At 43.5% G+C, this 72,089-nt stretch overlaps 2 protein-coding genes across 3 annotated transcripts; both read left to right on the top strand.

The window, feature by feature from the left end:
• Positions 1-5,899: 5,899 nt before the first annotated feature.
• nod2 (nucleotide-binding oligomerization domain containing 2) lies at positions 5,900-13,086 on the top strand. The gene is made up of 10 exons (XM_062989547.1): positions 5,900-6,438; positions 6,810-6,933; positions 8,046-9,810; positions 10,362-10,445; positions 10,548-10,628; positions 10,729-10,812; positions 11,493-11,576; positions 11,734-11,817; positions 12,407-12,490; positions 12,708-13,086. Exons 1-10 carry the CDS (start codon positions 5,956-5,958, stop codon positions 12,778-12,780), a joined length of 2,946 nt encoding a protein of 981 aa, XP_062845617.1. The 5' UTR covers positions 5,900-5,955; the 3' UTR covers positions 12,781-13,086.
• A 1,298-nt stretch (positions 13,087-14,384) lies between these two features.
• Positions 14,385-47,987, top strand: cylda (cylindromatosis (turban tumor syndrome), a). Of its 2 annotated transcripts, XM_062989499.1 has the most exons (19): positions 14,385-14,627; positions 16,507-17,091; positions 18,388-18,693; positions 19,565-19,670; positions 20,729-20,824; positions 21,403-21,513; positions 22,928-23,319; positions 23,684-23,849; positions 23,962-24,103; positions 24,689-24,811; positions 24,902-24,993; positions 27,718-27,784; positions 28,155-28,287; positions 28,438-28,546; positions 28,964-29,082; positions 29,750-29,966; positions 30,386-30,755; positions 47,216-47,313; positions 47,856-47,987. In XM_062989499.1, exons 2-17 carry the CDS (start codon positions 16,600-16,602, stop codon positions 30,568-30,570), a joined length of 2,856 nt encoding a protein of 951 aa, XP_062845569.1. In that variant the 5' UTR covers positions 14,385-14,627; positions 16,507-16,599; the 3' UTR covers positions 30,571-30,755; positions 47,216-47,313; positions 47,856-47,987. The 2 variants fall into 2 exon arrangements, with proteins under 2 accessions (XP_062845569.1, XP_062845570.1); XM_062989500.1 differs by lacking the exon at positions 21,403-21,513.
• Positions 47,988-72,089: the final 24,102 nt, after the last annotated feature.

The following is a 72,089-nucleotide window of genomic DNA, read 5'->3' on the forward strand; positions in this document are numbered from 1 at the left end:
CAGTATAATATATGTATATCGACCAGCTCTATAGTGTATGTATGTTAGGTCCGGTAATGTGTGTGTGTGTGACTTTATGTGATATTGTGCCAGCTGTCTCATTCCTAGGGTGCAGGATGACAGTAGAGACGGCTAGCAGTCTCCACCACAGCCCACACCCACCAAATCGCTCATGGTAATTAATCAAACAGATTTAATACACTGGTGTGTGTTTGTGCATCCACTTGCTTCAGGTGAGTAGGATTAGTTATAAATCAGTGGTAAATCAGGTGTAATTGTTGTTCCTGCTGTTTTTAGGTTGTCCTGCAATTCTTTAAGAGACGACCACTGACAACTGAAGCTGAAAACTTCAGTTTATTAGGAGCTCATTCAATTTCCTCAGAGCATCTCCATTCGGCAGCAGTAAACCAGTGATGCAGACACTCGACTCGTTCCCGGCGAGAAAGTGCCAGAGACAGGCACTCAGGAAAGAGCAGGAATGTGGACTCTTAAATACCCGTCATCGTGGGTATGATGGTTTATGAGTTAGCAGACTCGCTCACGTTCAGCTTCAGGGTGGTCTCATTAGGAGTGCGACTAATGTGTCATTGGTTTTTTTTCAGCTGCCCCCATTACACCCCCCTCATCCTGCTTATTCCTGTGTAGCATAGCCAAGGCTGGTGACCCCTCCTATCGCTTTACATGAGCAAGATTAATGATACCATGTGCTGCTGCAGACTGGGTGTCTGCACGTGCTTGCTGGTGTTTGTGGTCTTCTGTTAAACAGCCCTGTTAACAAAAACAAAAAGGCTCCAAACATTTGTCAACTAATAATTAATAATCAATCATTTTCCCAAGTAATGACAGGGTGCCATCCATGTCAAGACAGTCTATTACCAGTCTACTGACTTATTTATACATAGGAGCAGTTTACATCAGCCAACTCTCCAATTCACATGTTTCAGAGATGGGGGGAAACCAGAGCACATGCAAAACTCCTATATATAGACAGAAAACAGAAGCAAAGACTGAACCCTGGTCCCCAAGACGTGTGTCCGTATGGTCAGATGGTCATTAACCCAGGAAGCACCAAAAACAGGTTTAAAGAAACTCCAGCGTCCAACACAGGGCTCTGACCTCAACCCCACTGAACAGCTCTGGAATGAATTGGAACACCAACCCAATATAAATACAAACGCTGTCATTTTTTGACATTTCAAAGTCTTGTGAGAATCTTCTCAGAATAGCAATTGTTGTTCTTGCTGAGAAGATCAGAAAACATCAAAGCAGACCTGCAGTATAATAAAAATCATCAGACTGTGCTGCTTTGCGCAGGATAGGTGCATGAAAGGAAAAACGAAAGAAAGGAACTGAACCTAATTGGTTTGACACCCTTTTATGTGCCAAAAAAGAAAGAAAAATCAGCTGAAGTAGTCTAAACCTGAGCACTCAGACCTGATTTTGAGCACTCAGCACTGTTTGTTGGTAAAAGTGATGAGACTAACACTCGTCTGGATTAAATGTCCTGTCTTGCGTTAGCCGAACGTCAGCCGCGGTAAACGTGTGTTTGTGTTTAAGCCTGAGCTAAGTGTGTCTGATCCTGACCCTGCGCCGCGTTCATAGTTCTGCTAATGGCAGCGGAGGATGTACGTGTCACCTGCATCCTATCAACAGTCTTTTCATCCGCCAATTACTGGAACCAGCAAGACATAAATAATCACTGTTCAAAGGGTCTCCGACCTTCAGAAACGCCGAATTAACTGTAGTGTTTGTGGAGCAGGCGGCGCATACTCACCAGCTGCTTCTGGGCAAATGCTTCAAATCAGGGTGCAAACGCTTTGAGAAGAACCAGCAGGGCTTTGGACGTTTAAAGCTGTTTAACCCCTTGCACTCCACACGTGGTTTGGAAATTTCTTTTCTGGCTTCCACACGATGCTCTGACTGCATGAAAGAGGCCACGTGTGAACCGGCCAACCTAGACTTTACACCAGCCTATAGTGAATGTATACAGAGAGCCGCAGCACGTACAGAAAACCATGCTTATGCTGGTACCATTTGCCGGAACAAGCTCCATATCATGATGCTCCCACTTCAATGCTGCACTGTAAGATTTGTGTTTCTATGATCAAATGCACAAACCTTCCGTTATTTAACAACAACATGTGCTTGTGGTGTACAAATGAAGATTACTGCAGTGTAACTGTTGTTCCCGCTGCTGTTGGGTTATCCTGCTACTTGCATAACCATGTGTGGAGCACTTATCCAGGGACAGTTTGTGGTTTCATGTACACATTCAATTTAAACACACCTTTGTTTATGCTTTCAAATTTATACACCTTGTAAAGAATGGATTGATCCATCTTTGAGACAAACAAATCCCAGCATCACAAATTATGTATCATAGGTAAAAAAAGAAGCAAATGCTCATAAATTCACATATATGAAGAGTAGGAAAGGGAACACACAGAGAGAGAAAGGTTCCAAAAAGTTTCATTGGCTTTCTGTAAATCATTTGGGCCTCTTTTCTTTTTTTTTTTTGCAACATCAAAGAGTGTGTGGCTGCTTTGATGTGGCAGCATGCTGTTTAAGGTACAGCGTGAATCGGAGGATGTCAAGCTGCAAGGTGCCTCTGTATTTTGCGTGGCGAGCTGGAGATGAAAGGAGCAAACCGGGTTTGATAATGAATGTCCAACAAGTAGGAGCCATTTTGAGTCCTGGCGCGCCCTGCAGGAGTCGGGGTCCGTGCCGAACCCTGCACCCTACTCCGCACCCTCTATCTTTAGCAAAAAGCTTTAGCAGAAGCGAGCTTTAATCTTCTCGTCAATTAAAACTCAATACGCGGGAACGCACAGATGCTCATCTACACAGGGTCTGTGTCTTTATGGGCCCTTTAGTTGTGAAGAGACATTTGATCTGCTCTTCCTTTTAAACTCTCGCGTCCCCCTCGGCTAATTGGGTAGCAATTTTGCGCCGACTCCAGTCAATTAGGATGTCGCTTATCAACTTCTCTGCTTCATCCGTTTGAAGCCATTGTCCCACTTTGTCTCTTTTTGGTGCCAGCATCAGATGCTGAGTGGGTCGACTCCTCCGCATCTTTGATCTCCTATTGATCGTCTCAAAGGAGCATCTCCGAGAGAAATCTTGAGGTGTCCTGCAATGATGAAGAACTGCTGATATGCTTTTAATTTACAGCGACTAAAGGCTGATCAAAAGGCGCCACAACAAGACGCTTGTTCCTGTTTGATTCCAGTGAAAAAGCGATTGCTGCTGCCTGCTATTGATTTGTGATTGATGTCTTTGTGTCTTAGACAGTTTTGAAGACTTAAAAGAGTGGAACACGAAAGATAATCAAGATATTTTGCTATACTGAGAAAATTTTGCTAGACTGAAAAATATTTTACTTTAAATGCAATTTCTTCAAGACATTTCTGGATTTTTGCATTAATTACTCCCTAAAATTGGTCCCCTAGTCAGCTGGATCATTTCAGACAAACACAGTTCATGCACATTCAACATTCCATCTGTTCACAATATTATGAACAGTAGATGGTGGAAGACTAAATTATTTACATTATCTTACACTTTTCTTTTTTAATTGATTGGCAGTTCTGTCCTGAAGTTTGGAACACTGCTTATACAGACTGATCCTTTGGTGGATCCTCCTTTTTTACCCAATCACGATTCCCTCACCCGTTACCAATTCACCTGCTTATTAAGAAACACTGTAACTTAAATATTCTATAAACTTTTAACCTTTGTTTTGCCTCTGTTGCAGCTTTTTGGAGAGTTTTGCAGACATCAAAATTCTAAATGTGTTTCTATGTACAAAATAAAATGAAGTTGACCAGTGAAAACATTGGAAATCTTTTTTTTCTCTTCTTTGACAGATTCGAGGGAATGAACAAATCACAGATTCTTCTTTTATTGCGTTTTACAAAGCGTCCCAACTTTTATGGAAAAGGGGGTTTGTACTGTATATACAGATGTGCTTTGATTTCAGTGGAAGAACCATCCTGAGATGTTCAGAGACTTTGCTGTATTACACAATGCTACTGCTCCATCTACTGTAGCACTTTTAATACTGCACCAAACATCTCAGAGTTTACTGACTTAATTTGTAATGTTTTACCTGTATATCTAATTACAACTTGTAAAATGTAGAAATCATTGTGGTACCTTTACTGTAAAAAGTGACAAACAAATGGTATACTTTTATTGTTTTAGACTTATGATTATTAAAGAAACATTACATTCCATGCAAAAGGTGGATTGCTGATGGTCTGGTGCATTGAATGTGTAGTCCAGACTGACTTTGGACCCACCATGACAGTAATAATAATAATAATAATAAATAATAATAATTTATAGTTTTAAAGATAACGACTATACAGCATCCTTTAACATTGAAATAGAGCTTATGCTAAAGTTTGGACAGTTTTGCTTAATTTTTTACTAAAAATAAGTACATGAGTGAGTGCCTTATTTTATTTTAAAGCACATATTTAAAAATGTATTTCTTTAATTCCACATATTGGGTGAAAACCATGAAATGTTGCAGTTGGGTGTAAAAGCAATGAAGTTCTTTAATTGTTTTATGCCCCCCACATACGTCAAATTTAGCAACGTATGTATATAATATAATTATATAACAATAATAAGAAGAATAGTTGTAACAATTACAAAACAACAATGATAATTTTTAATAAAAATTGTTTTAATTTAGGCATGTATTTGCTGTGCTTAAATGTTATAGTATATTTCTAGTTGTTTATTTATTAATTATTAAAATACTTGATTCTGAAGTAGTACTATTATTAATTATCATAATTGTTTGAATTGAATTTTGAAGTAAAATATGCACTGCTGTTAGCATGTAGCTCGTTTCCTAACACCGACAGTCACTTGGTTGTTTACAGTTTCATTTTCGGTTCAGTATTTCAGTATTTAACAAGTTTTGTTAAGCTGAAGCAGCCACACTGCTACTGAAGCGCTAATAAACACAAACATCTGTGGTTTAATCGATTTATTTTGTAAATTTTAAACTATTATGGATTAAACGAGCGCTGTGGAATGAGGAAGACGCGGAGGAAACGACACTTTCTCTGAAGACAGTAACCGGTGGATGTGATTACTGCTGCTTTATTACCGACCTTCTCATCGCCCATCAGACTTTACGAGCAGGTACTTGTGTTCTTTATAAATGATGCTTAGGGGTGTAAAATTTGCATTTATTTTTAGTATTTAATACGTTTTTATTGTTTTAGTTATGTTATAATCTAGTTTATGGCAGTTGGTAAGTTCAGTAATGTCACTGAGTTCAAGTAACCAAATCACAGGATCAGTTCAGGATCAGTTCAGAAAAATAGAATAACCTGTAAATTATTGAATATATGTGGACATTTAAATGTATTATACTTATTAAGTATATATTATACAATATTATATAACATATATAATATTATATGTATATGTGTCTGTGTATATATTCCCATTATCTTTGGTAACTGGGTCTATTTCATCCCTCTTTACAGGGACCACTAACTGCAAGCCAAATTGTGACCTGGACAAGGTGCCAGTCCATCACTGGCCATAATCTATTTATGTCTACAAGCAAATTCACTTTAGTACTAAAGTAACCAAAGGCAAGGATCAAATCTGGTTCCTGGAGCAGTACAAAGGGTTTCTGACTACTTCTTCTTGGTATGGACCTAGTATGGACCTAGATTATCTTTTAAAATGAAGATTAAAAAGCCAATCCATTTCTGATCCAGAATGAAATGAAATGTCTCAATAAAACTGGAATGTTTTTTCTCTTTGGACCAACTAAAAATGATAAACTCCAAGACCATACGGGTACCATAAGGCTCAACTTCGCAATAATGATGTAGCCAAAAGCTGCAATGAATCGAGGTGACTCAATATATCAGGAGGTTTATGATGAAATCTTAGAAAATCCCAGGATAGTCTTCAAAAGTCATGTATACACAGCAACTGGTGCTAAAGCAAAGGTCAGAATTAATCGGGGCTCTGTGCCGAGGTGGATCTTCAGAACCGCTAGACTCTGTACTAGACTTACTGCTTTCTTGGGACATACTCAGTTGGGAAGAATATCAAAACATCCAAGGACTTGCTAAACCCCTATGCACTAAGTGCAGAGACCTTCTGGACTTGGTCTACATCAAAGGAGAGGAGGCTTGCAGTCTCCTGCTGGTGGCGTTTGACCAGATTTTACCTGACGCTCAAAAATCAGGACTATGCTTTGGCAAAGGTAACTCAGGGCGAAGGGAACCTAGACCTTCCACCAGTGCTAGTCAGACTTTGCTGACAGACAGACCAGCACTGGTTAGGAAGATTCGGGATCATCTTGATGGGGCGCTGGATGCACTGCTGGAATCTGACTGCTTTGCTTCAGTAGATTGTGATGAAGTGCTGTTACCTGTATACACACCTTCACAAAAGGTAAGCAACACCTACATGGCTTAGAGAAGGTTATAGCCCAGTGCTTCGTATATTGTTTTAATTTCCTGAACTGCAGTAAGGTTTATGCATTTACATATAGGGATAATATGTATATAGTGTGGATTGCATGTTGAGAACTTCCATCCATTTTCATACATTAATTTATTCAGTTACTGCAAACACCCAAATTACTTTTGACCCAGTCGTCGATGTTTCTTGATCAATAGCTTACAAGATGTCTTAGGGTCTTAGGAACCATCTTTGGGCACTTATTTTATTATATTATAGATGTAATAATATATAGATACCAAAATATTTTGAATCTTCTAGTCAAAATGCCTGTCTTGTTTTATTGTTTTTTCTCTGGTTAGGTAAGAAAACTACTCGATCAAGTGAGGTTTAAAGGAGAGAACGCTGCCGGTGTCTTACTGCAATATCTACACCACATCGATGTGAAATCAGAACCTGTAAAAAAAGAAAAGCAGCTTCCTGAAGGTACGGATGTGGTTTTTACTTGCGCTTATAAGTGTGATCTTTGTTTTACTCTTTAACAAGAGCTATGATTGTTAGATTGTACATCAGATTACATCTTTTACTTCCTTTTCTTACTAACTGAAATTGTAGTTTCACTCATGTTTAATGTCTTTGTGTCATCAATCTAAGTTTCAAATCAGATCATTTCAGGTTATAAAGAACGGAGAGCATTAATCACTCTAAATCTATTTATTGTTTTTAGTTGAAAGATAATGTTTATACTTATTCACAGGTCCACAGGAGTATAATATTACTTTATTATTACAGTAACACGGGCACATATCATTCACCTTATATCATTTTACCTGTTAGAAATGGGTGTGACAGAAACAACTGAATTCAGTCATTAGGAGAGGTGTCCACAAACATATAGTGTGTCATATTTATAGTATGTTTTATTCCTTGAACATACAGGTCCATAATGTGCAACATTTCTCTAAATGCTCCAAAATGATCCCAAAGCACTAAGCCATTAAATAAATACATTAAAACCAAAATGTTCCTAATTATTCTTTATTCGATTGCTGCAGCTAGGCGAGTGTATACGACAAGACAAACCTGTCCCCCTGGTTAATCCACTTTTTCACATAACATTCATATACGTCCTGGAATATTTACTATTTTGCATGAGAGCACAGCATGCCTGCCAAGAAAATGATTCTAGATAGTTTAGATCAGTGGTTCTCAACTATTTTTTCTCTTTGACCCCCCTGTGTTTCAAAAAAAATTTCAGCAAGGATAACAAAATGTATTTTCTTTTTGCTCTTGGGAAACTTGAAAAATCCACAATGAAGGTATTTTATCTTGGTATTTTTTTGATTGTGGTTGATGCAGTTGGTTTACTTCTGGTAAACTTGTGGCAGGAGCTTCCTCACCTGGGTCTACTTCAGCAGGATCTGCATAAACAACTCATTTGGAATCTTTTGTACTCCTCTAGTCCCTTTGGTTGAAAACCACTGGTTTAGACCGTTCTGCTAATAAAGTGAACCTTTCTGGTGTATTTTGCAATCCACATTAACACAATAACTTTTGTAATTTTTCCTTTCTTTATTCCTGACCGCACTTTTCTCCAGAGTGTCTCCTCTACCGGACGAAGCTGTGCAGTTCTGTCTCGGCTCAGTCACACTTCCTCAGCACTTACGGTGGAACTGGAAGGTTTTCCCTGGATGATATCTACACAGAGGGTGTTCTAGAACTAGTCCAGTCCGACAGACAGGGTCTAACTCTGAGTCTTCCAGATGTGGTTGGTCTGGTTGGGACTCTGAACAAGGACGCTGATACAATACTGGTTTCGGGCGAGGCAGGTACAGGTAAGAGTACCTTGCTGCAGAGGCTTCACCTGTTGTGGGCCAGAGGTAGCTTGCTGTCGGACGTTCTTCTGCTGTTTCCTTTCAGCTGTCGCAAACTGAACGCTGAGCAGCGAGCGCTTTCTTTGAAGGACCTCCTGTTCCTGCACTGCTGCTGGCCAGATCGGGGTCAAGATGAAATTTTCCAGTTTATACTGGACCACCCACACTCGGTCCTGTTTACCTTCGATGGACTTGATGAGTTTAGGCAGCGTTTCACGGACGAAGAGCGCCTCTGCTGCCCCACTCAGCCAGCTCCTGTATCCACCCTGCTTTTTAATTTGCTCCAAGGTACCTTAATGAAAGGGGTAAAGAAGGTGGTAACCAGCAGACCTGAAGCAGTGGGGTCGGTTTTGAAACAGTATCTTCGCAAGGAAGTTCATCTGAAGGGTTTCTCTCCTGTGGGAATTGATCATTTTGTGAGGAAACATCATGACGATCCTAATGTAGCTTGTCAGGTTATAGAGTCTCTGAAAGCCAACACAGCGCTGCTCGGGCTCTGCCATATTCCCGTCTTCTGTTGGATTGTGTCGAAGTGTTATAAAGAGCTGCTTGGATGTGGGGAAGGAGCTCCTCACACCATCACTGACGTCTACCTCATGGTTCTGAAGCATTTCTTTCAGAAGAAGATGCCTCAGGAACAGAAATCCTTGGGGAAGGGATGGCTTCAGGAACATCTAGAAACAGTGATGAGACTTGGAAGGTTAGCGCTGGAAGGTCTGGAGACTTCTTGTTACATGTTTCCAGAGCCAGAATTGCAGAAATGTGGCATCACGGAGCAGGACATCAACCTGGGCTTCCTTATACCATGTAAGGACATGTCAGACTCTACGGACTGCAAACACTTCGAGTTCCTGCACGTCACCTTGCAGTGTTTCTTCAGTGCTTTAAATATCGTTCTCAACACCAAAGGTCACCGCTCTGTGATCCCAAAGCTTTTCCATTCTCAGTGCAAACAGCCCCGAGTGCTTAATCACGTGTGTCTCGGACGCTGCATCAACCACCGTGGAGCGGCTGATCCCAACGCAGCCGAGACCCTAAACCAGCAGATCGCCGCGAAGTTCGTCGCAGGACTTCTGTCGCAGCACCATCGCAGCCAGCTTCTACAGTCCTGTCCGGCCGCCACACTTCATCAAAAGTCGAAGCAGGTCATGAAGTGTTTGTCCAAGGGCATTCAGAGGCACTTCAAGTCCATCCCACAACCCGTGCAGGGTGAGAAGAAGAGCATGCACGCCATGCCCAGTTTTGTTTGGCTCATCAAGTGCATCTACGAGATGCAGGAGAGCGATATCGCCAAAGGTGCCATGGCCAGACTGCAGGTGGAGCACCTGAAGCTGACGTACTGTAACGTCGGGCCGGTGGAGTGCACCGCGCTCGCCTATGTTCTCAGACACCTGCGGCATCCCGTCGGAATCCAGCTGGACTTCAACACGGTGGGGGATGTGGGATTGGAACAGCTCCTGCCATGTCTACACATCTGTCACTCCCTCTAGTAAGACGTCATTCCCAGATCGTGCATGTTTTGAATAATTTTACAATAGGTATCTTTAAATATAGACTTTATATATAAAGGCTCACAAAATGTTTCTTGAAACTGTGTCCCTATTTAACCCTCCTGTTATGTTTACGGGTCAAATTGACCCATCTTAATGTTTCAAAATCTAAAAAGATATAGTTAAAAGTATTTTTTGGTATGAAACTTCATTGATTTCACTTATTAAGCCAAGCAGAAGGAGTTAATAATGAGATTTAAAAAATGATTATTGGGATTTTTTGGTTTCTGACACTTTTGCATAATTAAACATGCTCTGGGTCAAATTGACGAGAAACGAACATAACAGGAGGGTTAATTTGTACGTGTATTTAGTTTTATTTAATTGGGACTAGGTTAAATACTGTAGTAATAGACTAGGTTAAAACATTGTTTTTTTCATCCTATTTGTTATTGTCTCAATATAACAACCATCTAACCTTATTCTATAGTCATAGATTGTTGGATTGTATAGTATGTAGTTTTTTACCTGTTTGTGCTCATCATTACAGCTTGAGGAACAATAACATATCAGATGAGGGAATACGCAAGCTTGTGGAGAAGGCAGTACACTGCGAAAGCTTTAAGAAAGTGGCGTGAGTATTACTGAACCTTTAGATCAGAATCTGTACATTTATTCTGTATCATAAATAAAAGCAGAATTACAATAAAAGTTGTGGTTTTTGTGACCTGCGCAGGTTGTTCAACAACAGACTAACAGATGACTGTACAAAGCATTTTGCTTGGCTTCTTAAGACCAAGAACTTTCTTGCACTAAGGTATTATTCAGAAATATTTTGGAATTTTTAATGCATGCATTCGAGTCTCTAAACAAGTATCGTACATGTTAGTAACATCAGATCTTGCACTCATATACAGACTTGGGAACAATAAGATCACATCAGTGGGGGCACAGCAGTTGGCAGAGGGGCTCAGATACAACAAGTCGTTGCAGTATCTTGGGTAAGTTTTATTTTTTAACCATTTAAAATGAAACTTATTCTTAACAGGGTATTCTGCAGGAGCATTGAAGGTACAGGACTGAGAAATTAACCCAAGAGCATGCTACATTACACACTATATGGCCATAGGTTTGTGGACACCCCTCCTAATGATTGAATTAGGTCTGCTACATCCATTTCTAGCAGGTGTATAAAAATGATATAAGGTAAATGATATGTTTTTGACACTGTGGCAACAGCTTGGGGATTTCCCCCTTTCCCTTTCAGCATGATTACATCCCTGAGCACAAAACAAGCTCTATAAAGACGGGGTTTGACTAGCTGTATGCAAAGGATCTAGGGATGAATAAAACTTGGACTGCAAGCCAGACCTTCTGTCCTTTTCAACATCAGTGCCTGACCTCACTGACTCTATATACTGAATGGGCACAGATTCCCACAGACACACTTCAAAGTCTAGTAGAAAGGCTATCTAGAAGAGAGGATGATATTAAAGCTACAAAAAGAAAGGGGGAGCAATTTAGTATAAATGTGCACATGGTTTAGGAACGGGATGTCCTACAAGCTCATGGTCAGGTGTCCCATATAGTGTAGCTATAGCGTATGCAGGGCAGAACAGTGATTAAATGTTACAGTAAACTTTACGCTTTACTTAACTTAATGCTGTGTGTGTTTTTCCAGGCTGTGGGGAAATAAAATTGAAGACAAAGGCACTGAGGCTTTAGCTGATGCACTGAAGGACAGCACTTCTTTAATATGGTTAAGGTATGCATGTTTTCACAGGACACTTTATTAGGAACAGCATCCGTAAAATGAAGGGATGACAACAAAAGATTGGATCATCTAACAGTATGATGTCATGTTCATATTTCTGAGAAACTTGAATTGTAATGAGTAGTGTGTGTTCTGCTGTCACCCACAGCTTAGTGGAAAATGGTGTAGGTAGTGCAGGAGCGTGTGCTCTTGCAGAGCTCGTCAGGAAGTGCACAACGCTTACGGGACTCTGGTAAGTTGAACAAAGGTATGCTTTTTAAAATATATATATATCATCAGCCGTCAGTTAGACCACACAAAGATTAATGATGAGGAAGGTAAGAGAGAAGCCAGCATTCATTAAAAAAGAGCTGCAGGATGACCTAAAAACAGCAGGAACAGTATCACACTTTGCACAGCACTCATCTCTCCTCCTACAATTCACGTCTAAAATATGTGTTTAGACCAATCAGCGCAATGGTCATAAGTATCGTGATATTGGGATGCTTGTCTACAATTCGTATTAGGGTATTACATGTAAAAGAAACGTGAACCAAAAAAAACCTTTAATCAGGACCCCAACTACTCCAAACCCAGACCATGGGTCGAGTGATTTTTTAAAGAGGGACCTTTGTAAACAATTTACCAGGGAGAACGAGCTAAAAAAAACGCTATAACTCCAGGGTGTGAGTCACATTCACAGATTTCTATTTTTATTTCATTACTCATTACAGCAGTCACATAAATACACCCTAGTTCTTGATGAGCCTGTTAATTAATCTGGTTTAATGTGCCTTTATTTCCCTTCTTGTTTCTATATTTTTACCTGCTGTATTTCTCAGGTTAAACCAGAACTGCATTGGCAGGGACGGTGTGGAGTGTCTGATTAAGGCTTTGAAAGATAACACCACTGTTAAGGAAGTTTGGTAAGAACCATTACTAACCTTTAATACGTAAATTAAACGTGTTGTGCCATTATATTTATAATTTGCCCATTTAGTGCACGTCCCTTAAAAGTGTGTGTAAACTGTTGACTGTAACTTGCCTCTATTAAGATCTAATGTATGTATGTGACAGATAAACTTTGATTTGATTTGATTTGAAGTTGTATTAAACCATTTCTGGTGTGATTTGTTGTCGCAGGTTGAGGGGAAACAATCTGAGCCCGGAGGACGAACTTGAACTTAGTCAGCAGGAAAGCAGACTGACCTTCTGAAGAGGAAGCTACACAGTGGTGGCAATTATAAGAAATGTGCATATTAGACCTATAAGACCTGGATTATACTTGCTGCTGTGTGTATACATTTGCTGCGGGACCCAGGTCTGTAGCGGTGCCATTGTAGTAAATTGAAATACCTCCACTAGCCTTATCACACCACAAGTAAATCAGATTATATTATATATTATATAGTCTAAATCACACAACAAGTGTTCAATCACTTCTTTTTATTATTTAATATACTTGTAGTGCTTATATCCACTTTGAATTTACACCCAGTGGCTTGTGACTTTATATTTATGCAAATGAACAGACAGTATAAATCTGTAGGCATTAACAAATATATTTAAATAATGCAATTGTAATCCATTATTATTCTGTAATTTTATAATGAAATGCTACCGGTATTCATTTTTCCTCCAATAATTAATTAATAATAGTCCTTAGAGTTTTCCATGGTGCCCCTAACGTATCGATAACGTATTTATACTCCTCTCCTGATGGGTACCTTTCAGCAGTAAGATCTGGTAGATGTTCTGACTGCTCCATGCAGACTATGGCTATCATGGCCATACGTGCACATGTACGTGCGGTCTTGCAAGTAAAATCCAGGCTTAACAACATCACAGCTGGTTTAGATGAACAGCTAATTTTCTAAACGTTACAATTTTAGAAACGTCTGGTTTCTAAAGTTCTTTAATAAAGTTTCTTGGTTGTTCTAAGAATGTTTTTTTTAGTGTTTATATTCTGAACATTTTGTGAACAATGTTCTAAGAACATTGTAGTACATAGTAGTAATAATACACAAATACTTTTGTGAAAAGTCAAGTGAAAGAAACTACCGCTTTCTGTGTTTTTTGTCTTGTTAAACAAGATGTTTTTATTTTTTAAAGGTGGACTGTTTTTTATTGTGTGTGCTCAGGTCGTTTTTTTTACTTAAATTATTATTTTTTATATACTTTTAGTTCCAAAAGACACAAAGGTTCAAATGTATTTTATCAATAAAAGCATTAAGAAAACATTTTGTTACTCAGTTATTTTGTTATTTGTATGTCAGTTATTTTGTCACCATTTTTATACTGTATAAACTAAAATTACAAATGCTAATTAAGCATATATTAAATAATTAAAATATTATTTTAATTAGACATTTGAAAAAAAACATTCGTCCAGCTAGTTAAAATGATTAATTATTAATTAATATTTAATTCCTGATTTCAGGAGCCTTGTTTTTAAAAAGGCTAAATCCCGACTGGGTTATAATGTAGTGCACTAAATAGGACGTAAAGATCAATCAGTGTAGTGCGCTTATATAGGGACTAAGGAGCTATTTGAGATTCAGCCTTTAGTTTCCGTAAAGCCCGTAACCAAACAAGTGGAAAACCCCAGGAGGCGGGATTTACGAACAAACAGCCAATCAATGCCCGAGAAATCATCTTTTGACCAATCAGAGACGGGTACTCGTGGCCCTGAACGTTAGCCAGAATAGGCACAGTGTGTGAATTATTTACATGTAAATTATTGCGTATTTGCTCAATGTGGAATTGTTGTGTTTTATTAATTGAATAATTGTTGGATTCTTTTAGTAGATATTTATAAAGTTCAAACAGACGTGGTGTAGAAAGGCTGGTTAATTTGTAGTTGTTGTACAGTAATGCTAGTAAGCTAGTTAGCGACTCGAATAGGAACAGTGGCAAGTAAAGCTAACGTAGCTAGCTAGCAGAAGCAGCTACATTAGCTCTGCTGTGTAAACATGAATAAATCGCTTCTGGAGTGAAAAGAGGAAAAATAAAGGAGCAGATCTGAGACGAAACGTTTTTCTTTCAAGGAGGAGCTGCATTGAGGTAACGTGTTCATTGCTGTCAAGGGGTTTCAGATCTAATTCAGTGTCATTCATCTCATTAACTTCATTTAATGCTCATCTGTCAATATTGTGTGATTCAGTGAACAACAAATAAGCAACATTTGTATTGTGTGAAAGGGTTTATGTCAGTGATGTTATCAGAATGAGCTTTCATTCATTCCAAACTATGTGCTTTGATATGGATATCATCCCTAATTGTGGCTCTGATTGCTTTAAGTCCTCTGTTATTGCTTTCTACAACAGTTTAGAGTGTGTCTGCAGGAATTTGTGACCAGTCAGTCTAAGGGCCAAGGGCTGAAGTCCAGGAAGCCTCATTTAGATGTGCAGGCCTCCGGAGTTATTCCTCACTAGACTCTTCAAACTGTGTCTTGATAGATCTTGTTATTCCAGCCACATTTCTTAGTTTCTCCATAGACATACACTGACCACAGACTTGATCCTACTGAAGACCAATAAGGTGTTTTTCAAGGGATGCATGGATATGCTCCTCAAGTACTGATTGATATCGACTAGTGATGCCAAACCTATATAACAAAGCTGATTAATATTTGTCTATAAAGTCTTATGGAAACGTTTGGACACCTTGTCAATTCTGTCTTTTGTTATATTTGTAAGTAGAAATAAGTCAGCATGGCCTTTGCATGGACTTTTACTACTTATTTTAATACCCTAGACAGGGCAGCAATCCATTGCAGGTCATTGCTTTGGTCATCCCTCTCTGCCAATCATCATATTCTGTCTGTGTGGATGCCCGTCCAGCCGATAGCATTGCTGAGATTCAACCCTGGACCGCTGCAACACCTAAGCGGCTTTCCCTGTTTATTTCTGAATGTAACATATTGGAGAATTAAACCATGTGAGATAATAACATGTGGAAAGTAAACATGCGGAGACTGTTTGTTTATTGGTACTATTTTAAGGACGTGGTGATTATTCTCTCTTGGAGAATCAACAAGACATGGGATTTGACCGGAAGTGTCCAAACGTTGGCATCTGTAAATCTAAAATCCAACCGATCCATTTAAGATGATTTTATTTTGGTATCAGACATAGTTCTGTAGTTCTGTAATATGTAAAGCCTAAACAAATTATTCCTGGTTGGATACAGAATAAAGCTGAGTGACCTTTATAACAACGTGAAATGTAATGTGTTGTTATTAAAAGGAAACCAAATGTTTATTCCTGTTAAAAATAGTGACTGTTGATCGCTCATGTGGTGCGGTGTTTGAGCTCTTGAGTCTCACGGGTGTTGCCGGCCAGAATGGACACTCAACCCAAACACACACTTAGCCATGTCTAACAGAGGGAAGGGGGTTCTCCTCTACATCTGACCATCGATTGAAACAGATATAAGCATTTATTCATGAAAGTTGTCCAGCATGAACAGACAGAGCTCATAATGGTTTACTGAAATCTAAAAATAGTTCAGGAAGCTGAGTAAGTCAGTGTTTAGTGGAATGGTTTGGTTTAGTTATTACTAAGTTGATGCTATAATACGGGTTTGTCATTGTGAAGCTGGAAGATTCAAGTGTGTGTGTGTGTGTGTGTGTTTGTGTGAAATCCCCTGCAACTTTGGCAGCAAGGCCTAAAACCCCAGGGGAAATCCGAGCACCGAACACCAGACTGTCACTTTTTCTCACTTCCGTGTGTAATCGTGTGCTAGTGCTGCTGTAGTAATTTTTGGAGCTTGCTTTGCTCTGTTATATACACTCACTAAGCAATTTATTAGGTACAATAACGTGGTAATAACACAGTACTGTGTGTGTTGAGAAGTGTAGCAGGGGCAGCATAATAATAATAAAAAGTCACTTTTAGAAAGCATACTGATCAGTGTATGACTGTTCACTTTTGTTTCCTAGCTCTCAGTGCAGGGCTGATCATGCGAACGGCCCCACACCTCACCCGCTGACCGCTCACGTTTCGACCTGTGTCTGGGCCCCGGCGATGCTGCCATGAGCTCGGCGCTGTGGAGCCAGGAGAAGGGGGCGAGCAGCCCAAGAGACGACTGGCGCTTTTTCATACTGCTGAAGGAATGCGTGGTGGAGAAGGCGGCGCAGAAAGTGGTCCGCGTGCCGCGCGGCAGCCTGGGCCAGGCGTGTCCCGAGCGCACCAGCCTAGGGCGCCCGCTGCCTACCGCCAAGGGCAAGCGCAGCCTGCGCATTCTGGACCAGAGCAACGTGGTGGTGAGCGTGGACGAGCGCGACACGCTGGAGCTAGACGAGACGCTGGCCGAGCTGCTCTTCCCCATCACCAACTGTGAGGAGCGCCACGGGCTGCTGTGCGACACCTCACGCCTCCAGAGGGCTCATGCCATCCGCTGCGGCTCCAGGGTGCGCGTGCAGCTGCGGTCTGGTGACCCACCGTTGCCCGGAGTTGTGAGATTTAAAGGGGCACTGCTGCCTGACCGGGCACTGTCCGGGATCTGGTTCGGCGTCGAGCTACTGGTAAGGAATGACATTGCAGGATTCTTGTTTGTTTGTGGGAGGGAGGGTCAGATAGGGTTCCTTCTTATTGTCATGGGGGGATTCGGGTTCAAATCTCAGCTGTGTTTTCAGCTGACCAGGCGTCTACACAGTCGTCTGAGAGGTGCGCATGGATGAAGCCCAGCGATTTACACCCTCTCCAGGGTGTTCCTGTCTCGCACCCAGTGTTTCCCACTGGAACTGGGGACGCCACGACCCTGACCAGGTCAAAGCGAACTTTGTAGACTAGTACACATGATAACCAAATTTTGGTAAATACACTTAAACTTCTGATCAGTTCTACTATTTGAAATTCACACTCGGTGTGTTTCACCTGCTCTCGGCTGAATGGGACAGAGGCGGCTTCAGCTCCCAGCGCTGAGTGTGCGCAGCGTTCGCCGAGATTCTGAACACGAGCCGAATGAGGCAGAGCTAACGGGACAATGGCGCGTTTGTGTGCTGTGCCGGGGGACGCTGCTGCGCTCAGGACACGGTGTATCCAGCTGCCCTGACTCTCTACACCATGCTTACTGCAGCAGTGGTGTTTTATAAGCAGCTAATCGCAAGCTTTACATTAAATCTGCGCTTACTGTGTGTTTAGTAACTTGGTGCAGAATAAATCTGGTTAATTCAGGTTAGCAGCATTACCCAAGAAAAAGTGAAGGGTTAAAAAAAAAAGCCCGGTACTGAGTACTGGTGAGTACCGGCCCACTTTGAGCACTGTGTGTTTGAATGAACACAAGTAACCACACAAAAAAACAATGGATTTATTACTGTAGCGACACAAGAACAGTCTTAACCCACCTTGCAGCCATAAAAAAACTAAGATTAATATATATAAAGACATGATAAAATAAGCAGACAGAAACATAATACCTGTCTTGCCATAAAATGATACATACGCAGCATTAAAATCCAAATAAATCAATACAAATAAATATTACTGTAGCGTTTAAACTGCACTGCACGACTTTAGTTGCTTATTTGTTGGAATGTCTGTGCAGTCGCAATCCTGCAATATAAACGCCACCCTGGACAAACCCAAGGTTAAAAAAGGGTAGGTTGCTGTGGGTGAATAAATAAACGAGGAATTTCTAGGAGGAAAGGCACTATTATCCTGGAGAGATTCCCCCTTCAGACATAGCCAGTTCTGAGCAAAAGCAGCACTATTTACTAGAGATCTGAACCCGGATCCGAGCAGTCGTACGCTAGCCGTGGGCTAGTAGTAGGTTTTCCTCTGACTCTATTTCTCCACCTGTCTCTTTGTCCGTCTCTCAGGAGGAGGGTCGCGGTCAGGGTTTCACCGAGGGCTCGTACCAGGGCCGGCAGCTGTTCCGCTGCGAGGACGAGTGCGGCGTGTTCGTGGCCGTCGATAAACTCGAGCTCTGGGAGGACGAGGAGCTGGAGGTGGATCACCTGAGCCTGGTGGATAACGAGCCGGAGGCGGAGGGAGATTACCCGCCGCTGGAGATCAACTCGCGCGTGATGGTGCAGACGCGCGACGGGCCCGAACGCGGCACCGTCATCTTCTGCGACCTGTTACCTGGGAACGAGAGCCTCGGCTATTACGTCGGGGTTTATATGGTACGAGAAGGGAGACGGCATGATGTATACAGATGTACGTACAGCAAGTGTGTTAAAGTGCGTGTGCAGTAGTCTTAAACAGAGGGATGTAGGAACGGTCCCTGTTTAGGAGCCTGGGGAAAGAAGCTGTGGAGGTGGCGGTCGGTCTGGAAACCAGTACAAAGTTTCAGAAATTGGCGAACACGTGCGTTTTTTATTTTCACCTCAGCCGTAGGTCACTGAAGACTGCGCGATGTCCTTTCTTCAGTTCTGGTGCTCCGTGTGCAGGAGGCCAGGGGCCCACTCGCCGTCGGCCACTAACAAAGGACCAGTCAGACCTTAGAGAGGGCGGATGGAGGGATGAAAAGAGCGAGAGAGGGACAGAATGAGCAGTGTCGTGGCCTGCAGCCAAACGCTCGACGACTACTATGACACACTCCACCACTCCTTTCAGGCACAGCCCTTCAGCCCTAAGTCAAGACTGAGAAATTCAGTTAGGCAGAGCGTATAGAGACTGGTGCTGATTTCAACAGCTTAGATATACCTAATGATTACGGGCTGAATAGGAAAGTCTCGAGTCCTCATTGGACAGACGAGTGGAGTGGTTTTGTTTGGTTGCAGAGATGAAAAATAGTTGTGTAGCGCTCACTTGATCCTATGAGTACGGCAGTATTCAGGCGAATTTCGGAACAATCGGCGCTTCTGTCGCTTGATCTTGAGGCGGAAGAGTAAAGGATGCCGTGTAGTAAGAGCTGTGTAAACAAACAAAGCCGTTCTCAGGTTCGCTCGGCGATGTGCGTGCATTCCGAGCCCTAAATAACAGTGCTTGGCTTGGTGTGAGTGATGAGCTAGTCCAGCGTCAGTAATAGGGTGCTATACGTCTCGCCCTCAGGACAATCCTATCGGAGACTGGGACGGCTATTTCGATGGGAAACAGCTGTGTAATTTCGCCAGCCACGATCACACCCGTCTCGTGCCCATCTGTGATATCATGCCAGGTAAGTGTTTGCCAGTTTGGCCATGCCGTGTGCTTCTTGTGACACACATCCAGCCAGATATTTTACTTGTTTTTTTGGTAAATAACACATTCCTAGTGCGTGAATTCACTACAAAGACTAAGAAATGTTATAAATATTTAACATTCTACTCAAATTGTTGAGCTGATTGTATGATTTGTAGTAAAAACGTTCTATAAGATTCCAAAAACAGCAAACTGTGCATGCCAGTGCCTATTTCGTAACAGTAAGGCATGTGAGACGCTTGCATGGCGCAGTCTTAGCAGAGCCTTCGACCTGTCCGGCGTCCACACAGACACAAAAACGATCGGCCGTGCTTATGGGCGAGAGGGTCGGACGTGGGTCTCTTCCCGTTGCCGCCCCGATATGCGATGCGATCTCCGGGACTGGTCCGAGTCACATGGAGCGTAGCGTGGCTCTGTGTAAAGTGTGTTTGTGTATGTGCGTGTGTGTGTGTGTGTGTGGGTGAGGGAGAATGCATTCATGATTGTGACATTCAGTGGTCAGTCAGCAGACAGAAGTGCTTTTGTCTGTAAAGCTTCAGATTTTAGCTGATGTGTTACGTTTCTGTGTGTGTGTGTGTGTGTGTGTGTGTTACATTTCTGTGTGTGTGTGTGTTACGTTTCTGTGTGTGTGTGTCTGTGGAACACACAACACATTGTGGGTTATAAGTGGCCGATTTTCAGATTCAGATTTTTAGTGTTAGCGCTGCCACAAGCTGCCAAAATCCACCAATAGCAGGGCAGCATTTTTGATCGAGGGCAGTGGTAGCTCGGTGGTTTCTAATTACTATACTAGTAATTAGAAGGTTGCTGGTTCAAGCTCCACCACAAGGACCTTAAGAGTCAAGGCCCTTAACCCTGAATTGCTTGGATAGTATACGGTCAAGATACACCCAAAAAAGACCTGTCTGTCTGCTTCTGATTATTAATAATAGTTTTTTGGATCTCTCCTACCCTACACTGCAATACGAGCATGATAGCTGTCTGCCTGACAGTCGGGTTGACTTGTATCTGTGTTTGCGTGTTGGTTTGTTGCAGAATACCCCATGCAGGACCAGAGGTCGTCCAAAACTAGCTTTACTTTAAGAGGGAGCACTGAGAAGTTGGGGAGCCAGGCCAAACCAAAGAACAAAGGTACGACACTTGGCTACTCGGCTCAAACTCTCTTCAGTTTTGGCCCTGATTTCTCTACCTCTTTGCTAACATTTCCTTTTTCTCTCTTGACCAAGCTAACACGCATGAGCTGATGCTCTCTGACACACTCGCATGTCCAGATCTTTGTACTGTTTGATGCTCTTCTGCCTGCTTCTCTCAGATTCAGTTGCTTGAGAAGAATGACCTTAGTTTTGGTTATTTTATATACACTATATGTCCAAAAGTATTTGGACACCTGACCATGAACTTGTTGGACAACCTATTTTTAAAAAGGATGATCTTAAAATCATTGAAACCATTGAAAAGGCTTCTTAGTAGACCTTAGAGTATGTCTGTGTATGGGAATTTGTGCCCATTAAGTCAAAAGAGCATTTTCATGACTTCATATGTAGGTTTTTTGTATTTATTATTTATTTAGTATTATAATCTTGACTTTTTGTGTCAATCCTAGTGTCTGTTTTAGTGGCACTGTATCATAAAGAACAGCCACGTGCACACACACACACACACACACACACACTGACCCTCTCTGTTCTGAATGTGTTATTCCGGGTTAGGTCTGCAGGCTGCCAGCAGGAGCAAGTCCGAATTTTATTATACGCTAAACGGCAGCTCGGTCGATTCACCGGCTCAGTGCAAATCCAAAAGCACGTGGTACATAGATGAAGGTAAAGAAACAGTTCAGATGTCAACGATTAGCGGGAATGCAGAAGTGATTGACGTTGATCTCATCAGCAAGATTACAGCCAATGGTTTGACAATAGTAAACGATAAGGTTAAAATTATAAGTGTCTGAATTAATCATCAACTGTTCAATAACAAATATCAGCTAAATAATAAAAATAAACTAATACAATTAGATCACTAAAGTTAATATTTATTTATTTATTGATCTCAGTAATCAATGCCTGCTTGACACCCAATATGATCAAGGAGAGCCTGATCACCTCACCCCTCTGACATGTGTCTAATCTGGGGCCGCTTCTTATCAGCTGCCAGTTTTGGTTCCCACACAGAGCCGTATCACGCATGTAGGCTCCATGTGACGGCTCAGTGTGACTCGGACCAGTCCCGGAGATCACATAATACCATGGCAGGGGTAAGGGGGGTAGTCTTAGACCTTCCCAGGCCTTGCGCTCAGTGTTTCCCGGTGAAATTGGACCTGTGGAGACCCTGATCAGGATAAAGTACTGCATCCCAAAGCTCATATTATCTTCTAAAATGCGTTTTCAGAACAATAATGACATACGTTTTTTGGATACAGCCAGGTCAGCCTGGGAGCTTTTACTACGTGACTACATGGCATCTCGCCCTCTGTTTGGCAACTATAAAAATCTTATTGCTAAATCATATATTCAGCATGATATAGTGTAAACTAAACATTAGCTTGTAAAAATCTGAATGATTCACTTTGGAATCTTGCTGCTAAGATTCTTCAGCATTTCGACCGCATGACGATTACATCTGTGGGAGTTTCCAGTCATGATTGTTCACCCAGCATTGCACATGTCACCTGTACAAAGCAAAGTGTCTCGGGGGTGTCGTTGGTGGAATTATTACAGGTACGAGATGGGGAATTTACTGTGTTTGCATGAGAAATGAGTCACTGCATTGGTCCTGTGGTTCCACCGTGAAGTCTGCTGGTTCCTTTCATTCTTTTCACTGTCATCTGTCCTGTACCAGCTTTTATTTCTTCTTCATGTCTTCATATTTTGGTAACGTATGTTGGATGCAAATTCAGGTCATACATCAATGCGGAAAATTATTTTTTTACTGTGGTTGCGCAGTATGTGTATCATTTTTGAATACATAAGATAAGATAAGACTATATTGATCCCCTAGGGGGAATTCACTATTTACAGCAGTACAAAAGAAGGGTGGTAAAACAGAAAGGAAAAGACAATTAAGTGTAAACCTTAAAAAATTAAGATGCAGACTTAAGAGCTGCTAGAGATAAAATTACATACATAGTGTGTAGTTATTTACTTCTATTGCATTGTTTTCCACATTGATGCATGATCAGTTATATCACGTTAATGCCGATGATAGTGATTGATTCTTGTCACTTGTCTCTCCTGCCAGTGGGCGAAGATCCGGCCAAGTCTCTGACAGAAACGCCTCCTGACTTTAACCAAGCCTCAACGCCTCCTAGGGCGCCCCTCACCGCCCCCTCGCTGTCCAGTGACAGTAAGTTCCACTCGTTGCCCTTTAGCCTGTCTCGCAAGAGCGGCCCCAATGAGAGCATGAACCATGGGCCGCTTTCACTGTCCGTCCAGTCTGTCATGGGAGAGCAGCCGGAGTCCCCGGCCCCTCTGACTGCCCCATCTCCAAGGCCGGCTTCACCTCCCAAAGGACAGCCAGGCTTAGAGGTCGGTTCGCTGGTGGAAGTTAAGGAGAACCCGCCCCTGTGTGGGGTGATACGATGGGTCGGCCTGCCGCCGGGTCTTCTGGAGCCTCTTGCAGGGCTGGAGCTGGTGAGTGTGTGTTTGTTTTTTAATGAGAAATCATTTCTAGAGGCTGTTGGGTCTGTTTGATTATGTGTATGTACATATATCTGGCACTGCTGGGTGGCACAGCAGTGTATTACACCTAGCCCACCACTGCTGAGGTTCGGGTTTGGTGCTATTGGCTAGCCAGGCGTCTAAACAGACATGATAGGATGTCTGAGGGGGCATGGGAGTGGCCAAAGCCCCATGATAGACTGGCATTGTGCCTGTCCCATTCTGCCTTGTGCCCAGTGCTACTTGGTGAAACCAGACCTTTTTTATAACCTGGTGTCCAGTCATTAATTACTCCTTTTGCTATTTAATTAATGTGAATTAATGTGTGTGTGTGTAGGAAGAAGAATGTGTAGGATGCACCGACGGCACATTTAAAGGCACGCGCTACTTTACCTGCCCTCCAAAGAAAGCTCTGTTCGTCAAGCTGAAGTGCTGCCGCCCAGATTCCCGCTTCCCCTCACAGCACCACTCGCCCAATCCCATCGAACGCTGCAATTCCATAGGTACAGACGCTATACAACAGGAAGTGAGCGCTACGACATTGTACTAGTGTGCCACTGAATCTGTGTTCGTTACTTTGGTGTGTGTGTGTGTGTGTGTGTGTGTGTACTGTAGCGTTCGGTGGATACCTGAGCGAGGTAGTGAACGAGAACACGCCCCCTCGGACGGAGGACGACGGCCTGGAGGTGATGATCGGCAAGAAGAAAGGCATTCAGGGACACTATAACTCCTGCTACCTGGACTCGACTCTCTTCTGGTACACACTGTTACACAGTTCTAACACCCTGTTTACCCCCTATTTTATAATTTCAGACAGACAGGAAATCCTATGAAGTGTTTGGTACTTCTGGCGACCCCTGCTGACCTTTAAAGGTCACAGGCTGACCCGTGATGTGATTAAAGCCACAGAAGCTGCAGATTCTGGTTAAAAAAATGTATATGGAAGCTTACGCTCTTGCCAGTGCCTTGACCTGACAGTAGAGGTCACTGTTGCAGAAGCAAAGAGATGATTGGCTGTCCAGCCTTTCTTCGCTCAGACAAGGCCTACTGGGTCTGTCTAACTGCTCTACAAGCACCTCTAGGCCTTAAACTTGAGTCTTTATGGTGGTGGGTGGTGACAATGCAGTTCCAGTTGGTCCTTTTTTAGTGTTAGAATTGCTCCAGCTCAGGTTCTTAATGTTAATTATATGGCCAAAAGTATTTGGACACCTGACCATGGGCTTGTTGGACGTCCCAGTTTCGGTGGAACGGATGTCCCAATACTTTTGACCATTAAGGCTTGCAGAACTTTGCCTGGGTAGAATAATAATCTATTTCCTTCTTTCTTTCTCTCTTCTCTCAGTCTGTTCTCATTTAGTTCTGTGTTGGATACGGTGTTACTGAGGCCTAAGTCGAAAACGGATGTAGAATATTACCTAGAGACACAGGAGCTGCTACGCACTGAAATAGTCAACCCACTGCGAATGTACGTCACACACACACACATGCATATGTACAAGTTACAGTTGCAAGTGCTGCAGTTATAATAAAATATGGACATATGTGCACGTTTCAGACATGGTTACGTTTGTGCCACTAAGATAATGAAGTTGCGAAGGATCCTAGAAAAGGTGGAGGCAGCATCAGGGTTCACATCAGAGGAGAAAGGTGAGATATTTTCTTATGCGTTATGCTCCCAGTGTTTTAAAGCTGTCCTCACACCGAACATGTTTCTGTTTACTACATGCTGCACCTGTGTATAATCTGTCATAAACAGTTTATGACTTCTTAACGATCTGGAAATGCTTGGCGCTTGAGTTGTTACATATTTAAATATGAAATCCTTTAACATGGCTCAGCTGCTGATAGAGTTCGGTAGTGAGCCATGTTGGAGTCGTGCCCCTCTGCTTTGCTAGTTTTGGCCAGCAGATGAGACACCGAGATCATCATGATGGATGTGTCGGTTCCTTTTAATTATCAGTGATCCGTGCCTCATTAGCACTAATTGCGCACCAGGTGGGAGGCCTTCTATATAACACGGTTTCTCTGGTCCAGATTTGCCAGCTCCTTTGTCTAGTAAACTTGGTTTTCTGCTGCCGTATGAGGCCAGCACACTTTTCCACCCTGGGAGAGCGAGTTGCTCCACAGGTGCTGCGGCGTCCCCGTTTCTGGAGTGGACCCTGCCCGTAAATTCACAATATGCGTGAGCTGCGTCTCTTGGTGGGATCAGGGTTGCCACTCTTGCATTGTCAGTCCTGGCTTGCTTTTAGGGTTCTCGGTCTGAGAACTGGGTTGTGACAGACATAGTAACAAGCATGAGAAAAAAAATCACTTCAATATTATGTTATAGATTATATATAGACAGATCAAACTAATTCCAAAAGTATGTGGATACCAAACCATGTGCTTGTTATATCGTATGCTAAAACCATTAGCAATATAGATTATACAGTGTATCACAAAAGTGAGTACACCCCTTACATTTCTGCAGATATTTAAGTATATTTTTTCATGGGACAACACTGACAAAATGACACTTTGACACAATGAAAAGTAGTCTGTGTGCAGCTTATATAACAGTGTACATTTATTCTTCCCTCAAAATAACTCAATATACAGCCATTAATGTCTAAACCACCGGCAACAAAAGTGAGTACACCCCTTAGTGAAAGTTCCTGAAGTGTCAATATTTTGTGTGGCCACCATTATTTCCCAGAACTGCCTTAACTCTCCTGGGCATGGAGTTTACCAGAGCTTCACAGGTTGCCACTGGAATGCTTTTCCACTCCTCCATGACGACATCACGGAGCTGGCGGATATTCGAGACTTTGCACTCCTCCACCTTCCGCTTGAGGATGCCCCAGAGATGTTCTATTGGGTTTAGGTCTGGAGACATGCTTGGCCAGTCCATCACCTTTACCCTCAGCCTCTTCAATAAAGCAGTGGTCGTCTTAGAGGTGTGTTTGGGGTCATTATCATGCTGGAACACTGCCCTGCGACCCAGTTTCCGGAGGGAGGGGATCATGCTCTGCTTCAGTATTTCACAGTACATATTGGAGTTCATGTGTCCCTCAATGAAATGTAACTCCCCAACACCTGCTGCACCCATGCAGCCCCAGACCATGGCATTCCCACCACCATGCTTGACTGTAGGCATGACACACTTATCTTTGTACTCCTCACCTGATTGCTGCCACACATGCTTGAGACCATCTGAACCAAACAAATTAATCTTGGTCTCATCAGATTATAGGACATGGTTCCAGTAATCCATGTCCTTTGTTGACATGTCTTCAGCAAACTGTTTGCGGGCTTTCTTGTGTAGAGACTTCAGAAGAGGCTTCCTTCTGGGGTGACAGCCATGCAGACCAATTTGATGTAGTGTGCGGCGTATGGTCTGAGCACTGACAGGCTGACCCCCCACCTTTTCAATCTCTGCAGCAATGCTGACAGCACTCCTGCGCCTATCTTTCAAAGACAGCAGTTGGATGTGACGCTGAGAACGTGCACTCAGCTTCTTTGGATGACCAACGCGAGGTCTGTTCTGAGTGGACCCTGCTCTTTTAAAACGCTGGATGATCTTGGCCACTGTGCTGCAGCTCAGTTTCAGGGTGTTGGCAATCTTCTTGTAGCCTTGGCCATCTTCATGTAGCGCAACAATTCGTCTTTTAAGATCCTCAGAGAGTTCTTTGCCATGAGGTGCCATGTTGGAACTTTCAGTGACCAGTATGAGAGAGTGTGAGAGCTGTACTACTAAATTGAACACACCTGCTCCCTATGCACACCTGAGACCTAGTAACACTAACAAATCACATGACATTTTGGAGGGAAAATGACAAGCAGTGCTCAATTTGGACATTTAGGGGTGTAGTCTCTTAGGGGTGTACTCACTTTTGTTGCCGGTGGTTTAGACATTAATGGCTGTATATTGAGTTATTTTGAGGGAAGAATAAATTTACACTGTTATATAAGCTGCACACAGACTACTTTTCATTGTGTCAAAGTGTCATTTTGTCAGTGTTGTCCCATGAAAAGATATACTTAAATATCTGCAGAAATGTGAGGGGTGTACTCACTTTTGTGATACACTGTATCAGTAATTGGCATTTCTCTGCAGCTATATTAGAAAATTCTAAACATTACAAACAATATAAAGAAATGCACTTATTTTTCTGGGCATCAGCATGAAAGAAAACACAAATATGGTTGCAAATTTGAACAAAACTCATTGCAAAAGGAACTGTTGTCTTAGGGCTTGTAGAAACTGGAGAAGCTAACTAGGATTTAAGTGAATTTGCTTCCCCCCGCTGGAAGTTTAAGTGAACAGGTTGGCGTGGATTACTTATTTTTTGTCATGAGTATATGTATTTATTTATTTTTTTGCCAAAACAGATCCGGAAGAGTTCCTCAACATTCTTTTCCACCACATTCTGAGGGTCGACCCACTGCTTAAACTACGGTACGTTCATTCATATGATTCAGTATCAAAACATTCACTATTATTCAGAGTCGCTTACATTAGAGATTCATTCATTCATTGTCTGTGACCTCTGTCCTCCTCAGACATAGCCAATCATTTCTGTACGTAGATGCCAAACCTGATAATAACACTGCTGGTGATTTGAGCCCTAGAACCCGCAGTAGTGTGCCAGCACAATTTACCGCTGTGCCACCCGAATTTCTAAGTTTTAAAACCATACTGATAATGCTTTAATTCATTATGAACAGTTAGTATATGCTTACCTAATGAAAATCTCTCTCTCGTATTATTTCTGGAGCCGGTGAGTCCTGTAGTGAAACAGCTTTTGTGATCTCTTGATGTTTTACAGGTCTGCAGGGCAGAAAGTTCAGGACTGTTACTTCTATCAGATCTTCATGGATAAGAAAGATAAAGTGCTGGTGCCCACTAGCCAACAGCTGCTGGAGTGGTCTTTTATCAACAGTGACCTCAAATTTGCTGAGGTGAGAGAGTACACTGTATCTCTGTCACTGTTAGACGTACACGTTTTGTGCTTTGTTAGCCTTGAGGCTGCTCGCGTTGTTCAGCTTAAAGTAGCACAACAGTTATTTTGCTGTGTATTAAATAATAAAGGTTCATTTTTCCTGTTCTAGGCTCCTTCCTGTCTCATCATCCAGATGCCTCGGTTTGGGAAAGACTTTAAGATGTTCAATAAAATCTTTCCGTCTCTGGAGCTGGACATTACAGATCTTCTGGAGGACAGTGAGTTGCCTGACAGAGGTTTAGTGGCTGTTCGTAATCTCCCATCAAGCTTTAAAATTGCTCTGCAGAAGACCAGGCCCCAAGCGTTCTGGAATTATATGCTAAATTAATTCAGACTTGAAAATCTGACCAAGGTGCCTCAACAAAGGCTACAAGGCGCCAGTCTGTGCCACCAGCCTACTGGCCGTGTCTGAGGGAGGGAAGGGTTGATAATTGCCTCCTTTCTGCCCCAACAGTGGAGTAAGAATACAGAGGCAGTAATGTGGTCCTCTGTAGTCACCAAGTAGGCAGAGGTCACCCGAAATACCCAAATAAAAGGGAATGAATGGTTCTGTATCGTTGACATACCGCTGTGTATGTGACTGCAGCCTTTAAACGCTTCATCATCACGTTGTGTGTGTGTTTGTGTGATTTCAGCACCCAGAGAGTGTCGTATCTGTGGGGGTTTGGCTCTTTACGAGTGCAGGGAGTGTTATGAAGACGCTGACATTACAGCGGGCAAGATTAAGCAGTTTTGTGAAAAGTGCAATACACAGGTAAATACACACACACACACACACACACACACACACTGCAATACAAAAGCTGTGAGAGACTGTATTTAGTGAGGTGATTTTGTTTGCAATAGCTGCCATAGGCACTAGATGGAGACATATACATTTCACATTGTGTCACATGGTCAAAGGTGCAGCACTGTGCAAAAGTTTTAGGCCACCTTTAGATTTGTTGTTTTAGCAATGGTATAATAACCATATACAGAGGGGTCCAAACATGTATACACACTTCAGCATGGAAAATATCTACATTATAACTTTTATGGTTTGGGTTTTAATGAAGGGCATAGATTGAAGTGTGTATACATGTAAGGACACCCGTGTATAATAATTTCACTGTCACTTTATTAGAATACAACCAGAACATACAGGACATGTATATGCCACAGATGACAAAAAACAATAAATACATACATAAAATAGTTTAACTAGTTTTTCCCTTATATAATTGCAACAATGCATTTGTAAAAATAAAATACATCAAATTGTTTACATTTTTTCCCTCACCAATATATGCTGTAAGCTGGCTGTATGAATTTTGTGTGTGTGTGTGTGTGTGTGTGGAGTGCCCTGCTGGTGTTTTTAATCACATTATTCACATTTCATGCTTGTATTTCTGGAACAAGTTCATGTCTGAATGTGTCTGCAGGTGCATCTGCACCCACGGCGTAAGAACCATCGCTACAGCAAGCTCTCCCTGCCCAAAGAGCTGCAGGAGGGGACCTGGAGGCAGGCTACCTTCCCCCGCCAGCAGATGGAGCTGTTTGCCGTGCTCTGCATCGAGACCAGCCACTACGTGGCCTTCGTCAAGTACGGCTCCGCTTCCTCCTCCTGGCTCTTCTTCGACAGCATGGCTGATAGAGATGGTATGATATTTTCGGACATCTCTTTGCCCCATTTTTTCACCCAGTTTGTAAACAACTAATATCTATCTATAGTAAAGGGAATGTATGGCTGGTCAATTTCATTTCAGAGCTGTTGAGAGGGGCTGAGGTCAGGGCTCTGTACAGGACAGTTACTTTAAATGGAGCTTTTCTTTATGTCTTTATAGAGCTTGCTGTGTGCACAGGGGTACAGTCATGCTGGAACATGAACTTCCCTTCCCAATTGAATAATTGATTTATTACATCTGTTAGCAGTTGTAGTGGGTGACACACATGAAACCAAGAATATAAGGGGTGTTCCAATACTCTAGTTCATGCAGCGTATGCTCAGTCATGTAGTCTTTGTTGACCTGATTCTGAACCTGAACCTTTGTTTATCTGTAAATGTCTTGGGTGAACAGGTGGGCAGAACGGATTCAACATCCCACAGGTGTCTCCGTGTCCCGAAGTGGGGGCGTACCTGAAAATGACCCCTGAGGAGCTGCACGCCCTCGATCCCAAAAACATCCAGGGTTACGCACGCCGACTCCTCTGCGACGCCTACATGTGCATGTACCAGAGCCCCACAATGAGCCTGTACAAATAGAGCGCGCAGAGCAGAGCGGAACTGGAAGGACGCCGGCGGGTGAATTAGCAGCTGAAGAACAATTTAAAGGAGGACGCTGCTAAGAACCGACACTCCTTGTTCCTGTTATGCCTGAATATCCCTGTAAATAGTCTAAAAGAACAAGGAGAAGAGGAAGAGAGGAAGCTGATTTGCACTGTGTGTGTGTAAGTGTGTGTATGTGTGTGTTTTTTTATGTGTACACGTCCGTCAAAGTGCTGTTGATTCCGGTCTTGTTGTCCTTGGACGAACAGCAACCCAAACCAGTGTTAACTATGTTCCGTCACTCCTGTCCAGCAGTGAGTACCCGCTGTAGTCAATACTGATTTGGAACACAGCAACCTGTATAAACGCAAACCACATTCTCTGTATTTACTAACTCGTCTGTTAATGCACAGAATGCACGCGGTAGTGTAGCGTCGTGTATCCAGCTCCCGGTTTCATCCTTCCTGTCTTGCTGTGATTGCTGTGATGTTTTTGTCGCGTGTTCAGACCAACAGCATCGAAGCAAGGAAGGAACGCTTGAAGGAAAATCTTTGGTTTACATATCTGGTCTGAAAACATAGTAGAGTGCCTCAGTAGAGAGGGTTCTGATGAGACATGGAACTCATAAGGCAGATTATTTAGACGCTCTGCTTAACGTCACACAGACCCTAGAGTACTGAAAAACGGCACTGACATGGCACTCGGGCTGCTCTAAAGCTCTGTATGTATTTCAGACTGGATATAAGCGCTGGTCACCATCGAGCTTCGCTGAATAATATTAAACCTCTCTCATTTTTATCTCCCCCATTTACTTTTCAATAGAAAGTCTTTATTATAATTTTATTAAATATAAAACATGATATAGCGACAAATGTCAATCACCCAGGTCCATGCGTCAGTTAGTGCATCTGCTATTGATAATACTTATTTATCTCCCTTTGTTTTGGCTGAATGTTGACTGAGCTGGAAAAATCTCTTGCAGACTTGCCAAGAATGGAAATGCCAAGAATTCCTGCCCAGGATTTGGCAGATTTATTTATTTATTTTTGTTCTGGGACTTAATGTTAAGTGCTGCACTAAAGCACCACCATCAGACTTGGGATGGTGACCTTACGTTTGGGATTTGAACCTCAATGCTAAAAGTAAAAGAAAAACGTTTCAGGTGGAATATGTATCTGGATTACCATAATAGTAGTAATATCAATAATCATTATTTAATATTGTTTAATATATTTTAATTCAATATTTTAAAAAGTCCAGTTTTCCCCAGCGCTTACTTAAAACAATATAAAAATAAGCCAAAGCATTTTGGGGATAAAATGGAATGATTTAAGCTTCTTTTGTGCTTGTTTACAGCTTGCGATATTAAACATATTTGGGTATCCAAATAAAATGGTTTAATAGACTGTTAAATACATCTCTGTCCTGATTGGCTGGAAGTTGGCGGTCCACATCGTCTGTTGTTGTCGTGACCCGAGTTTTTCCTCCGAACGTGTTTTATATTGACGGCTACCAAAATGTAAGCAGAACTTGGTCAAAGTCTTTCTTCAAACTGTCAAAACACCGATTTGACCTGGTTGTAAACCAAAAACACAGAAACGCTGCATTGTAAATAGACGACGACGTTATTTATGTGTGAATATCGCATATGCATCCTAACGTATAGGAAGGCGTTCACATGTCTTAAAGTCGAGCATCGGCAAGATCGCAAGCTACCTGTAAACACGTGTTTTCTACTGAGCAAAGTCGTCGCTATTGTCGTTTTCAGGCGTCTTGTTTTGAACTGTTGTGTACAAGAGGTCATCACGAGGTTTCATGTTCAGGTGCATTTAATGCTGTTTATATCGGGTTGTTTCATGCACCTTGCGTATCAGGATGATATTTACGGTTCCCATAAAAGCAGCTGTACGTGCACCCGAGATATTTTCAATTCCATTTTAACCTAAACCCCAAACTAATCTCATTATAAATAAAGTCACAGACTTTGAAGATAAAGTCAAACACCTATCAGTCTAACTCAGTTCTAATCCACTTACCCTAGGCAACAAACAGTTCTGATACAGAGCGCATGAACCAATCAGGTGTAAACAGGCTTTAAAAGTGCGTGTGCCAGCCTGGTCAGTATAGGTCATTTTCAAACGTTTACATATGACCCCATTCAGTTACATACTTACACAGTGGGATACATTTCTGGACGTAACGATGTAAACATGCTTTAACGGCCGCGTCGGCGGGTCGAGATGGTGACATGTTACGCGTTGTGATGGTGCTTTCATGTTCGAGCTGTCCTGCTGTACTTGTTTAACTTAAACCCTGGTCTCTTTTATTTGTGCTGTGCTCATAAACGTTCATTAAAACCTGGTTTTCCAAAAAAAAAAAGAACGCTTTGTGGTTGAATGATTATGATTTTAAGCTTCACGTGTGTTTATAATGTTGCCAATTACCAATAGTTACTAATGTTATGAAAGCAGCCCCAGATAGAAAGCTGGCGGTATTGGATTGTCAGTGTGTCATGAAGTGGTGACCTGATGATTGATTGATACTCAAAGAAGTCTGTAGAGGTAAGTCTAGACATGGAAAGTCGTCTGTTTGATAGTTCTGTGTGCATGTGACTGTTTTTACGCTTATTTTATCAAGCAGAACTTGAACCACTATTGAAACCAATGCTTGGCCTGGCCAAGGATCATCAGCTAGCTGACATTTGCAAGGGAACGCAACATCAGATTTACATCCAGTGTATTTTAGGGCTCTTCAGCTAGGTGACCCGGGAAACCATGGATAGAATTAATTCACTGACCGGAAATCTCAACAGCATCAGGAGGACCGAGCGTCCGAGGGCTGACCGATGCTAGGTGGCAGAATTAAGGTTTAATCAGGACTCATGGCGTTCCACAATGTCAACCACAAATTTTCCCCAGGTAGGGGTAATGTTATTAGCATACATACATTATTAGGCTTTTATTCAATATTTATATACAGTATGTATATATACTGTATATATAGTGGGTGCTTGTATGGTCTCTATCCAATACTGATTCTGTTCAACAAAGTGACACAGAACTGTGACAGTATATTATATAAGCAACTGAGTGTATATATTATGCAAGCAGCTGAGGGTTAGGGGCCTTTCTCGGGGGCCCAACAGAGGCAACTCGAACAGGATCTTAACCACTATTATAGTCACACCTTCCAAAACTATTAAGGCTCATGTTGCTCTAAATCACCTATACTGATTGTGTGTGTGTGTGCCCGCACATCATCCCCCCCCACCCTCAACGGTGGCAAAGACACAGCATAAGAATGCACGTTCAACAAGCATCTGCTTGTCGCCACCCAAGCACCCCGTTTGCCCCCCTGTTCAAATTAGCTGTCACTCTGACCTATCCTGGCTGGCTGACTGCACAAGTGTCACCAGGATTTGTCAGCAGAGCAGCTGGTACACAATGCCCTCTTGTAGCTTTATGCCATAGCATATGCCCGCCCCGTGATACGTGCTAATTTAGCTTTGCGATGGTCCCCGTGCCAACAGATGGAGCGCTGCGTTGTCATTCTTACCCCCAACCCCAGGCCTCGGGGGGGGGGGGGGGGGGGGGGAGGACGGGGAATAAAAACGGGGCATATGGAGCTCCCCTCTTCATAAGCATTTGGGGGAATTTATGATACAGAGCCAAGCTTTTTTTTTTTAGAGGGTTGGACCAAAAGTATGTGCACACCATGCGCTTCATGAACATTATTATTGTTATTTATTCATTTACACTGGTCATTTCTTTCCTGAACAGGGGGTGAAGAGGGTTTGATGCTGTCCAGAACACCTCGAAGGTAACAGAGTGGCCAGTCCTCATTTTCATCAGGTACCTACCTGCACTATATGTCTGAACTATGTGGACACTTATTATTGAGCTTGAGGGACAGAAAGGATGCAAAAAAGTATTGGGACAGCACTACTAGTTATTGTTTCAGGCACAACTTTGCAGCAACAGTTTAGGGAAGGTCCTTTCCTGTTCCAGCATGACTGTACCCCTGTGCACAAAGCAAGCTTTATAAAGACGTAACGAAATGCTCGGTTTAAATTAAAGACACTCCAGTGGCCGGCACAGAGCCCTGACCTCAACCCCACTCAAAAGCTTTGGAATGAACTGGAACACCGACTGAGGCTTTTTTTAAACTGACATCAGTGCCCAGCCATACAAATGCTGAATGTGCACAAATTTCCATAGGCATACTTCAGAGTCTTGGCTGCTGTTATAACAGGATGGAAACAGGATGTCCAACAAGCTTACGGTCAGCTGTCCAAATACTTTTTGGTTCTAAAAACAGTTGAGAACGCTTTGCTCATAGCCAACTTTTGCACGGACTCTCCCCGGGTGTAATCTTGCCCGAGATCACGCTGGCCCCACATCACTATGATTTCGTTGACCGGTCTGTCTTGTAGAAACTCGATTTGACCAGCGAAGCACAATGACCGTCTTTCACCTCACGCCGAGTAAATTACTGTTTTCCTTGTATCCGACCGAGATCGCTTCAGAGGATATGGAACAATTCCGAGCCGATTAGCGATAACGTGTTTGGACCACTCGGACTCCTCGAACTGCTGCACAGTGGTCTTCAAAACTCCAGCAATTACCTGGATTATTTTGGGATGGTCAGGACAGATTAATGGCATTATCTGGCCTCCTTTGCGCGGCAGCCTCTTCTCAGGTTATTCTAGTCTCCGCCGAAGCGTCCGCACCGGTCGTAATGTCGGTGATCTGCGTCATTTTCCTTCCTTTATCTTCTGCATTTGAATATAATTACACTCCTCAACTGCTCAAGCTCTGAAGACGTCGGCTAGAGGGCGAAGGGTTCGAAACAGACCGACCGTGATCCGCTCTTTTAAAGCGGGACGAAGACCAGAACTGATACCAAACTAAACGCACACCAGGGCATCGGTATTAATCCACCAGGTTTATCCTGATCAGGGCCACAGCAGGTCTGGTGTGTTAATTGCGAATGTTCTTGTATGAAGTATAAAATAAAAAGCAGTTGTAGCCTAGTGGTTAAGGTACTGGACTAGTAATCAAAAGGTGGCTGGTTCAAACCCCACCACTGCCAGGTTGTCACTGTTGGACCCTTGAGCAAGGCCCTTAACCCTCTAATGCTTATACAGTATACTGTCACAGCTCTGTAAGTGGCTTTGGATAAAAGCCTCTGCTAAATGCCGAAAACGTAAATGTACTCTGGTGTCCGAGAGTGAACCCCGGACGTATTAGCATGCCGGCGGCAGCCCGGCTCCGTTCCGAGCCTGGCATAAAGTTCAGTCTGTACCAGCTTCACCGTGTGAGCGAGGAGCTGTTAATGAGCTCCTGAGCAGATGCCGCAGCTGGCTCCCCTCCTGAGGAGCAGGTGTAGCCAAACTGCATACGCGGCGCCCACACGTAAAATATTTAACATCATATCTGCCACCTCCGCCGAGTGTTTTTACTACTTATCACCTGGAGAGAGGGAGCGGGAGGGTATCCACACTGCCGTACCCACACGCGCTCGGATAAACACGCGTGTGCGCCGTGGATGCCTGAGACTCGCGTGGCTCGTTTCAGGATGCACGCGACTTGGCAAGCGTATGGCGGGTGTTAAATAAGAGAGGGAGAGGGTGAGATGGGTGTGACTAGAGGTAAAGTCGAGTGTAAGGCGGCACACCTGTGCACTTCCTCTTCTCTCCCTCCTGACGTGCCCGCTCGCCTCGTCTGCCTCCGTTAACGCTGCATTATTTACAGGTGTTCGCCGCCACCCAGCGCAATCTGCTCTCCAGATTAACTACGCGTATGTGTCGAACAGATGCACGTTAACTCCGCCGGATGTTCCAAGCTCCCAGCTAACTGCGTGCTAGCTGCTTCGTTAGGCCGCGATACTTAACGAAGGCGCGTAAATATCCGCTTGTCGATACGTCTTGATTTAAAAGTCTCATTTCACTTGGGGCCTCTTGTACTCTCGGGAAGTCTGTGGGAATTTGTTCTCATTCAGTCAAAAGAGCATTTGTACGGCTGGGCACTGATGTTTGTGTTCCCGTTCATTCCAGAGCTGTTGAGTGGAGGTGCAATCAGGGAGCTTGTCCTGCTGTAACAGGACAGGGCCTTCCCTAAACTGCTGCTGCAAAGTTAGAAGTATATCATTCCCTTCATATAATTAATTTATTACCTGGTAAACACATGAATTCAGTCAATAATCAGAAGTAATGTGATGTTAAATCAACATCATGCTTCCAAATATGTGTCAGCAGTTTGGGGAAGGCCATTTCCCCTTTCTCCTGCACTTGTCCTGTTCCCATGTGCACAAAACAAGCTCAATAACGATATTGTTTGACAAATCTGGTGTTTTTTTTTTACTGAATAGGCCTAAATGTCCACAGGCACAGTCCAAAATCTTGTGGAAAGCCTAGCCTAACCCTAGATTAAAGGGTTGTCTTAATAAAGAAGCTGTTGGTGCCACTGTATTAATGCCCATGGTTTTAGACTAGGGTGTCCAGATACTTTTGGCCATATAGTGTATGCAGGTTCACATCAGGTTTGTCTTGGACGTTTTTCGGGAGCGCAGGAGGCCTGTACGTACCCCAGCTGTACAGATACACTGTGTTCCAAATTATTATGCAAAAAGTGTTTAGGAGTGATAAGGTAAGAATTTTTTTGTTTGTCAGTTAAACTCATTGATGGTGATGTGTGTCAGGGCTCTTTATATCACTGAAAGCAATTGCAGACACCTGTGCTAATTAGTTTGGCAGGTGTGTCCAATTAAAGGCAAGACTACTTAAGAAGGCTGTCCCACATTATTAAGCAGCCTACATTTTCTGAGATAAATCTGAGAAAATATTATTTGCATAATAATTTGGAACACAGTGTAGAGAGAGCGAGAGCTATGACGAGTGGGCCACCCCTGGACTGTGAGATAAATCTCATAAAGCGCTTGTACACACACAATGGCATCGTTTCACGCCGCTGGCAGCTCTATTGTGTAATAGATGGCAGGCACGCCGCTTGTATTTTATTCCTGGCCGACGCTGCTGTCTGTCGTGTCTCTTCTTCGGCCCGCCGTTCCCGCCGCGCGCGTTTTCTTCCGCCTGGCAGCTGTCAGCCACGATTGCGCCTCTAAACCCGCGACGTAACTCCGAGCGGCCTCACGCGTGGCATTCCTAATTAGATTTGCCATTTTCGCACGGGCGGTCGGCGCGCAGCTTCTAAACTGTAAACAATTAATAATGACTCTCATTAACATGGACTCGGGGGTGCGCACGCCATCGATTATGATGTTAGCTTGTGAATGGATGACCCGTCAACGGGTCGCGATATGGATTGTTATTAATAAAGGGCTCAGACGGATCCGCCGCGACGCTTATTAATCGAGCAAATTAGCACACGCCGGGTAATCCGGTTAGACGCTCGTTTGGTTTACGATAATTGATCTTGTTTTTTGTTGTTGTTGTGAGCATGGCCGCAGGGGTGGCCCTGAAATATCGGCTCGTTAGCCAAAGTTTAATCTGCATCAGAGTTCACGAGGCACCGGGCGCTAAGGTCGGCGCTGAATGTCACCCGCCGTTCAGATTGATTGGTTGTTAAATTGGATCAATGTCATGTTTGGGGAAAACAATAGCTGATAATGGATGGGGCCTTGAGCGCATCCCAAAGACGCGTTCTTGTTTGCTAAATCGTGTTTAGTCCTCATAATTCATCGCTGATTAATAAGGTCAGAAGTTTGGTAATTAGAGGTTTGTCAGATGTTTGCTCATTAACCTTGATTTGCACCGATTAAGATGAAGAAAATTTAAATAAGGGGGGTTCCTACCACCTTCCTAGCACTGTCCGCAGGCTCATATGAACAGAAGTATTGGGACGCCCCTTCTAACATTCCAGCATGACTGAGCCCCTGTGCACAGAGCTCTATAAATACATAAAGAAAAGCTCTGGGTACGATTCCCAGGTGGAGCGGCCTGTGTCCGTTCTGTGTGAAGTTTGCATGTTCTCCCGTGTCTGTGTTGGTCTCCTGCAGTCTAAAGACGTGCAAGTGAAGTGAATTGGAGATACAAAATTGTCCAGGACTGTGTTTAATGTATCTTGTGTGAGCAGTAACTACCTGTCCCGTCATTAATGTAATTAAAGTGTGTGAAACATGACGTTAAAATCCTAAGAAATAATAAATAAAGATAATATAACATTTTGGTCTCTCATTTCATCCCCTGGTGTGTTCTCGTTGCTGGATCTTGGACGCTTTTCAGCAGTGACAAATCCTCTTGATCCGTCACAAAGCTGGGAAGGTAAAAAGAAAGAAAGAAAGGAGGATTTCACCCTCAGTGGGTTCACGGTGAGCACCTGGTCGGCGATTTTCTCTCAATCTGGATCTGGATTTCACTCCTGTTCTCCTGCCGGAAGAACGGCAGACGTTTCCATCCTGACGAGTGTGAAATTCCACCCTGCTTTTTTTTTCTCCCCTCAACACGTCTTTTAATATGCACTGCGCTTTTTCTTTACCCTCCCTTCCTCTGCTTTTCTGTCTCCCCGTTCACGTATGGAATCTTTTCGATCTTCTTTCAGCGCGCCGAGCCTGTCCTGCCAATCACGCCCGAGCGACGGCACATACAATTTTCCGCTGCCATTTGCTCCCCTTAAGAGGAAAATTGCCTCGGCTATAACCTCTAGCCTGCGAGAAAAACATCAACAATAATAAAAAAAAAGCTACAACTGTAATCTGTCGGGCCGCTGTCAGTTCTAGGGTTGGACAGGCCGAGAGGGGGGCGACGGGGGGTGTTGCGCTTTAACCAACTCTGCTCTGTAATATGCCCACCTGGGCCTCTGAATGAATCCTGCCTTAAACATAACCGACTGCCATTGCGCTCAGATGACTGCTATGAGAGTCGCTTTTCAGGGCTCGTGTCTGACAGGGCGCGCGCGGCAGATTGTCATTTATTATATGTTGTCCCGTCGTCCGCCGTCGCGCGTATTGATTCGCGGGGTCACTTTGATCGGAGAGGGAGCGACGGAGAGCTGACATTCCATTACCCGAGAAAAAAGGCTCAGAATAAAGAAGAATATGTTGAGGGACAGCAGACGGCGGGACGGTATGACTGTAATTAAGCGCAGGTTTAGAGCGAGAGGAGGGGAGCACCGGCGGGGCAGAAGAGACGAGTGGGCTCTACCGTGGGAAGCTTTTGTCTGACGGAGACGAGGCATGTCGCGCTGAGATTACATGCTTGACCTTTACATCCCCGCTAGTCCACTGTATTTTGGAACGCGACTGCTGTAATTCACTTCCATTCAGGGGAGTTCAGTCAGGCCGGGCGCTGGTGTTAGTGAGAAGGTCTGCTCGTTGTTGGCATAACGATTTACCACAAAGGTGTTGCATGTGGAACAATCTGGATCAGAATCAGAATTCCCAAATTGGAAGCCTTCCCAAAATCCTGTTGTAAGTCCTGTTGTAACTGCGAAGGTGGTTTTGGAACAGGACGCCCAACAAGCTAATGATGAGGTGTATACATGCCTTTCATTCTGTAGTGCGTACGAGGCTTATTCACGAACATTTGAGTACATTTACATCAACTCTGATCGGATCGCGCCTGGACAGGAGGTCGAACCTTGTTTACACCAATATCAACATCAGACTGTTTATTCTGATCACTGGGAAACACTGGGTGGAAGACAGGAATACACAGGGTGCCATAGCCAATCATGTCTGTGTGGACAGCCGGAAGGGATGGCCGATAGCACCTCTGAGATCCAGGATTGTAGCGCCACCTTTGATCCTTCTCAGGGAAGAAACTGATTCCACTGCATTAAACAGGACCTAGTAAAGTGATGTGTGTGTGATGTGTGTGTGTGTGTGTGTGTGATGTGAGGTTTGATATTTCTGTCAGGAGAGCTACATCATGTTTAGCTGTTTGCTGGTAATCTTGAGGGACTCATATCTCGGCGAGGTTCCTCCGCTGGCTGTGTGGGTGTGTTTGTGACGGAGAGATAAGAGAGACGGGCAGACTGTTTATTATTGAGGTATTTGAAGCCTGCGTCTCTTCGGCCTGTCAGAAGCATAAGAGCATCACTTTATCATCGTTTGTCTGACTGCTGTCCCGATGGACCCTGTGTGTGTGAGTGTGTGTGTGTGTGTGTGCGTGTGTGTGTGTGCTTTGCTGTACTTTCCTACACAACAGTGCGAGCTGCCGTTAAATAAAACGGTTCTTTTGCCCTGGAGTGTCATTATAATCCTATATACAGGCTACAATTACATTGCAGATGTTGAATAGTGTTCAGAGCGGCTGTAAGAACTCGCGTTGTTCATGTGCGGTCGAGCGTGTGATTGCAGAAGCGTGTAAAATACAATATGTGAGCAAAAATATGTGGACGTGCAATTATAAGCTTTTTGGACGTCCCGTTACAAAACCATAGGCAGTAATCTGGCCTCTGCTCTTGTCCAGTTCACACAGTACAAGGCTGTTGAGTGTGTCTGTGGGAATTCCTGCCCATTCATCAAGTCAGGCTCACAGTTCACATACTAATTCATACAAAAGCAATGCAGTGTAGCTGAACTCATCGAACCACTTGTTTATGGAGGAAATGAATGCGGTCTTTCGGTGAGCAGGGTTAAACAGCTTCACCTTTTATATAATAATAATAATATAATAATAATAATAATAATAATAATATATAATATATATAATACTGTAGTATGTGGTCTGAGGGCCATTGTTTGCCCACCACTGGTGTACAGAGAGTCGTGCACTGATCCCCATTATTCAACGTCTCTGTGCAGTACCTCGACCAGCCAGGAGAGGTCGCAATTGCAGCAGAAATAAAGAATCTCTTCACCAATCATGTCTGTATGCAGGCGCTGAGATTCGAACTCCAAAGCTTGAGACTCCAACACATAATACAATCAATATAAACAAATATAATCTCAGTGGTTCAGTGGGTAGCACTGTCACCTCACACCAAGAAGGTCCTGGGTTCGATCTCCAGGTGGGGCGGTCTGGGTCCTTTCATGTTCTCCCCGTATCTGGGTTTCCTCCGGGGGCTCCAGTTTCCTCCTACAGTACAAAGACGTTCAAGTGAGGTGAACTGAAGATACAAAACTGTCCATGACTGTGTTCAACATGAATCTTGTGTAACCACGACGTTAAAATCCTAATAAGTAAATAAATATATGATTTTTTTTAGGGGGAGGCAGCTGTTTTCAAACTTTCAGCCATGTAAGTGTCATAAGAAAGCGCAGAAACGAGGCAACATGTCTTCTAGTAAAGCTGGTGTAGTGATTATTTTGGGAGGGATATTACACCTCGAATAATCAGAGTCTGTTACAGTTAATAAAATCTTAATTTAGCCGAGCGTCACAGCGTGGAGCGTTCAGACAAAAGAACTGTGAAGCTTTGAAAGAGATTCATGCCACAAAACTGATTAATATTTGCTTTCAAAATGACACGGCAATGATGCACGAGCGGCTCCGGCTAATGCAAATGAGCATCTTAAAGAGACGAATCGCCTCGGCCGCAGATTGTAAAGTTCAGGAGGCTCATTTGCATATTTACGCCTAACCGATAATAAGTGCGTCAAATGCCTTGCGTTTGTCAAGGCGCGACTCCGCCGCGGCCCGACCCGCGCCGCACTTATTAACTTGCGGGAACTGATATCTTCAATTATTCACACGACGCACGCCTCTCCAGATGTATTGCGGCGTGTTTTGACAGTAAGAAGTGGCGGAAGGAGGAAGATAATGGCACAAATGGAGCCTGTACTTATTATAAAAGTGGTGTTATCAAAAGAAATACAGCGCGAGGAAGGGGGACCGATCCAGAGCTTCTATTAGTTTACCGCCGTGATGTCATCATAAAGCAGCCGAGACAGTATAATTATGGTTAAAGCCATGCTTACGCCACACAAGACAAACTTAAATGCACATTTTGTTTCTCTTCAATGCTGAATTAATGTGTGCGGGGAATATTTTTGCCACAAAACTGTCCGTTACAGTGATGTACATTAAACGTTCTGCTTAAATACAAAATAAAACAGCAAAAGCAGATCTGTGCCAGCGTTCAGCGTGATGTCTGGTACCACGTTATATACACCGGTGACACCGATATAAATATACAACGAGGGAAAAATGCTCAACCTGTTTTATTTTTTTATTATTTAATCTACACTGATGAGCCAAAACATTAGGACCCCCCCTCCCTGCCTCTCAAAAATGCTGTGCATGTGAGGGTCAGACATCTATTAAATGTCAGACTGAGGTGGTGCTCGGGTGGCTGAATTATAGCAAAAGGATTTATTTGTGTTTCATCTGACCATTGGTTTGATTTTTTTGGTTGGTTGGTTGTTTTTAGACAAGAAGCTTCTAGCGGAACAGAGATAATTGTGATGCAGCTCATTGCTTATGGTGTAATTGTTGTTCCTGCTGTTTTTAGGTCATTCTTCATCTCTCCACCATTTCTTTTACCTTTTATTGCTCTCAGATGTGGATATTTTTTGGATAGTACTGTGGTGTCCTTTCCTCTTTTTACCCAATCCAGCTGTGGCCAATGAGGACCCCGTTTGAAGACCCCACCTACTTAGTCCGGTCTTTTTCCTCCCAGCAGACTCGGTGGCCAATTTTGTCTGCTGCAGGCACTGCCAATTGTGCCTGCTAGATGGCGCCCAGGCAACCAATAGCAGCCAACCTTCTTGCAGTTTGCATAACAAAAGTAATTTGTTATTTTCAAAATAGACTTATGCTAATAAATAAATCCTTTCTGTTCAGATGTATTAGTGCAACGTCAACATGCGTAACTTGCTCAAATTTGCAGTGGATGCAACAGAAAAAAGACGTTATAATTTCCTTTTCCATAAAGCATATGGTCATAACGGGCTACAGATATTCCTTATCATTTGAGAGCGTCTGTCATCCGTGACAAGATGACCGAGGATTATGTTACGCGATCCGGGCCTACAGTGCCATATGTACAGCCCAGACTGATGAAGCGTACATGCAGCACAGCCAGCGTTCTGCTCCAGCATACGGGAAAACCGATACGCAATATGATAGATTGAATATTGAATTAGCGAACGGCCGCGCCATATGCCCGGCGCTCAGCTCATCCTTTTGTTCTGAGTTTTCAGGTGTGTGTCGTGTTCGACAAGCTCTGCGTGTCTTGTCAGGACCTGGTAAACAGTCGCACTGTGAATTTGGCAAGTGCTGAGGATTATGGGGGCAATCCAGTGCAGCTTGGGAAAATGATAGAAACGAGCTTGTCAGTTTACTATATGGACAAAAGTATTGGGACGCCCCTTCTAAATATTGAATTAATGTGTTTAAACCACATCAGTTGCTATCAAGTGTAATAAATCAGTTCTATAAAGGAATCGTGTGCTTCTGATCAAAATATATCACAAACAGGAACAGGAAACGAGATTTGAACCCAGGTTCCCAGGTCCTTTGTGCTGCCCGGCACCCACACTACCTGCCGCTGTGAAAAGAAACAAACGGGGAAGTTTGGAAGTATTTCTTCTAGCCATATTCTCCATGGATTGTAAGAAATCGCGGCTTTTCATTGTGATCTATGAATCAGTGGCAGACTTGTTAACGCAGAGACGACACGGCTAAATCTAATTACAGGGTGAAAAATGGATTCTTTCATAGGCTGGCATTTCTCGGCTCGTCGACAGAACAGCAACTTTACTGTGCCGCGCAACGACCCTTTCTTCATACGTTGTAATCTGCGTGGTATGACAGGCTGAGTTAGAGCCTTTAAGCAAACAGTAATAAACGATATAAAAACGTTGTTATGATTTCGTTACGCTAAAACGTAGAGCTGCGGATTAAAAGAGGCAGAAAGGACCGCGGCCGTCCATAAAACACCCAGCGTTTACGCCGATCCAGAGGAACGGAACAGACACGAACCTCCAGGACGTTTCATACACGCTGAAATTTCCATCGTATTACACGCTTAACAATCCGCGAGATGTTTAATGATATGAAATATCAAACGCTCAGATCAATAACCGCAGCAGTTTTGAGAAAAGCACGTCGATCAATAGTGAAAAGCACAGCGCTTAAGAATCCGACACAAGCTATTAAATCACTTAGCCGGATATTAAGTCGAGCTATGGCAGCTGCCAATAGGTTTTAACACCCGCTAAGCAAGCGGTATAGATCGCCGCGATAGCTTCAACTTTTACACGTATTGAAAAATTCAACCTGGCACGATCGCTGCCGGCATTACGCGATGTGTTACACCACACAGCTCAGAACACATTCCGGAGAATAATGGAAGCCATGGAATTAGGCGTTCTTTACAGTTCATGGACCTACATAGGGTGGCCAATTCCACAACCCCACAAGGTGGACATCAGACCCCACAAGAAGGGCATCAGACCCCATAGAGGGCATCATACCCCACAAGAAGGGCATCAGGCCCCAAAACGGAGGGCATCAGACCCCAAAAAGGAGAACATCAGGACCCTAAAAGGAGGGCATCTCTGTGTTCTTCCATTTCTGTACAGGCGTACTAACCAGGGTCCTTACACAGTGCCAAAGCCCCCGCCCCCTTTTTAGTCCAGTCTTTCACACCCAGCAGACTAGTGGCCAATTTCATCTGCCGAATGTGCCTGCTAGTGGTGCCCGGCAACTAGGTCTGGGGTCTGTAGAGACCACTGGAGTTCCTCCATACCAGACTGGTCAAACCGGGTTCTGTGGGTACAAACGGGTCATGATGATTCGACAGCAACGGGTGCGGCTGAAACACCTGAAGTCAATTATTAGGACTGACGTTAACATACTTTAGTGTAGTGTATCTGCCATGTTGTTTAGAGCATTTATAATCATTTGAATGACCAGTAGAGTCAGTTTAGATACGCGGGTTGTGAAATGAATGACCCCGGTCGCTGTTTGCTGTCTCACACACATTTATCGGGTCGAGTCGAGGTCGAGGGGTCCGTCGCGTGCTCAGTAACGTGACGGCATCAATCATAATTGGGTTAAACGCGATCCACCCGGGCCTCGCAGGACAGGGGTCAGGCAGAAAGCACAGTCCCACTTACATTAATTACAAACGAGAGAGGGAGTAAAGATGTACAGGGGAGGGCGGCGGGGTGCAAATCAGCGCCGTGCAGTTCCTCCATCAGGCCTGTAATAGTGTAATGGCAACCGCTTCTCTTAGAACAGCCAATCAATACGGCGTCTCCTGTGTGCTCGTTCTCGGGGACTGCTGGCTCGAGGACGCCGGGCTAAGTGTCTGTGAGTGTGCGATTTGTTTGTGGTGAAGTAAACAGCGAGTCTTTTGTCCTCGGTGAATCACAGCCGTCTTCATTTATTAGTTCGGTCCCCGACCCCCTCGAGACGTTTCCCACCCGGGCTTTACCTGGGCTGAATCTACCACCATGCACTGCAGTGGGGATAAACACAACCCTGTAAAGACAAGACATTCAACATCTTAGCTCAGCCTTTGCAAAAAGTTGGGACATGAGCATGTGTAATACTGTCTTACATCAGCTTTCCTTGTACCAACGATATTTAATCGTTTGGATCTTGAGGACATTATTGTTTCCAAGATTTTAATGCTTTCTAAAACAGTCCAGAGTCTTCATTATACTAAAGACAGATCTACACTGCAGACAGGACAGTCTAGCACCTGCACCCTATATCTACACCGATCAGCCATAACATTAAAACCACCTCCTGGTTTCTACACACACTGTCCATTTTATCAGCTCCACTTACCATATAAAAGCACTTTGTAGTTCTACAATTACTGACTGAAGTCCATCTGTTTCTCTACATGCTTTGTTACCCCCTTTCACCCTGTTCTTCAATGGTCAGGACCCCCCCAGGACCACCACAGAACAGGTATTATTTGGGTGGTGGATGATTCTCAGCACTGCAGTGACACTGACATGGTGGTGGTGTGTTAGTGTGTGTTGTGCTGGTATGAGTGGATCAGACACAGCAGCGCTGCTGGAGTTTTTAAACACCTCACTGTCACTGCTGGACTGAGAATAGTCCACCAACCAATAACATCCAGCCGACAGCGCCCCGTGGGCAGCGTCCTGTGTCCACTGATGAAGGTCTAGAAGATGACCGACTCAAACAGCAGCAATAGATGAGCGATCGTCTCTGACTTTACATCTACAAGGTGGACCGACTAGGTAGGAGTGTCTAATAGAGTGGACAGTGAGTGGACACAGTGTTTAAAAACTCCATCAGCGCTGCTGTGTGCACGTCGTCCCTCCCTCAAACACAGCAAATTGTTTTGGCTCTGCTTAACAATCTGTAGTGGTGTGTTAGCGTGTTAGACCGCTGTGCCACCTGAGTTCCCAAGAAACGTGTTTTTATCCATTTTTGTTTCATTTAATATACTTTACATTTAAGTACATATGTCAAATCTACATACATACATAGAAACTATTAATAGAACCAACAGAAAGTCCATGACTTGCTAGCATGAAGACGTTTCTGCTTCTTGGTTAGGTGGTGAGGTGTCACACAGAGACTTTTCTAATGAAGCTGTTCAGATCCCCCAAACACCTGCTGTCATCAGTGTTATTTAAGTCTGCACACATTGTTTGGCATTAAACACAATTACATTCTCTTTTTCTCTTTCTCGCACTCTCTTCCTCTCTCTCTTTGTTTCTCTCTCTTTTTCTGTCTGTCGTCTTACCAGGCTAAACAAGGTGCCTGGCAACTTCCATCAGAATTTCAATAGAGAATGAGGTGACAGAACGGAGAGAGAGAGAGAGAGAAAGTCTGCGAGAGAGACAGGTGAGAGCACATCGCAAACATATCGACAGTCAGATACACACTCCCAGCCTCTGACAGACAGACGTGTTCACACTCTGTGCTACACTGACAGGTACACACACCCTGTGACATTCAGACACTCGCACGCAAACGACATGCATGCATCCCCCCCCCCCCCCCCCCACCACACACACACACACACACACACACACACACTTGCATGCTGTACGCAAAGCAACCAGCCACACGACAAACTGAGCGTTCCTTAGGTTAATATCACATTGTCACATTCACTATCACACACACACATCACACATCACACATTACACATTACACATATCACAACATGAGACTGTGAGATGTTTGGAATGTCTTCCTTGGGTCCGTGTCGATTTCCCCCAAATGCAGAAGGTGGATTGGCTGCATTTATACTGTCTATAGGTAGGAGTATGTAAGTGAATGTGTGAGTGTGTAATCAATTGTGAGCGTGTGTTTACTTATATATATATTTAACATGATGTTCTGTTCTCCTCTCCTTCCTCGAACCCTAATCCTAACCTGAGGCTGAATCCTGTTGGCTGCCTTGCCAGTGAACCCCTTTCTGCTGGACACTGCTGGACACTGCTGAACCCACAATCAACATACTGTTTAGAAAACACTCCATACTATTAAATTACTGAGTGACCTGAAGGTTACATTTGTGTCACTTTTTATTTGTGATCATTTTATTTATCGTTTTATTCTGTTTCTATCTGTCTGTTGTATCTTAAGTGAATGAATCCAAATATTCTAGGCTGCTCAGGTAGGACTTCTCAACGTTTCTTCATGGGTTTTGAAATTAGATTTTTTATATTAGCTGCTTTTTAAGTGGAACTGGATACGCAGAGACCCTCACCAGGATCAGGAAAATGAAACTGCAGTTACAACTGCTTTTCCAACTCTTAATAAATGTATGGAATATATTATTATTACTATAATGATGCTAAGTAGACTGGCATTCATGGGCAAAAAATGTACACACACTTTAACAGATGGACTATTTCGAAGTAAAATAAAATTACAGTAGTGTATGTCCAAAGGTGACATTAAAATTTTATTGAATATTTTAGTTGTAGTTAGTGTGTATACAATTTTGTCCCCAGTTTTGTATGTATGTTTATATGTATGTGTATAATTAGATTTTATATATATTTACTCACATACTGTAATATACAGTATATATACCATATTTGATACACACTCACACATTCACTTGCATACTTGTACCTAGAGACAACTATATATATATATATATATATATATATACAGTATGTAGATATATATTGTACATACACACATAAAGTAGGTTTTTTAAAGTCTGTGTGTGCAAACAACACAGCGGATGATTGTATTCAATAATATAAAATAGCTGATTATTTATTTTCCCTTTTTTTTTATAAATGATTAGATGGATGTACATATTTTGAGCAGGACTGTGAAAGTAAAGAAGTACATTTTGGAACGTGATTTTTATTGTGTAATTCTTAAGATATTAACGTGTAACTCTAATGTGTAACAGAATATTTAATGATCATCTTTCTGGTCTCTGAGTGTGTTCCAAAGTGTGCACTAATAGTAATTTTGCATGAATAGTATTAAAGGATTTGCGAATAATTTCTGTATGTTATATTTGAGGTGTAATTATGCCCTGGAACGAGAATAACAAGGAGTGAAATATTATTGCTGTAAATCTCTTCAGGTGTAAACAGGCTGCACTGACGCTTCTCTGCTGAACCACTGATGGACGGTTACAGGTGGCGCCGCTAGAGGGCGCTGTGCTCATGCGGATACACACACGGGCTCGCGCACCCTGAGCGCTGATCGTGTGTGACAGTGAGCTCGAGCTTCAAACAGCAGCGAGGCCTCAGAACGAAGTAAAAACGAAGTAAACAACGTGTTTACGGGCTTTAAAAAGACAAAAACCTTCAATTTACTGCTTTAAATATTTATTTTATACACGTAGAAGCACCTCAGAGGGAAATTAGAAGCTTATTCGGTCGTTTTAAAGCCGAAATGATGTTTAAAGCGTCGCAAACTTAACAAACTGTCATTAGGCTAATTAATAAAGCCAGCAGTGTCAGTTACTCGTCAGCACTGTAGACAGAGTTCAGGTAAATATTACTTATTTATTCGTTATTATCCATATAAACACAACCTCTTCACTTCATATTTAACAGTTTTTGGAAACAGCAAAGGTTTAAAGTAATATTTAAGGTTCTCAAACCACTAATTCGATAAACTTCAGCTTGAATGTTAATTTCGGCCATGTGTTGATTATTAAAACGCTATAAATATTTAATTTCTTGTTAATATTTGGACACATTTAATGTTTTGTTGAATTTCCGAATAAAAAATAAGCTAATGTGTTGTTTTTATACACAACACAACTTGTTAAATGTTGAATGTTTTTCCTCCCTGCCAAAGCTTTACAAACATTCGTCTTCCAAACTCTCAGGTGTTTATTTCAGCATAAATAACAAAAATATGTCTAAAATAATAAACATAATAAGCAAAAAGGAAGTCAGTTAATGTATTAAAAGAAAAATTATGTTTATTTATTAATTGGCTTTTTTCACCACTGCTTTATCCTGGTCAGGGACGCGGTCAGTCCAGTTAATTGGCCAAAAAGCAGAAAATACCACTGACAGGTCACCAGTCCATCACAATACACACACACACACACACACACACACACACACACACACACACACACACACACTGCAATGTCTAGTATCTTCAATTAACCTGACTGCACGTCTTTGGACCTGAGGGAGGAAACCGGAGCGCCCGGAGGAAACCCACACCGTGACCCTGGCTGTCCTGACTGGGGAATCGAACCCAGACCCTTCTTGATGTGAGGTGACAGCGCCAAGATTTTATTGCCGCAATAAAAAAGATAAAACATACACAATGAGCACCAATCATAATAAACCAGCTTTCAAATGTATATGTGTGTATGAATGTGATTCTATTCCCTTTCATTTTATCAATATGAAATGCAGCCTTTTCATTTTACTTAATTTTACTTCATTAAGACCTCTTAAACTTCCACTTTATTATAAAATTTGGGTCTGTAACTGTTGATCAAGCCTTGCAAATGTACAGTCTGGTGCTACAGTTTGGACCCTGCTGAAGAAATCCTGTGTTTTTTAAATGTAAATGTAGCGTTTACACAAATTCTATTTATTTGCTGAATTTAAAGCATTGAAAAACTGCAGTGTAACTGAATAAAAAATTCTGCAAATGCCTCGATTTCAGTTTATTTGTTGTTCAGTTAAACAAATAAAGTGTGTGTGTTTAATCCATGTAAGTGACGTGTTGATTTATTTCTCTTTATTTTTGCTTAACAAAATATCAGCAAAACATAACATTTAAGCAGAGGTGCACATATTTTTGGGGTCACACAAACATTACACCATTACACCAACTGAACACCAAGAAGAGACAACAAGTACACATGCCAAAAACCTTAAAAGATGAGCAGTTTTAACCTACCATGCTGCTATAAAAATTAAAATATAAAATGGCCCAAAATATAAAGACAAGATAAAATAAACAGACAGAAACAGAATACAAGTCTTGCCATAAAATGACACGTGTTAAACATGGCATTAAAACCTAAATAAATAAATTACACCAGTTGATGACACAAAGACCGGCACTGTTCTTTCAGCAGTGCAAAACACATTTAGGTAAATGTAATGAATTATATTATTTATTACTATCAAACACACCACTTTATTCATATAATTTTTTTTATAATCTGTGCTGTTTCAGCAATATTGTTGGGATTTATGCATGAAATTATTATGTTTTAATACTTTAATGATTTTTGGTTCACTCCATGTTACTTGTCATGTAAAATCTACATAATAAATGTATGTAATAAATACATTTCACACTTAAAGGTTCATTCTTGTATTTCTGTTTGTAAGGGTGCACCCACTTTTATTCTGAAATTATATTATTTTTTTAAACAATAAAAAGACAGACACGCTTAAGCTGCATGTGATGGGATTGGTTGGGTTCTTTACATTTACTGTAATTGTTCGCGAATGCTGAATAGATGTGGAAACAATATTTAATTAATAAGTATATAAATATGCTCTTGCCTGTTTACTAACGTCTGCAAAAAAATCCCAACAATTTTATTCCATTATTGTCTAATATTGTTTTCAATTCTTATAAAAATAAGTAAAACTTCATTACGTTTCAACTTGGAAAGGAAAAAATTAATGACAATAAATGGATTCATTGCTGTTATGTAGTAGTAGTAATAAATAAACAAACATATTACAAGCAGTGTGAAATACATGAAAACAGGATCATACTAATAAACAGTCCTTTATAAACCAGTATGTATTTTTTTTCTTGTTTACGAGGACGTCTGTTAATGAGATGTAGACAGTGTAGTGGAATAGCAGTCCGGAAACAGGGCCAATTTCAGCACAATTACTCTTGTTGACCTCCCTTCCAGGGTGATGTGTTGTACTGTGTGTAGCTGTCTGAGACTAGCTCTGTGTGTGTGTGTGTGTGTGTGTGTGTGTGGGAGTGTGGGAGTGTGGGAGAGAGAGAGGAGGGCATTTACTGTAAGCGGTCCTCTATTATTTAGCTCTACCTCCAAAAGTCTGCTTTTAAAGTTGTTAAAATTCCAACACTGTTCGTCGTTCCTGAAAATAGATGAAATAGTTTTATTTACACACAAACAGTTTTGTTTACATTCTCTCACTGGCTGTTTTTTGGGGTTCACCTACTTACGTGATTCCACATTCGTGGTTGTGGTCTTAAAATGGGACATTCATTTATTCCTATTTTTTTATGAGGTCCCTGGGTTCCAATCCAAGTTGAATTCAGTGTTCATCAGGGCTCAGTTACACACTGGTCAACTGGTCATGTCTTTATAGAGCTCGCTTTGTGCTCAGGGGTGTAATCCTGCTAAAAGAGAAAGGGGGAATCCCTAAACTGTTGCCCCAATGGAAAAGCATATCATTCACCTTATATCATTTTTATACACCTGTTAGCAACGGATATGGCAGAAACGACTAAATCTATTCATTAGGATGGGTGTCCACATTTTTTTGCTCATATAGTGTATATCTGACCAAAATTCTGCTCTGCCCCGTGAATCAAAATTCCACTTTTTTTTTTCTCTCTTTCAGAACAGAGACGTGCTAATGATTCTCCGTGGCCGAGCTGAAGGGCCCTTCAGACTCAAGAGCAGGAAACATGCAGGGCACCGTGGGGTTCCCACAGGTATGTGGAGAGCACAACACACACACACACACACACACACACACACAGGCATGAGTGGTACAGAGAGCGGAAGAACCTCACAAAGATGCGTAAGACTTTAAACAACCCTGAAAAACGGTCGTGCCACAACTACACTTCTCTCTTTAGACTCAGAACTCGATTCTCACGTAGGCTGAACCAGGTCGTCCATCCAGATGTGCTTGTTGAACATCTTATAAAAAAATTAGGGCTGCTGTGGAAGTTTTTATATGTATTTTGAACTTAGGAGGAAAGCAGCTCATTTCACTAATTCATCATTCATTCATTGTCTTTTTTACTGTCGCTTTATCCTGGTCAGGGTTGCGGAGGGTCTGATATATTGGGCAAAAGGCAGGAAACACCACAGACAGGTTGCCAGTCCATCACAAGTAGACACAACCACACACACACACTTAGTGCAATTTTATAGTAGCTTTGTACTGTGGGAGGAAACCCAATCAAACATGGGGAGAACATGCAAACTCAGATGAGGACATAGAATGCTTAACCTGGGAATCGAACCCAGTACCTCTCACTGTGAGGCAGGTGAATTTAGTAAAGCCCGTGTCTGTGTGGGTTTCCTCCGGGTGCTCCGGTTTCCTCCCACAGTCCAAAGACATGCAAGTGAGGTGAACTGGAGATACAAAATTGTCCATGACTGTGTTTGATATTAAACCTTGAGAAGTGATGAATCTAATAAACAACAAACATTAATACCAAGGGTGAATTTACATTGGTCAAGTCACTTACGGACAATTTGACCCTTGGAAGTGATGATTCTGGAGCTGCGTGGCACTCACGCACCGTTGTGGCACCCATTGGTTGTCGTCCTCCTCTTATTAATGTTGTCCTGACTGTGGATCTTAGCTCATGTGTCCTGTAAGTCAGGGTGAATGCTTCATGTTTCTGGTTAATAACTTCTCAACACAACACACGAGCCCCCTTTTTTACATACGACCGTCGTATATAGAAGCCGTCGTGTCTGACCGAGGGCGCTTTGTTGTGTAGATGTGTTAATTGAGCCAGCTCTGCTGATAATGAGAATAATGCACAGCGCGCAGGGAAGCGCCATCCAACGATTTTATGAATGTGAAAGCAGAGAGTATATGACCGATGTCACTTTATTAGCATTGATCTCATTTTATGCATGGCATCGCAGCCAGCGCTATCGATCTGTCCCGCGCATTAATCCGCTTTGAACGTTTTAACGCGTTATCCTTTTAATTCGGCGGCAGATTTTGCCGGGAATAACTCGCGAAAGGCGTTTCAACGAACGCTCGGTGTCCTTCCATTAAAAGTCATCTGCGCCGGGTCTTGTTAACACAATTGATCCTTGTGCGAGGGTTTTATGCCTCCCATTAGAGGACTTTTATGGTAAGGCATACGGACAGTAGCAAAACTGCCGACCACGTCTATAAATTATGTGCAATTACGACAAACAATAATTTTGACTTGTTTTCCTCTGTGGTGGAGTAAAATGGTTATGTGTAAGAAAAAAATCTTTTAAACTGTGATGGGGGGGGGACCTTTTTATTTTGGCACATGAGGTGGCGTCGGATCTAAATGCTACCATCTTCTGCAAATCCGCAAACTTTGGCTTTTGATGGTATTTCTGGAGCTTCCTCCAAATAGTTTGACGTCCTTGAAGCAGCATCTGATTTTACAATGAAAGACCTAAAGGCAAAGCTGCAAACTGGGATCCCAGGATGTATTTTTGCCTCTTTAACCAGCCGCCACGTTATAACCAGGCTGGTTTATTTCGGCTCTGGATGTTTTGAATGGTGTACTCTGAGTAAATATGAGCATTTTAAGGTGTGTAGGTGTTTTCTATATGAATTGCTTTATGATTTATGAAGGTCAGCATGGCTTTCTCATCACGTGTGATCCCGAGAACACCAAACCCACCTTCGTTAGCATCGTGATTTGGGGCTGCTTCTCTGTGAACATGAAGGGATCCAATTGACTGGGACGTATTAGAAACAGTTAGCCAAGTGCCAATTCAGGCCACACCACTGTCAAGTGCACTGTTGGGCCCTTGAGCAAGGCCATTAACCCTCGACTTCTTGAATTGTACTCAGTCATGGCCTCTTCTGAGTAGAATCCCATTAGAAATTTTGGAAGATCGAAGGGTCATTAGAAGTCTCGCAGTCTTGGAAAGTTGAAGGCAGGGTGCCAAACGAAACAAGCCCGACTTAAAACACAGGTCTGCAAAATGCAGCTTTGACTTTTCTATGTTCAGACGTAAATGTACGAGTCAACAACAGCTTTGCAGCAAAGTTCTAGTAACTATTTAGATTATTTTATTCATTTTTCAATCATAAGTTCATATTAAAGCCCCTTGTGTGTAAATGAGAAGTTGATCCATGTGCTGGAAGTAAATGAAACACTGGTTTCCTCTTAATGGGTAACTGGTGGGTGGGATTTATTAGTGAAGCGGGGCTTTGTGTGTGTGCATGTGCGTGTGCTAGCCTATAGGACAGCTGACGGATGCCGCCGTTGCCCGTAAGTCACCTGACACCTGTCAATAGAGCGGGTGGAGTCAGTCCTACGCCCGATAATCCTTTCAAAACGCGCACAGATCTCGCTCTGTCTCTCGCCTCTTTCCCTCCTTTCTCTTTTTCCAATAACCCCTGGTACCCCACGGCCCAGCTGCTGTCCTCAAACCTCCCACTTTGAGGACCGTGGATGTGTGTGGGGGTCCGAGCACCCCCCCCCACCCCCCCCCCCCCCCATCACGCCTGGCTGGCTCCTAATACACCCGTATTTCCTTCGAACGCTTCGAGAATGAAAAGATACAATTTCAGCCGGCGAGAAGAGCGAGAGAGCACGGCACAAAAGAGACAAGATACTGCAATTTAGGGGTCACTGGCGTTCTCCTCAGTGTAATTACTACACTTCCCTTAACCGTACGGCTGCTAATACACTACCTCCACACACACACACACACACATGCACACACACCTAATGCCACACCAGCGGCCACAGATTTGCAAGAACAAGTTGGCTATGTTGTGAAATCGGACAGGCCCTATTTTCTACCCAGTGGCTGGTCTATAAGAAACCCTGATCACTTGGGGACACTGAGACATTGTGTGACCTATATAGTCTATCAAGACTGTGTGTGTATGTGTGTGTTTGTGTGTGTGTGTGTGTGTGTGTGTAAGCAAGCTATAGAGAAAGAAAACGAACAAACTTATCCTGACACGTCTATTCCGGTGATTGTCTGTGGATGAACGAAATGGGCAAAATGAAATTGACATTCTCAATTCTCCTGCCCGAGCCTCTGTCCTATGAATACGTCAGGGGCGTTTTGAAAGGGCATATGTCATTGTCTGGAGTGAGCTAAATTGAAGAAAATTAATGGCCGTGAGAGAGAGAAATAGAGAGAGAGAGAGAGAGAGAGAGAATGAGAGAGTGTCCGGCCCTGTCGTCTCTCCGGCCACACAAATGAAATCGCCTCGCTGTCGGCGAGAGCACCTGAACCTTCGCCGTGATTGACTGGAGTCCGCTTTCCCCATTTGACTGAACAATGGCTGGAAAATAGGTTTCAGAGGTCAATGAGACTAAGATTGAGCGCTTGAGCGCTTGATATACGGCCAAAAGTATTTGGACGCCTGGCCTTAAGCTTGTCGGATATCCCCAGTAAAATAGAGTGATCTTCCAGTCTTTTGTGAAGGATTCTGTGTGGGAATTTGTGCCAGTTCGGTCAAAAGATGACCAGAGCTGTTGATTGGGGCTGAGGTCAGGGCTCTATGCAGGACACTGGAGTTTCTTGCTTTGTACACAGGGGCACATGTATGCTAGAACAGTAAGGGCCTTCCCTAAACTGTTCCTGCAAAGTGGAAGCTTATAATTTCCTTCATATGATTGATTTATTACACCTGACACTGACTGTTGTGCCTGAAACGCATGAACTGAAGTCCTTGGTTGTTAAGTATCATCTTAATGGTCCCAGCCTTTATGAGGTCGTTCTGTAAGTCTTTTACAGTAACACAGGGGTTTTTCTTCTTTGTCCTGATGAGGTGAGGCCTCTGGACAAATTTTTCTCCCACTGGCCAGGCTGGTTTGCTGCTATGCCATAGGTTTGATACTTCTAGACAATACTCCAAGCGGTGTCTCTAGAAATGTTCGAGGTCTTGGAAATCTTCCTACACCCGTTGTCCTTTTGGTGTAGGAAAACGATCTCACAATTTTTTAAATATTTACTATGGTTATAACACACCTTAAACACCTGAATCACTAACTAATTTCTAATCTCAAAACTAATACTACTTATAGAATCTGCTCATATTTTTTTAGATGTATCCAATGCCCGTTACACCAACAATGCCCAAGAATACGCTCCTGTGTCGGCTTCTGAACCAGACAGTTGACAATTATGTCTTTATTTCAATCCTATTTTTGTATTTAGGTCCTTTTCTACCATTCTAGTCATATCCAATTCCCCTTGTGTATCTTTTCTCAGTTGCTGCAGACCCCTATTTTGACTAAAAATTTGACAGCAGGTTATTTTCTAATAATAGTCGGTCTGGACGAGAACAAAAACAGCATGAAAATCACTAACATGCGTACACAGTCGAGCAAGCACTTAACAAAACTTTGAAGATGAATCGATGTCTGTGTTATAGCGAGTCCAGGCGGCTTTGCGAGGGATCGAAGCGGCCCGTCTGAACTTCATAGCAGTCAGGTGGCATTGATGTCCTGATTGATCACGGGATGGAAGCGACTGGAAAGAAGAAAAGGATTAGGCTTGTCAAATGCAGTCGATACGGTTGGGCTGGATGCTCCAATGTTAGCTGGTAATCTCAGAAAAAGTGTCTGCAAACATTAAAACAGGGTGGGGATGGGAATTCGGATTTTGCCTTGTATGTCTGAAATTGACAGGATGGATTTTGGGGTGCTTGGAGGGGTGAAAGCTCACGATCACTTTCGGTTTGAGTGTTTTCTGTCTCGGCTTGTTTATTGATGTGAGCTTGAATGCAAGTTTTCCTCCCGGTGTAGTCGTATCCAATCACCTGATTGTATTTCGCCTCCACTCCTGACCGAGGAGGGCCGTACCTATCACACGCCATTTGGCTGCCTCTTAGACAAATGTATTACGTCCGTGTAGACCCCCGGCTGGTTGATTTGAACCCAGATCCCAGATCTCACCTCCAGAGCGCCCTTATTCCATTTAATGATGTCCAATGCAATGGTGCTACTGGCAGAGAAGCATCCCCATAGTACGATGCTCCCACCACTATACTTTACTGTGGATACGGTGCAAGAGAAACTAGTCCTGTGTTAAAAAAAAGTGGGAAATACGCTTCTATGTACATTTTTCTGATCTAGTCGCATTGTTTTGAAGCCAAAATGCAGATAATAATAATAATAAATTAATAAAACACACAGGTGAACCAGGATGAGATCCCTTTTGTAGGTTGTGCGTCCTTCTTCATGAGCAGCTGCACCGCAGTCGTAGAAAAATGAAGATTTGATTGATCTGGGTTAACGTGACGGTGAGGCGGCGCAGGCACGCCGGAGGACGGGGGTTAACAGAAAACACTAACTTCCATAAACACTGCAGGGATAAATCATGCTTATTCTGCCCGGCTGACAGCCGTTTAAGCCGTGGCAATCATGGAAAGCGGGGCGGCCGTTCCGCCGGAAAGTGTCATCGGGGAGTAGAGGTGGATTCGCGCAGGAGGGGGTGAGAGAGGACGAGAGAGAGGTAAATGAAGCTGAAGTGGACGGCCGTATCAAGGGCGCTTTTACATAAACTCGTCTCGGTAAGCAGTAAGCAAATTCTGTTGACGGCCAGGAGCAATAAAACAAAGAGGGGCTCGGAGAGGAGAGACGAAACGTCCCCCGGTGCAACGGGCGCTGTTCTCTCTCTCACTCGCCTCGCCTCGCCTCGCCTCGCCTTCTTTTCTCTCTTTCTCTCTCTCTCTCCTCGGGAGTGTTTTTGGGAGGAGCGAGATTACGGTGTTTGCTTTTATCTGTCAGGGATCAATATTTCAAACGTCCGATAAAAGAGGCAAAATTGAACTGGGAATAGGCCGGAGTGCCGTAAAAGTACAAAGCACAATTATCAAAAAGCACTTAAAGCGCCTAATAGGATACACATATTAAAAATGCCCCGAACTGATGTCTGGGAGCCCATAATGAGCGCTCTTCCTCATCCCTCCTCTCCGTCGCCCCCCCCCCCCTCCACCTCCCGGGGCTTTTGATCACACAACCCCGTGAGGAGCGCCGTCTCGCAGGAGACCCGTGCTTTTACATTTTAACGCCGCGCCATTAGGTGTGACAGGCTGCCTGGTCTGTTTATGTGGCTGCCATTATAGACGTGAACAGAAGATCACGCAGGGCGGAGGACAAGGACGATAGAGGGACACCGAGGGAATAGACCAGAAGCCGTAATACACCAGTGGTCCTTATATATGCTTTTCATTAGGTGCGCTTTATGCTTTTCAAACAGCTGTACTTTATATTTCCTCATCGATCGTATCTATAAATCGTTTACGGTCCAGACTGAACACCATGTAAACTCTTATCAGATTTGCACAACTGTGAGGAGTAAGTTCTTCCATGAGCCCTCTTTAGGCCGTGCCACAGCTTCCTGGGTTACGTTGGCGTCTGATTATGATATCGACCAATAGGTTCGTTATTCATCACTTTGATTGTTGGCGCATCAAACTCTGATTATGTGGTTCACTGAAATTAGTTATGATCAGGCTTTGTTGGATCACATGCACAGTTTTTATGGGGCAGTTGTAGCCTAGCGGTTAAGGAACTGGAGTAGTAATCAAAAGGTCACTGGTTCAAGCCCCACTACTGCCAGGTTGGCACTGTTGGGCCCTTGAGAAAGGCCCTTAACGCTCAATTGTTTGGACAATATACTGTATACTGTCACAGTACTGTAAGTCGCTTTGGATAAATCCTCTAGATCCTAAAAGCTCTCATGACCTCCTTCGAGCTCGGCCATGCGTCCCCCCGTCACACACAGGTGCGTTAGGAATATCCGAAAAAGAAAACACACACGTCGAGCCCACTGACAATCAATTTGGACCCCACTGCATGATGGGTAGGGCTGTATGACACCTGGTCCATATCTAATATCATGCTCGACAGAGTGACCATTCACCAGCAGGTCACACACCTCTCTCCGAACATGTGGGGAGTGTGAAGAGCGGACACACACACACACACACACACACACACACACCCTCGGGAATTTAACCGGGGGTTCCTCCTCCTCCTCCTCTGTGTCGAGGGGGGGTCCTTTTATTTTAAAGTCAAAAGAATCGCTCTGTTAAAAAGCCGTGCTGTGGAGTTTGAAACCCAATAGCACTTTAGGCGTCAGTGATCCATGTAGGAGTTTTGGACATCCACAATGAAAGCAGACCCTGGCACGTAGACGCCGACACACTGTTGCCTGAGAGCATCTTTGTTGACCGTGTTCCAGCTCATAAACTCACAAACCAGCGCAGCCACCACGAGGCTCCGGTATCAAACACGATATGTCGTTTGTAAACGATGGAGCGTAATTAACTCATCGCACCGGCGCAGGTCGGGTCGGTAATGAACCGCTCAGCTTCCTTAGAGGCAGGAGGTCAAGAATGGAATGGACGCTATATGGACAAAAGTATTGGGACGCGCATTCTCATTTTTGAGCCACGTTACTGCAAATAGGTATAATACAGTATATTAATGATAAGAGATTAGAGAATGATATGCTTTTAATTATTTAGCAGCAGGGCAGCAGTGTCGTCTCACAGCAAGAAGGTCCTGGGTCCTTTCTGTGTGGAGTTTGCATGTTCTCCCCCGTGTGCAAGACGTGCAAGTGAGGTGAATTGGAGATACGACTGTGTTTGACATTAAACACTTGAACTGATGATTCTGTGTAACCAGTAATTACCTGTCCTATCACGATGTTCAATTCCTGATAAATAACTTTGCAGCAATAGTTTAGGGAAGGTCCTTTCCTGTTCCTGCACCCCTGTGTTCAAAGCAAGAAACTCCTGCGCTTTAGCGCCACTCAACAGCTCAGGAATGAACTGGAACATCGACATCAGTGCCCAGCCGTACAAATACTGTCGTGTTTTGACTAAACAGGCACAAATTCCCACACTCGGTCCTACTTCAAAGTCTTGTGAGAAGCTTCTCAGGAAAGTGTGTGTCGTTAGAGCTGAAAACATCATATAGAGATCAAATGGGATGTCTAGCAAGCAACGGGAAAGTTAAAAATCATTCTTGTTTATCATCAACGACCGTGTCTAATGAATCTGGGGAACGTTTTAAGCTCCTCATCCACGTAATTGAAGACGTAGTTAAACACGTACAGTTTAAAACTCTTCTGTAACAATATTGGAACCATGTTGGAGCACCGTGTATAAAAAAGAGCTATAATTTGGTGCTAGCCAAAGGTAAACAGGCTTCTGTTCAAGAGGACCATAACCTGAGATGCTGTATGTCTCCTCTGGTCCCAGCCGATTTTTAGAAAACCCACAATAAACGTTTGCCCCCCTTACATTACACAAACAGGCTGAGGAAATATGCTCCGGCAGTCACTTGTGAGATTGCTAATTGCTATATTTGCAATGGCGGTATTTCAATGAGTACTCAATACGCCGAGAAGTATTGAGATTAGCGCCGAGGTCCCGGCGGTCGTTATTCAACACGACGTAATACTTCATTGACCAGTTATTAAAGTGTTTTTCAATATGTGCGAGACGTCCTCCTCGAAGCCCCGGGGCGGCGCGAAAACCATTAAGATATGAAATAGCTGTAATACACAGGCGCGCCCGAATCGATAGCGTTCGTTCAGAAATAACAAGGACGTTAAGTTATCTGGGAGCGCAGATAGAATTACAGACCGGTCGGGATCCGGCAATATCACGAGCATCTCCTGACCGAGACATCTCATTAGCGGAGAGCTGGGTATGATACGACAGACCATTCGTTTCCTCTGTATCTTAACGGTCCGTCGTTAGTCATATAATCAATATCCTTCTTGATTAAGATAACTGGAGATTCATGCTTCATCTTCTGCCATTTTCCTCCCCAGATCAATGCTCAGATAATCTTGTAAATGACAAGAGGTGAGGGGAAACTTCTGGGCCGGTCTTCCTCTCCCGCTCACGTTCTTCTCCACACTCTGGAATGTGAAACTGTGGGAACGGGGGCACTCGTTTGGCGTGGAGGTAAAACACGCTACCCCACGGTTGCTGAGGTCCCCGAGTGGCTAACGTCACTGCTGTGATTGCGGCCTCTGCTGGCTGGTCGAGACACTGCAACCTCCAGGGTTGGTAAATAAAATTGGTTTGGCATTGATGCCTTTTTAATTTATAACGTGTGCATCCCCATATCATGATGCTCCCACCTCTGTTCTTCACTGTGTGTTTGGTGGAGTTTAAATTACATCAAGGTCTAATTGTACAAGAACCTAGAAATAAATTCTATTCATGCATTTGTTCCTTTTTCTCCTAATCTAGTCATATCCAGTTCCCCCCGGTTGTACCTCTCCTGCACTGCTGCAGAACCAAACCCCGGCCGAGGAGGGTTTTACCTAACACGTGCTTCCTCGGACACGTGTGCAGTTGCCGAGCGCTTCTTTTTACCTGCACCAGGTAGCAGTATCGCGCACGGAGAGTCACGCACTGCTATCCATTATTCACTGTCTCAGTGCAGTGCCTCGACCAGCCAGCAGAGGTCATAATTGCAGCAGTGATGAGGAATTTCTTTGGTCCTACCACCGGGCAGACGTTAGCCAATCATGTACGCGAGATGGTTGGCGCCCCTGTACCAGAATTTTTATTAAATTGATTATGTAGCGCTGTTGTCATGCAGTCTTCACATATTTTCATATTTTTAAGTACTGTAAGATGTTACGTGTGAATTTAAAGTAAAAATATGCCATGAGGAACAATAACGGTCTCACCCCCCGCTGTACGTATGCAGACAGAACTCAGTGCTCTGATCGAAGTCTTCCTCCAAGGACACGGGCAATAAAAAGTCGACACCACGATCCATTTTTCCATAGCTGAGCAGAAATCAAACATTTAAACATTTATAGGTCGTCCTGTTAAAGACGGGCCACTAAAGTCGCTCACACAGACTTCAATTAACCTTCCCAGCTATTAGCCCAACACCTAGCGACGTGGGAAGTGTCTCGTTCCTGCTCTCTTACTCTCTCTTTTGTGCTGACGCGAGAAAACCGAGACCAGTAAAAGACGTCCGAATACGCCGATGCCGTCGCGTCGCGTCGCGTCTCGCACCCTTCCTTCGTCCTTTGCCGCTAACTTTTCTCGGCCATTCAAATCACATTTCTGATATTTGCTTTGTATGATGGGACATTAAGCTGAAACAGCAGGATGAATTTATTGCCGTGTTCCGCGCGGCCTCTCGGAGACTCCTGGGAAGTCTGGTCTTATGGAATAAAGCCGAGGTCGTGTTGGTCTGTGGAATGGTTTGCGCTAGAGCATATTTGCTCAAAGTACAGGTGCCCTTGGTGAGGATCAAATCCGTTACTTAGAAGTTATGCTGAAGATCTTAGACATATCCAGTACTGATAATGACTAAGGTTACTTTTTTGGGGTTATTTTTCCTTTCTTTGCACCCAGTTTGGATATGCTCAGTTTCTTTGCAGGCTAGATGTGGGCGTGCTCAGAAAATGTTGTTGTATTTTATATAGAATGACAATAAAGGCGTTTATTAATTCATTCCTCATTCGCCCATTTCAATCTCCTCAAAGATTCATGATTGCAATCACCTGTCTAAAAATAACATCATTATTTAGTTTATTGTTTTTACCTCAATATTAGCCCTAAATTTCCCCTGTCCTGAAATGCAGGAATTAATGTACACAGAGCAGGCATAACATTACGACCACTGACAGATGAAGTGAATAACACTGATCATCTCTTCATCACGGCACCTGTTAGTGTGTGTGTGTGTGTGTGGGGGGGGGGGGCATTTTATCCTCAAAGTTGATGTTAGAAGCAGGAAAAATGGACGAGCGTGAGGATCTGAGGGCCAAACTGTGACGGCTAGACGACTGGGTCAGAGCATCTCCAAAACTGCAGCTCTTGTGGGGTGTGTCCCGGTCTGCAGTGGTCAGTATCTATCAGGAACGGTGGTAAACCGACGACAGGGTCATGGACGGCCAAGGCTCGTTGATGCACGTGTGGTCCGATCCAACGGACGATCTACTGTAACTCAAACTGCTGAAGAAGTTCATGCTGGTTCTGACAGAAAGGTGTCAGAATATACAAGAGCATCACAGTTTGCAAAAGGTGGACCAACACAAAATTAGGAAGGTGGTCATAATGTTATGCCTCATCGGTGTATATAAACAAAAGACGTTTGTTACCCAGACAGAACATGAACTCTCTCGGGTTCGTTCTGTCTGCAATGAAATAACAGGCAAAGAAAATGTCAAGAATTTTTCCATACTGTCCCAAATTATTCTGATTTGTGATTGTAAACTTAGTCCATAAATTTAGTGCAATATTAGCATTTAGAACTCAGAACCTCTCGATCTATTGAACTACTGTTGAAGTTATAAAAGTACAGTCCCGAAACGCCAGCGAACCATCGGAAGGAAAAACCCCACCCAGAATTCCCACTAAGCCAGATTGCAAACTGTTAATGAGAGGAGAAATACATTTCGAAGACGGCCTATGTTCTGCCGAGGGATGAGAACGGCTCGATAAAATATACACGGCGGGTCAAACGGGGGAGTAAATAAAACCCTTTTTGACAACGTTAAGCCGGGCAGCGCCTTTGAGGCAGGCGGGCGTTTTTTTTTTTTATCATCTCTTCTGATGTTGTATCATGTGGAGACCTGAGATTTCCAAGGGTAAGCAAAGTCAGATCAATCCCATACTGTAAGATTAACTCATCTATGATCTATGGACACGAGTTAGAGTGAAAAACGGAGACGGGAAACGCTTTCTCACAGACGTGTGTAAGCAGAATTACAAAAAAATACCCCTCCTCAGGTCCACGTACAATTATCATGATTTAGTTTTATTTAGGGGTCGCCACAGCGGAAACCTTACAGTCCGTATCCCCATCCGGACTTGGGACCGGCATTGAGAGTAATGCTGGCTAGACTTACTTCCCCTGTCTCGGATGTTAGCCGATCATGCCCATGCAGACGCCCATCCGGTCGACAGCACAGAGATTCAAACCCTTGGCTACCACTGTGCCACCCAACGTCCCATAATTCTCATGAAATGCCAGGGTAAAACAGTCCTCTAGTTTGGGTAATATTTGCTCCCATTTTTCCTCCCTCAGACACGGCCAACTGTGTCCATCGAGTGTCCAACCAGGCCTTTGACCCAGCTCTGACTTGTGGCTAGTGTACTGGACAGCCATGCCACCCAAGTAGATCTTTTTAATAGGGCAGGGCGCATCTACAACCCACACCTTTAATCCCATCTTATTAGTTATTCCACCTGATTTTCAGTCCGGACTGCACATGATTGTGCAGAATATCTTCGTCCAAAATGACGACGTGAATGTTGATTTTATGACGTCGTGTTGTGTCGCGTTTTGCTAAACTAAAGGCGTGAGCATCATTACTGTTAATAATGCATCAAGCGGGCAGTATCGCATTTAAGAGCGTGCATTCCTGTGCTCAGCGGCAGCTTATTCTAGGAGGAAATGAGTGTACTGATGCGTGTGTGTGTGTGCATGTGTGTGTGCGTGCGAGCCCGCTTGAATAAGGGACAGGTCGGGTAACAAAAGGCACCGTTTCTCATACGGAGGAGGCGCCTCTGTCCCCATAATAAGCTCTCTCTCGCACCGTGGCAGAGGTTAATGACTCCACACCTGGCCTCATCTGGGCCGGATGATATTTTAGCCCCCTTTCGGCCGGACGTGGGTGATCTATGAGGAGTCTGCTTGTTTTGGAAGGGGGGGGTGTATAAATTAAAGGAATAGACCAGGCTGACAGGCGGGATGATGAAATAACAGGCACTTTAGGTAATTCCTCTAATAAAATAGCTCGCACCCATGTGTGTGTGTGTGGGGGGGGGGATCAAATGCACTTGTAGAGGTTGCTGACAGGATCATCAGTCTAGCCAGGGCCATTACGGGCGACACAAAGAGCAACCACCTGCCAAGAGCACCGGCCAGGTGTGGTGGTGGTGGTGTGTGTGGGATGAGGATGAGGACGGGGTGCAGAGATAGCCATTTTTTTTTTTTCTGACCAAAGAAAGGAGACTTGCATAGCCTACTATATGGCCTAAAGTATTTGGACACCTGAGTGTGAGCCTCACAAGACTTTGAAGTACGCCTGTGTCTGTGTATGGGAATTTGTGCCCATTCAGCCACATGAGTATTTGTATGGCTGGTCGCTGATATAGGCGGTCCAGTTCATCCCAGAGCTGGGATCAGTTTCTTTAAACCGAGCTCGTCTTCGTGTCTTGAAAGTGGACAGTCATGCCGGAACAGGAAAGGGCCATCCCTAAACTGTTAGCAACTGTTCTGACTTCTGAAAGTACGCCTCAAATTAGTATTTGTACTCCTGGGCCCTGACGTTGGGGTTCCGGTTCACTCCAGAGCTGCTGAGTGAGGCTGAGGTCAGTTTCTTTAAACCGAGCTCGTCTTCGTGTCTTGAAGGTGGACAGTGATGCTGGAACAGGAAAGGAAAGGGCCATCCCTAAACTGTTAGCAACTGTTGTGACTGAAACACATAAAGACGTGCATAGCAAACCTGTTCATAGAGAATGATTCATTCATATCTGTGCTGGGTAGACAGCTATATTATTCATTCACACTATATGGTATAAAGTATTTGGACACCTGAGCATGAGCTTGTCGGATATACTACAAGACTTTGAAGTATGCCTGTGTCTGTGTATGGGAATTTGTGCCCATTCAGTCTGATGTTGGTGTTCCAGTTTGTGCCTATTCCAGAGCTGTTGAGTTGGGCTGAGGTCAGTTTCTTCGTGTCTTGAAGGTGGACAGTCATGCCGGAACAGGAAAGGGCCATCCCTAAACTGTTAGCAACTGTTGTGGCTGAAACACAGGACATGCATAGCAAACCTGTTCCCCCTCAGTCGCAAAAAAACGCTCATTGAGAATGCTTCATTCATATCTGTATTGGGTAGACAGCTATATTTCATCAAAACAAACCATTTATTCACACTATATGGTCTAAAGTATTTGGACACCTGAGCATGAGCTTGTTGAAAACAAATGCTATTAAAATAGAGCAACCTCTGTATGATCATTTTAGCTAAAATAACAGCCACTGTTCTAAGAAGGCTTCTCACAAGACTTTGAAGTATGATTGTGTCTACGTATGGGAACTTGTGCTCATTCGGTCTGATGTTGGCTTTCCAGAGCTGTTGAGTGAGGCTGAGGTCACTCAGCTTTTATCGCGTCTTAAAGGTGGACAGTCATGCCAGAACAGGAAAAGTCCATCCCTAAACTGTTAGCTGTTCCTGTGGCTGAAACCGTATAGCGTATGTGTGTCCTACAGCCGTATGCAGACTTCTGACCGCCAGTGTATTAATAAGCCAAGCATGCGGTTGATAAATGAACGCCGCTGTCATTGCATCATTTCCTTCTGGTCAATTTGTTGATGTGAAGCAGCCCCGCGATGTCAATACGTGGCTCTCGGGGCGGAAGAGGTGCTTAACGTTATGAAAGATGATGCCGCATCCAGGCAATAAATAAATGAATAAATATGTGTCCAGAAGCCGGATGACAAATACCGGCTCTCGCGCCGGCCCATTAGCAGATGACAGGCGTGCTGCTGGGGGGTCTGGGTAAAAAACAAGGGCCGGTATTTCAGAATCATTACCCTTCCTCTCTCTCTCTCTCTCTCTCGTTCTCTCTCTTTCATATCTTCCATTCGTCTCTCGTACCGCTTCCTTTTCCGCCCCCTAATTCACCCCCGCTAGCCCGTCCCGCCGGCCGCGCTTGTTTTACTGCTAACTAACCGCCGTCCCGTCTGTGATTTACGGCTCAGTTTGAGCTCCCGCAAATCAGGGAATATTTTCATTGATTACCACAAATTGTCTAATCTGCACGAGCACGCGGCTCCTTGATTGGGCGGCGCCCGCCCCGCTCCTAACTTAAAAATCAATCAGAAAGCACAATAAGGGAAAGGCCGGATGGATCCGGGCCGGGCCGGCATATCGCCCTCAATCAAATTTGTGGCATATTTCAATCCATAAAGCCATCAAAGCGCTTCTAATTCCGTGCCTACATGTGCACTTTCTCGGGGAGCAGAACCGAGCAGGAAATCAATGTCCCATCTTCTATTTGCTTAAATGCAACTTTAATGCCACAGACAACACATTAACAAATTGCTCTTAATAGAGCGAATGCAAGCAATTCCCAGCGCTCGGGAGATTTGAATATTTCACTGTCCCGACTCTTATATACGCTATACGGACAGAAGTATCGGGACGCCCTTTTTAATTATTGAAATCATATGTTTGAGTCACAACTGTTGCTCTTAGGTCAGGTGAAATATATCAATCATGTAAAGAAAATGACATGCTTCCAACTTTCCTTTAGGCAAAGCAACAGTTTAGGGAAGATCCTTTTTCTTTTCTGGTATGACTGTGCTCCTATAAAACTCCAGTGTCCTGCACAGAGCCCTGACCTAAACACCTAAACAAGACCTACTTTATAGTCTTGTGAGAAGCTCCATTCATTCGCTTTATTTCTCTATTTTATTAGCATTTGTTTATAAAATCTAATGTCAGACAAGCTCATGCTCAGGTGTCCAAATACTTTAGGCCATTTAGTGTATAGAGCTCACACTATGCTCTATCAGTATTTTGTGTTCCCATGTGTGCCTAGAAGACATGTGCCAGGATATTACACCACCACAAGGCTGGTCTTGATAGAAGATGTAGTTGGTCCATGGATTCATGCTGTTTATGCCGAATTCTGACCCCACCGTCCCTCCGAAACGTGCACGCTTTACCAGCCCCTTTTTATTCACCCGTACTTCTGTGGATTCAGTCTCATGCACGGGGAGTCACGCGCCAATGTCCACGCCTCAGGCTACTAACCAGGGTCCTTACACAACGTTGATGACTGCCCCCTTTTTTTAGTCCTGTCTTTTCCCCCCCAGTGGACTTAGTGGTCAATTTTGTCTGCTGCAGGCACTGCCAGTTGTGCCTGCTAGGGGGCGCCCATCCGACTCCAGCTAGTTTTTAAGTTTTGCCTGAAGTTAAAGTTTAGCTCACGGCCTCCCGCTACAACTGTTGTTTTTACTGTTGTTGTTTAGGGGTCCATTTATTAATTAGGAGAGTCATACCCCGACCCCCCCCCCCCCCCCCCCCCCCCATCGAAACCCCTCTGTAATTCAAACCACGCTCCTAAATATATTGATCCCTAATATTCACGCTCCTATAAATAATAAAACGCAGCTCCAGAATCCATGCACAGATCCGCGAGAGCCGCAGGTAGTACAGAGCGCGGTATGGATTTTATAACACGGCTTCCATCCAGCGCCGCGAACCTGCGTGCCAAAAAAATAAAACCTGGTAACAGAGGTGAGATATCACGGTTGCTGCTGGTAATGCATTTGTCAGCTGTGTTTTGCTCCGGGTTGTATCTCACTCGGCACTCGGGCCTAAACTTTGCTTTGCACTTTTAACAGCAGGCAGCAGGTGTCAGGGAGGCTAATCATAGCATCCAGACAGGTGTGCAGCGGATCAGATAAATCACATGCAGTCCCATCCGTTTAGGATCAAGCTGTCTAAGCTACGGGGGGAAGGAGCTACGCGGTAAACGCGGCGGCGTTCCGTTGGGCTGCGGGGACGGCCACCTTCCGCGGCGTCTTTGGCTTGCGAGTGCGAGTGATATGAGGTGTGGATGACGGGTGGTGATTTTTATTAAGGCAGACGATGAGGTGCGGGTCTGACCTCGGGGCGGCTCAGCACTGTCTGCTCTCTTCTTTTAACACACGCACACACACACACACACACACACACACACACACACACACACACATTACAAGCACAGAGCCTTAGCGTGTTAGTATACTGTGTTAGTTCACTTAAAGCTTCGAGGGCTGTTCCACAGAATGCGTCCCTATTGCGTGTAGTAATGCAGTGAAATTAAACTTCATTTTTTAACTGTGTTCAACACCGAATCTAGTAACACACACACACCTAACTAATCAGAATGTGTTTTGGTCGAATCTCAGGCACCTTTGTTTCATTTTTACAAGGTTTCTAAGTGGAAGATGAGCTGTATAACAAGTAACAAGAGTTTTTAATATAGAGTTAGTACATACATGACATGTAGCAGCATGGAGAACATGCTAAAATCACGAGAGCACTGAGCACAGTCTAGTGATTTATCACAAAATTATATTATTAAAATCAACAATTAACAAGTAACAACTAAGAATAATGCAGGCAACAGGAATGAACGTGGAGATAAATCTTCTCAGTCAAGGTTACAATATTATCAAACATACAGGGGGAAAAGGGAGAACCTACTAATGCTCTTCCTGTGACCTTTAGTACTGTAGATACAGATAATGCACATTTCTGTTCAAAATGTGACTTGTTGAATATTTCGTAATAATAACAACATATAACCGACACCGTAAAACCTGCCTGTGTAGGCGCCAGACAGGTCGATAACACTTTTTTTTACCACTACGCCACCCTAGCAGTCTATTGCTCAGTGCCACCGGGCATGGACGGGCGCTCGATTTACACAGTCGGGTTTGGAAAAGTCCGAGGTAGGACGCTGGATAGAGTAAATCAATCTTACCTAGTGTCAGATTAAGGCGCTTGTGTGGTCGGCGGACAAACAAAACAAGTATATCGCTTTAAGTAAAGTACATTGAAATTGGGACAGTGCAGAAAAAGGGGTGAGATGACTAAATTGGGAGAGAAATATGTAATAATATATAGAGATGCATGAGTACCGATACTGGTATCGGGTATTGGCCCGATACCGCGCTCATTAACTCGTACTCGTACTCGCAAACGAGGCTCCGATACTAAACATCCGATACCGTGAGCCTAGTGCACGTCGCTGCGTTATGCCCGGTTCACACTACACGATTTTTGCCCCGATTTTCGCTCGGCGGCCGGTCGGCGCTAGATTCGCCGGCTCGGGAGCGACTCGGCGTTCGCTCGGCGATCGAAACTCGGCTCTCGATCGCCAAGTGTGAACCATCCAACAACTCGATCCGACCGGCTCGCCGAGCGCTCGTCTAGCACGTCAGATATCTGATCTGAGATGTGCGACTGGCAGTGAGTGACATGTCGAACAGCCAATGAGAACGCAGGATACGGGGTGAGGGGAAACGCAGGAGAGGAGTGTAAACAGGTGGGACGGGGGGATAATATAGTTTATATCAGAATACACCGGCACACTCACGTTTTACAGTATTTCTGACGTTCTCTACAAAACATAACAACAAAACACCAACATTGCAAAAATATTTATTAACCTCCAACTCACTACAGAACGATCCCTGCTGCTCGTGTTGCCAGATCCACTCAGATTCATTTATTTTTCCTCCTTGATTTCATCACATCAGCGCACAAACACTTTGATCTCTCGCTACTTGTTGACGTGCATTTTTGGACGTGGTATCATTAAACTTCTCGTCACTTCTCACCTGTGTTTTTGTTTAAAAAAAACGGTATTCTAAATAGGTATCGGTATCGATATCGGCAAGTACAAAAATACATGTACTCGTACTCGTACTCGGTTGGTAAAAATGGTATCGATGCATCCCTAGTAATATATAATATTTAATATACTATAATATCATGTTTTTTATTGTATCATGTATTCTGTTAGACCAAACATTACTGGAGCAAAATGGATCATTAATATCCATCAGCACTTCAGTAATGTGGGAAATTTGGAGGCGCAGGGTGTAATCTACTCACACACACACACACACACACATCCATACTCACCACGGGCATTTTGAACTGATTAAAAGCTTATTCATAATGAACTTCCTGTTTTGTCTGCCTCATATCCTAAGCCTGCGGCGATATGTATTGTGGTTTTTTGAACCGCGGTATGCGCGCTGTAAACGCCGTGTGTAAGGCCATGTGGTTCGTGTTTGTGTGTACATTACCGCTCTTCCTGCAATCACTTTCCTTTGCAGTCGGCCTCACTGATCACCGGGCCTGCACGTCTTGTTTCAGGCCTCGTCTGCGCCGCCGTAAGATCGGCGCTGACGCTTCAAGGAAGCGGCTGTATCCTAAACATCCGGATCGCGCTCTTTACATTCTTTAACAAGTGCAGATACGCTTTACAGAAACCATGTGGACACCTGTTCTGATGATCAGACGTATGGCTTACAGGCGTGGCGTATACAGGCAATTATGTTAAAGGAAATCTCAGCCTTAATGGTTTGAGGTTCTGGCATGACTGTGGTGGAGTTTTGGGAACCTGATGTCAAACCCACTGGACACATTTAGAATGAATTAGACCACCAATCACCAGTTGCCCGGTTTTAGTGAGCCTGTGCCCACTGTAGCCCCAGA

Source organism: Trichomycterus rosablanca, chromosome 27, assembly GCF_030014385.1.
Source record: "Trichomycterus rosablanca isolate fTriRos1 chromosome 27, fTriRos1.hap1, whole genome shotgun sequence".
NCBI lineage: Eukaryota > Metazoa > Chordata > Actinopteri > Siluriformes > Trichomycteridae > Trichomycterus > Trichomycterus rosablanca.

Excerpts from the sequence above, each read along its gene's own strand:
- nod2 (XM_062989547.1), top strand. The coding sequence starts at position 5,956 with ATGTATACACAGCAACTGGTGCTAAAGCAAAGGTCAGAATTAATCGGG. Across the intron at positions 10,629-10,728 it reads AAGAACTTTCTTGCACTAAG|ACTTGGGAACAATAAGATCA; the intron begins GTATTATTCAGA and ends ACTCATATACAG. Across the intron at positions 11,577-11,733 it reads ACTTCTTTAATATGGTTAAG|CTTAGTGGAAAATGGTGTAG; the intron begins GTATGCATGTTT and ends TGTCACCCACAG.
- cylda (XM_062989499.1), top strand. The coding sequence starts at position 16,600 with ATGAGCTCGGCGCTGTGGAGCCAGGAGAAGGGGGCGAGCAGCCCAAGA. Across the intron at positions 27,785-28,154 it reads GACCCACTGCTTAAACTACG|GTCTGCAGGGCAGAAAGTTC; the intron begins GTACGTTCATTC and ends GATGTTTTACAG. Across the intron at positions 29,083-29,749 it reads GTGAAAAGTGCAATACACAG|GTGCATCTGCACCCACGGCG; the intron begins GTAAATACACAC and ends ATGTGTCTGCAG.